Consider the following 72,089-nt stretch of genomic DNA (forward strand, 5'->3'; position numbering starts at 1 on the left):
CGAAACCATATGACGATATACAGTATGTTGTTTATTCCTACCCTCTCATACGACCAACAGGAGCATTTCATAAGTTAGCGCCCCCTAGCGGTGGCAGGAAATACAACCCACAGGAGTGTTTTCTGTCCTCATATCTAAAGGACAGAATCTAAATGAGGACAGAATGTAACGGTCGCGGTTTTAAACACATCTTTAAAGTTATAGCAACGTTTAGCACACTTGCATGATCGAGATCGCACACTTAAATCTGATTCTGCTCTTATGAATCCATGCCTCTTGTGCTTTCAAATGTTGTAGCGATCAGGTTTTGTTTTCAGCTCTCTCAATTCAGTTAGCCTACTTAAAATGAATAGAGACCTGCCAGCTAATCATTTAAGGATCTAGTGAACAAGGAAAAAGCCTCATTTTCTGCAGTCAAATAACAGAAAATGCAAATGCTGGTATAAATCAAAAGGTTACCTGGTACTAGTCCATTCAGACACATCATTTACTTTTTCTAACAGTAACTACAGCTTTAGAGGTGTATTTTTGTGCTCTCAAGTGATTGTTAGGGCTCCTGCACACTGGCTGCGTGGCGTGTCTGTTTTTATTTCGGCTCCCATGTTAACAGGTTAGAGCTTGCACACTGCCTGTGTGACATGCACGTCTCAGGTGCGGCTGTTAAGAGCCGCGCGGAAAACGCGTGCATGCTAGAACTAGGACCGACGCCTATTTTTCATGCAACACGCAAGCGTGTTGGAAGCGTTTACAGGCAAAATAGAATATGAAAAGATGTTTATATATGTCATTTTGACACAAATACATTTAATAAATGACATTTTGATGTTTGAAAGTCTCTAGGTTTTGACATAAATGCAGATATAAATGTAATTTGAAAAAAATAATAATAAGGGTGCTCAGTTGGTAGAGTGGGTGCCCATATATAGAGGTTTGACTCCACCCTGCAGCCTTTTGCTGCATGTCATTCCCCCCTCTCTCTCCCCTTTCATGTCTTCAGCTGTTAAAAATAAAGACCGAAAATGCCCCAAAAAATTATCTTTAAAAAAAAAAATAATAATAATAAATAATAATCAATTTCAATTTCAATTGGATTCTGATAAAACAATAACCTGGACTTTATTTATCTCAGGAAAGGGAATTGAAATATAAATATACATATATATATATATATATATATATATATATATGTGCAAACAAATGTACAAACACAAAAGTATCGACAAAATAAAGTTGAAGAACATTTCATTTTATCAATGGGAAACATAAATGTGTACAGACGAGGCTAGCAGCAGCAGCAGCGCCGCGTCAGCCCTTAGAGTTCTGGTTTCATACCCTGCCATCTTGCCAACGTTGCTTACAGATGACAACAGGAGTCTGGCACGGACTTCTCAGAGACAAACACAAACCAAAATGTTCTGCAGGTCTCCAGTGGGGTTTTGGTCAGTGTTCAGTATGACCGGTTTCTGATGTTCCCTCTAAACCCCAGTAGGTCATGGCAGGCTACAATGTTTACCTGGTTTCATAGCACATTGTTTGCTTTAAAGTTAAATGAATGCCATGGGCATTTACATGCATGCATAAATACATGTAAGTCTTGTGAGGGTAAGAGTAATGCAGAATACCTTCAATCTAATGAGATCAAATTGAATTTGGATTTTTATTTATTAACACATCTAGGTACATTTGATAAGGGGCTTTATGTGATTTTTTTTAAGGTTTCACAAAATGTAGCCTCAACTTACTTTAACATAATAATAATGTAACTTTTACACTTCCTTAAATTACATAGAGCCTTAAAATGCAGGTTTAGAAAACCATCTATGTGACTGTGGATCACATTTTCACAGGAAAGCAAATTGTCTTAGATACTGTCTTAGATACTGTATGCTCTCAGTAAAACAGACTCAAAACCCACAGGAGGAAAGTCAAAAACAGGTGTGCAAATTGCTTAATAGCAAAGAATTGCTTTAATGTTCCTATTGTTGTGGTAGAATTGAAAAACGATGCAAATAAAGAAAGCAGGAGTCAATAAAAGTACATATGCAAATATGGCAAGCTTGCAGTGAGACTATTATTGCCTGTGTGAAACAGTTATTGCTTTGAAAATGAATGTTTTCCTCATTTCTCAGTATTATCTTGGCATTTGGCAACTTGCGGGAAAATCAAATGGGAGCAATAGAAATATCATCGGAGCAATAAAACCATAATTTATTACAGGAGGGCCAATAGGGGAGAAAGTGATGACACAGTATTTAATCTATGATCATGTGGGATTATACAGAAATCTTTCGCATAGCATTATTTTTTTTCACTCCACACATAAACAGCTTATAAAATATAACACATATGTCATAATTAAACTCATTTTAAATATTTGTTGATTGTGGATTACAGTATGCACTTCCGGAATTAGCACTCTGTGACAAACCTGCCTCATTTAGTTGGTTTTCCCCCTCCGTCAGGGCAGGTGAGAACGCGACAATCGCACTCGGACCAAACAAGCGTACCGAGACCTGCTTGATGAGGTGGTCTCGGTATGCTTTGAATCGAACTCTGGGAACGTGATCCCACCTCGACCCACATCAACTATACATACTCCGCAAGTCTGAGCTAAATGTCTTCTGTAGTCAGGTGTGTTTAGCAATCTGCGATGCAGCAGAGAAGAAAAAACTGTAGCAGCTTGCAGTGTTTCTATCACAGAAATAGACTGCGGTCAAGCTTGCCGTCTGTCACTCGTATCTCTGTGGTCAAACCAGCTGCCGCTAAAATTGGAGACAGACGCCGGCACAGCAGTGCCAAGTCTCGGTGACCAGAGCAGACGTAGTCACGTCTCTCGCGAAACAATGTTTGATCATTTTAATGAAATGAGCTGGTTTGACCACAAGACCAGAACACAGGACCTTCTTCCTGTATTTACTTTCTTGCTCCTGCCCCCAGACACATCCGACCAATAAGAGGAGTGGACGTTCTTGCATGATTTGTAATGGCGCATTTTGGTACGCTTGGATTTTTCCAGGTGTGAAACCAAACCAAACCGACCGAGGGTAAATCGCTCCAAGTTTACAAACTCACCAACTGATTCGGACCAAAGCAAACAAACTACAGGTGTGAAAACGCCCTGAGAGACTAGATAATCATTGTCCATCGATCCATCCATCTTCGTCCGCTTATTCGGGGTCGTGTCGCGGGGGCAGCAGCTCCAGCAGGGGATCCCAAACTTCGCTTTCCTGAGCCACATTAACCAGCTCCGACTGGGGGATCCCGAGGCGTTCCCAGGCCAGGTTAGAGATATAATCCCTCCACCAAGTCCTGGGTCTTCCCCCGAGGCCTCCGCCCAGCTGGACGTGCCTGGAACACCTCCCTAGGGAGGCGCCCAGGGGGCATCCTTACCAGATCCCCAAACCACCTCAACTGGATCCTTTCGACGTAAAGGAGTAGCGGTTCTACTCCGAGCTCCTCACGAATGACTGCCTCAGATCAGATGAAACGATTATAAAATCGATCATTGACCTTTGGCCTAGGGTGCTCTGGTACCAAGTACACTTATGAGCATCCCTATGTTCGAACATGGTGTTCGTTATAGACAATCCATGACTAGCACAGAAGTCCAACAACAAACAACCACTAGGATTTAGATCAGGGAGGCCGTTCCTCCCAATCACGCCTCTCCATGTGTCTCTATCATTGCCCACATGTGCGTTGAAGACCCCCAGCAGAACTATGGAGTCCCCCCCTGGAGTCCCATGCAGGACTCCATTCAAGGTCTCCAAGAAGGCTGAATACTCCGAGCTTTTGTTTGGTGCATATGCACCACAACCCACAGGCGTAGGGAGGCGACCCTCTCGTCCACCGGGGTGAACTCCAACGTAGCGGCGCTCAGCCTGGGGGCTTGTGAGTATCCCCACAGCCGCCCTGCGCGTCACATCCCTGGGCAACTCCGGAGAAGAAAAGAGTCCAACCCCTATCCAGGAGTATGGTTCCAGAACCGAGACTGTGCGTAGAGGTAAGCCCCACCAGATCTAATTGGTAGCGCTCCACCTCCCGCACAAGTTCTGGCTCATTCCCCCACAGAGAGGTGACGTTCCACGTCCCCAGAGCCAGCCTCTGCCGCCCGGGTCTGGTCCGTCAAGGCCCCTGACCTTCACTGCCACCCGTGTGGCAGTGCACCCGCCCCCAGCGGTTCCTCCCACAGGTGGTTGGCCCATGGGTTGGAGAGGGAGGTGCCACGTTGCTTTTTCGGGCTGTGCCCAACCGGGCTCCGTGGCAAACCCGGCCACCAGGCTCTCGCTGACGAGCCCTCCATCCGGGCCTGGCTCCAGACGGGGGCCCCGGGCTTCCTCCGGGCAGGGTAACTTCACCTCTTCTTCAATGACTCATAGGGGTTTATGAACCATTCTTTGTCTGGCCCCTCACCTGAAACCACTTTTTTTTAATAGCATTTAAATAGTAAATGTCAGCATTTGCGCACACACATGAATACACACACACACACACACACACACACACACACACACACACACACACACACAGGTTTGTGGCACTATCTTTGTGTGGACCCGTCATTGACATAATGCATTCCCTAGCTCCTTACCCTAACCTTAACCATCACCACTAAATGACTAACCTTAACCCTTACCCTCACCCTAACCAGAACCTAATACTAACCGTAATCCTACAACCAAGTCTTAACCCTCAAACAGCCCTTTACACATGTGGGGTCCACCATTTTGGCCCCACAAAGTCGCGGGACCCCAGAAGTATACTGGACTCCCGGTTTTTGGACCCCACGAATATAGTTAAACAAGCACACACACACACACACACACACACACACACACACACACACACACACACACACACACACACACACACACTAAGCAGAGAAATGAACTCCATATTCCCACTGACAAATATAAATCCTGCAAAAAGTCCTCTTACATGTGCCTCTGTCGAGCTCTCACACTGATAAAGCATTCAGTGTCTATACCCCTCAGCTGGGGAGTCTCTTTGATCTGAGCTTGCCATCTACTGCATTCCCTCTCTCATGCTGCATTGGAAGAATGATTTCAAGTATCACAGCCAAAGTACCGTGAACAAAGGAAAGTGAACACTACGAACGAGCTCTATTCTTAAAGGATGAGCTAACCGAACTACAGTCTACTCCATTTGATGTGATCATACAGACCAATTTGGAGTGGACGCCACGGTTACGTCACTGCAGTTACGCACGCATTGTGGTGGCAGAAAAACTGTGGAAAAGGACGGCTGGCTAGTTAGGTTAGCTTGCTAATTCCACCATCCTTACAGAAAATGAACCGAACAGCCGACTGGTAAGAAGCATGAATGTATTTAACCATCTGACACCATATATGCAGCATACAGAAATACTCTGCAAATACCAAAACAAAACAAGTTGTACACAAGAGCAGACGTTTTTAGCGGCCACGAAAAACTGAGGCACTGTTTGCTAATAATAAGACATGTCTGGATTTTGAACGCTAGATTGGGGGGGGGGGAATAAAAAGCTTCTTTTCTGCAAAACCAGAAGAAACAGAAGAAGCACCAGTTTTATAAAGTCTGATTCACTCTTAAGCAATGCTTTACCCTGACACCAAGCCGAATATTGATGAGGCCTTCAGTGGCTGTAATGATCCTTTTGAAGTTGAACTGTGAAAACTTAAATAGAGCGCACACCCCTGTGAAGATAGAATATGCAGTGATTCATATAATGATATTTGTGCTGCCAGAGGCATGAGATTTTAAAGGCCACTTTTGAGATTCAGCAGCTGATGGAAAATAACTAATGTGTGATGTTGAAGCTCTTTGAAGAGTGTCGCAATCCAGAGTCACTTGGCAAAGATGTTTAACAAAAGGCAATTATTTCTATATCACAATGGGCGCACTAGTATATTTTAACACTGTCTGAAAGTCCAAATACTTTCCTTCATGCTGTCTTTTTTCTTTTAATAGTGTCCAATTTACACAAAAAATAAACTATGTGGCAGTTTTGCTTTAGCAGACAATGTGCTGTGGACGGCAAAGATGAGCAGAGACAGTGGATGTATGCGACAAAGGTCATTGTATATAACATTTATCACATCTCCTGCACACATCAGGGGGCACTGTCATGCAGTGTGATACTATTCTGAAGTATAATATTTGCATCTGGCTTATTTTCACTGTCTCTTTTCGTTTGCAAGGTAAAATTGTAATTGTTTTTTTTAAAAACATCTTTCTTTCTGCATTTTAAAGAAAGCTTTGTTCCCGAATAACCAAGGCTGTCTGCCAACAACTTCTAACAATAGTCAAATGTTCAACATAATCTCCTCCAATCAGCCTCTAAAAAAGCGGCTAGAATAGAAATAAATTTTGTGTCTGAATGCAACCACTTTTATCTCGATAAGTATGAAAAGCAAGAGTGCTACTGCTGAATATATATGAAATCCATTGCTGTAGGTTATGTATTAGCAAGACTCAACTCAATGAACTCACCTTGATGTATTCCATAAGTACCATTTACTTTATAATGGTGATGCATTCATTAACGGCTTTGGAGTTTTTTTTCCTACCATCTAAAACGACCCAATAAAGCTTTTTATACATTGCATATACATACATAGCAGTGGCAGGAAATACGACCCTCTATCTAAACCAGAGAACACAACGGTTGTGTTATAAACATGTAGAATTTGACGAATTGAACGGTCGCAGTTTGGTTATGTTTAGGCACCAACACCAATTACTTAAGTTAAGAGAAAGATTTTGGTTTGGGTTAACATCAGACTGTACTTCACTTCCGGTTATGCACGGGACGCTCCGTACTCCGCACGGGGCGCACCGCACTCCGCACGTTTGTTCTGTAAGGTTAAAAACACTTTGATTTTCAAACCTTGGCCTCCTGGGTGAAAGTCCTGTGTGTGTTTGACCAATCCACAACCTCAACCTGCAAGCTAAGTTGGAAATTTGGCGCTCTTACAGTAAACTTTGTCACCTGAACAGGATGTGTTCTATGCATCTCATAGAACACATTTTGATCTTTTACACCAGTCACGTATTGGCTCCGATTTTACGCCCATTACTGCAACCCAAAGCATCTTTCTTCTATTCTATTTACTTTCAACTTATCGCTTAGCTACATTGAGTTTGTATTGGGCTGCAAGGCAGTGGCAAGTCACTTGTGATTGCACAACAGTCCTGTGGATTACCACATCCAGTGTGACACTGATGGAAGACTGAAGCTGCTGCTGTTGAGCTGCTGACATGCTGCTTCAGCTGTTCTAGACAAGCTGTTGGTTCAGCACCACACTGTCAAACTAAGTAAGAAAAAGCAAGGGGTGTATTGTTTCCGGTGGTAGCGAGAGGATACAATATGATACAGGAAGGCAGGTTTGTGTAATAGATCCATGAGCTTGAAGGATCATCAGAACCAACCAATCCCTCAACCAAAACACTAAGCAGTTTCTAATACAACCAGTTAAGATACAATTTCACAGTTTTGGAAGTGTTTCCTGGTACCATCACACAGGTATGTAGAAATATTTATATAGAGTCCTATTTTGGCATCATCGGCAGCGTGTTTGGTGTCATCCACCGGACGTTTTCTGACAAATGAGCAGGGGGGGCTTCCAGGTGCTGACAGGACTGAGTCTTGCCAATTTCTTCTTCTACTCTGCTACATTTTAGAAATATTGTACTTTTAACTCCACTACATTAATCTGACAGCTTTAGTTACTTTACAAATTAAGATTTTTGCACACAAAACACAAGTAGTTTATAAAATATGTTTTATTATAAATTAAACTACCCAACAATGTAACGGCCTACAAGTCCAGCTGAAATCATTAGACACTTAGTTGATTGACAGAACTGTTTTGAAGAGTTCTTTTACTTTTAATAGCCTACTTTAAGTATTTATTTTCCTGATGATACTTACCTAATTTTACTTAAGCAACATTTTCAATTGAAGAACGAGATGCCTTGCACGGCCTTTTGTCTAAAAGAGAGAGAGAGAGAGAGAGAGAGAGAGAGAGAGAGAGAGAGAGAGAGAGAGAGCACAAGTCACATTGCGGAGGTGAGTCAAGCCCCCTCCTAATTTGACATCTACTAGCCTGTTTGACGCTGTGGTTTCGAGCCTCCAAGGTGTGGCGTTCTTAAGTCGTTTACATACCCTTATGCCTGGGCTTATTCAACTAAAATATATAATCTGAAAATTTGGTGGTGTGACTTCTGTGAAGTTTCAGTCACTCAGAATTTTGCCTAGCGTTTCTAAGTTTCTACATTACATTTAGGAGTTGGCTTCACATTGACCGTGAGTAATTCTCAATCTCTGCTGATCTCTCCCAACGCCCTAGTCAACCACAGTTCAGTTGTGGGAATGTAGAGACAGATCGTGGTTCTGAGTTTAGTAGGTACCAAGTTTTAGTTTACAGTCAACGTTCTACCAAATCGTTGTAAAGTGTAAATTATACTTTCACAACTTATTGAAAATGAAATTGTCATTACCTTATTCAGTGTTCATCATCTGAGGAAGACAGTGTAGGTCTGATGTTTTTCCCAAGAAAAGAGCCAAAAGAAGCGAAGGTTTGTGGTTGAAACAGAGAAGAAACAGCAGTCTCCTTTCCTGCTTTGCTTTGGTGCTCATTTCTACAGCCCCTGGAGGTCTGTGTCACTTTGTCATGTCGATCAACTCATTTTGGATATCAGTATGCAACATATTTAATTTACCATATAAAGGGCTGTTGGCCTGGAATAACTATGTATTTCATTTAACACAACAGTGATTATTTGTAAGTAATCAAATAGTCCCACCAGCACCAAAGTGCAATGAATTTGAACATTACACAGTCATTTGAGTTGGACCTCAGTGTGTCAGTGAAGGCCTGAGTGCGGCTTTATGGGTATGGTATGCTAACGCTGTACACAAATAGATTCATGGGATCCCATATCATTTTTGATGGGGGCTATTAGTAACCTTTCCCTTGGAACACCTTATAAAGCAGCTATGTAACACCCATACTATAACTATTTACAGCAGCATCATTCAGAAAACATTTGATGTGAAGATTCATCTCACACTGCACACCACAAAAGACAAGCACATTTTAAAGAATTCAATCTAGCAACCATTTTCACCCAAAGAAAGGAAGGAAAATGATTTTATTCTTAGGACCCCACACACAAGCTCAAAACACCATACAGAATGCTGATTACGTTAGCTAAAACTGTCATTGCCTCAATACTATTACCTCTAACTTCCATGGTGATTTCCTGTTAATAGAAAAGTGTGTAGCTCTGTGTGCTTTATCCGTGTGTGTGTGTGTGTGTGTGTGTGTGTGTGTGTGTGTGTGTGTGTGTGTTTGTTTGTGTGTGTATGTGTTTGTGCAACCATGTACTGCATACCTATGACTCTATGTGTTTGTTTGCATATATTTGCCATCATTATTTCCTGGCCGCAGGTCACCCTACAAAATAAGAGATTACCATTTGGTTCTGTGTTAATTATAAAAACTAGATTGTTTTCTGCTTTCGATAAGCATGAAGTCCAATGGGTTAATGGGCTATTTTGGGATTTGTCATTGACATGCTTTGGACTAATGAGCTTGGGTGGTATCATTTCACAGGTAAAAAAAAAGCCAATTTAGTGTAGTGTATCAGAATTGACCTTATCAAGGTTCAGAATTTCATAAATCCACAAGAAATAGCTGTTCATTATAATTTTAATTTGACACTCCAGTGGTGTGTGTCCTGGTGAACTTCTTATTAAAGAATCATAATTAATCATAGTGTGTGTGCGTGTGTGTGTGTGTCTGTTTTAATATTTCCTAAATAAGTAATCTTCTATTCCGTGCCACTGTATAAGTGGTTACTTAAACAGAGGTCTCCTAGGTCTTATAGTGGAGTCACATAACAGAGGAGCTGGTTTTATGAATTCAGCTCAGTTCATTTGTTCTAGCCACAGTCAACCACACACGTCGACAGTGAACAGTAGTTGCAGGAATAGAAGGTAACAATGTGTAGGGCTTGGTATTGCCAATGATTTCCTGAATCGATCGATTCCGATTCACAAGGTCCCGATTCGATTACATTTCCCATTTGACATTTATTTATATCAGGGAATTTTCAGTACCAATTTTGCTTGGATGTAAAAGCAATTCTCAGGGAACTAATGCTGTAAATTGTACGAGAAAGAAGCAACCCTCAAATATTTGTTCATAATGCACCAGGTTAATATTTACATTAAGAATTGACCCCCAAAAATTGTGTGGTGGGTTAATACATCCATGGTGAAAAGGCATATTGGCGATTTCATTAATCGATATCAGATCACTCAAACAGAGACAGATTTTAATTGGAGAATCGATTATTTTAAACCAGCTCCATTAGTGTGTGTAAATTAATGCGTAATTAATCTCCTGTCTAATGGCTTGATTCATATTGTATGCAAATCCCTGCTAACAACTTCCAGGTATTTAAAGCAGCAATACTCTGGATGCTCCTACCCATTAACAATTATGTCAGGCGCATTACCAGGCAGTGGTCATTTAAAAAAATACAGAGCTGCAGTTAGGTACTGCAACAAAATCAATATTACAACTGTGCAGTGGGGTTTTTGCAGCCTAGCATGCTGTTGATCTAGTGTCTAGATTTTGGTTTATCTGAAAGACGTAAGACCCAGAGATGCTACATGGCATCATAATACTGGAGGCTGCCATGTCCAAAATATTTGAATCCACCTTTGAAAAACCTTTTTTTTATGGCTGACCATGTGCAACCATTAGAGGCTGGTGGTGGAGCTGACCTAAACAGTTTTGTCAGGCATGGGGGAAATTTCACGGATGCGTTTGAAGACGTCAAACAGTTGATTTTGCCCCAAACACGATCGATTTTACAGCCATTATAGTGATTTGGAGTGCAGCCTATCATAGGATTTGCAGGTTAGTTGATCAGAAATGTTTGGTCTAATCTCGTTTTGTTACACCGTGCTAGTGTGGTGTTAGGAGCCTGGCCAAAGTAATCTACAGTGAGTACAGAGACAGCATTGTAAATGGTGTTGAGCACATCCCTGATAATATGCCTTTGCTCTGCTTATTGCACCCAATCCTGCTGCCAGTATGATGACCTTAATACAGTAGCACTTGCATACATATGCTACACTTTTTCAGCTGTGTTGAACAACACATAGCTGCAAATGTGTTTTATACACACATGGAAATACTGACAACAACTGTGTTGGCCAATGCGATTTTATTGTACTAGTGATGGCCTCGTTAAAGGTGCAGCCAACACAACATGAATGACCAAATAAATGAGACAGTCATCGGTCTGTGAATGAGATCAAGATGAGTTCCTAAGTTGCTTTGCATCTGGTAAAATATATAGTGAACAGAGGATACTATAATCTATCGTACAAGTGATCCAGAAGGCTCTCTGGTGGTAATGATGTGTACCACAGTGACAGCAGAGTTTAATTTTAACTATAAGATACTATGCTATGCCGTTTCATTTATATTACCTGCTATAAAGCATCACAGACTGACAAGCAGGAGCCTTTCTGGACATTTTGTTGTCCTAGGCGAGACATCCACTGGTGCCCCTGAGGGGCTTAATGTTTTTAATACAATATTTTAAGACAATATAACACTTTTCCAATACTTTATTTTTAATGTTACTGTATTCAACTTCAGTCAACTTCCAGGCTGTGTCTTGCCATCAACATCGTCTGTTAACTAGACATGCACACTAGTCCCTGTTATGTCCTATCCTGGTTTCAGTAATGCTCGGGATATATTATGGATTATAAAACGGGTCGCTCAAATCTGCAATCTGATTGGTTGATGCTGAGGTTTAACCAACTACTAAGTGGTTCAGCTGCCAAATGTTGAGTTACAAAAGGCCCGCCCAGCTCGCATCCTTCGCCGCCACTCGCTATCATAAAATTAAACTACTGACCGTTGCTATATGTTTTGCGACTTAGCTGGTCACTCGCTTAAAATGCTGTGTGATCAGTGTTCTAACAGAGCACAGTGGGGCGTTTTGGACAACTGACATTATGCAGGAAAGTTCCAGTTTGTTCAGGTTGACAGAACGTGCAATAGGGAGTGGGAATGACTTTAGAGACATATCTCTTCTGAGGAGTCCAATATGTCCTATGAAATATGTTGAAGTGGATATACTAGTGATTTGGGTTCTTGGAACAGTCGAAAATGTTGTCCCAAACTGTCTCCCAATTAATTGCGTTAATTTATGAAGCTTTTGTTAAACCTACTGGCTTACTGACGACTACATGATTGGAGTTTAGGGCGCACCTGGGCACATGTCTTCATCATCTTTATCCTGGTTATGATTCTCATCTTGGTGTGGATCATACAGTGTTATGATGTTTGCATAAAACATAGTAACATTGTTATTTAGACATGATTCTTATTGTATGCAGCAGTTTGAGCAAATAAACTACAAGGTCGCGAAATAACATCAGCCATTACTCCCAGTAGACTCTTCTTAGCATTAGGTGTTCAGTGCAGTGTGAGCCGTCATTGATTTCGGCCCCCTCTGTCTGGCCGTATCCTAGATGACCACTTACAGTAGCTCGCCTATGCCTTAAAACGGTCCTTCCTGGGCTCTGGCATGTAAACATGAGTATGTGATGTGCAGTTTACTGATGTCATGGATATAAATGTGTAAAGATTACAACCGGTTGAGATAAAAAATGATATCGCGATGCAGTTTTTAAACGGCCTAGGGCGTAATCTACTTTAGATTTCACTTGTTTGACTTCAGACGTCACTACCTCCGATATTTTTCGATTTATTTAGTTATTTTGATGTGGGATTTGTTTTAAAAACATGTTTTTTACTTAATGAAGTAAAAAAATTCAATTTCAGTTGCACTTTTTGATAAGAGGACACATCTGTTGTTTTGCACAGTTTATACAAATTAAGGAATATTTTTCAGTCATTTGTCTGTAGCTCATTCTGTTAAAGAAATTGTATCGTGAACTTAAAATCATGAATCATATGGAATCGTGAGTGTATTGTTACATCCCTGTTGCTGACATACCTATACCTTTCAGGTGACAGAGCTACTTGGTAGCTCTATGCTAATCTCAGCCAGATGTCATTGCGATGACGGTGTCACTGAAGGGCAACGGTGCATGCAATTAATCTAATATTTTTAAATTACAGTTTTTATTGTACTCATTTTAGACCTGAAAGGGATGTATTCTGCCACTTTAAATGTAATTTTTACTGCCAATTCAGACTGATCTCATGAAGTGGCGTATGTATGACACACCAATTCGTATGCCATTATTGGCGTGTTATCAAGACGCATACTCGTTTTGTAGCGTGTTTATCAACGTTGTTTGGCCTCCATTGACTTACATTACCTTGCGATTGCGTGTGAATTTACGCCGTAGCGAGTAGTATGAAAGGGCGAAAATCAGGGTAGGGAGGATGGGTAAAACACAGGACTTTCACCCAGGAGAGCAGGGATCACGTCTCGCGTGTGATGTTTTCTTTCCACGTTTGTTATTTTCCTAAAGCCAACCTCGTTCTTCTTTTCCTAAACTCAACCAGTTGTTCTTTTCCTAAACCCAACTCCGTTCTTCTTTTCCTAATCCCAAACGTTTCTCCGTTTTTTTCTTTTCCTAAACCCAACCGTAGCCTCGTGATAACATGCCACGTGGCTTTAGAAAGTGCCATTTAGCGTGTATGTTTACGCTGTGACGTTGCAGACTGCCGTCCGCTGTATACAGCAGTAGACATACTGAGAGATAGCTCAAAATGCATACAGATAACACGCCACTTGGCTTTAGGAAAGTGGCGTGTATGTTTACGCGAAGTCATGATATCACGTTGGCCAATTAAAGTATTACAGTAATAACTGTGGATCATGAAATCAACCCTTCTAAGATGAAGAGTAGTGAGATGGTTGACATCAGTGCATTACAGCAGTGGTTCCCAACCTTTTTTCCTTGGCGCCCCCCTTACTTATGTCTAAGAAAAGCTGAGCCCCCCCTCCGAAACCGAAGTTGAGGTAACTCTCTCGAGACAGAGCCTTACTTTCTTTTTTGATACAGAGGAGTTATCTGCACTTTTACCTTTCTCCGCTATGTTTCATTCATAAAATAGTGATGCCGTGGCGGCAGGAAAAACGAGGATGCTAGCAGCTAGCAGCTAGCAGCTGACCTGATGACAGCAAGGGTCCCAGGTTGAGAGGTCCGGGAGGTTTGGCCTACTAAGTAGCCTGCCTACAATTTTAAGCGAGAACAAAAATACATAGTTTTTATACAGACTTTTGTATACATTATATATTCTAGTGTATTATCATAATTTGTTTAACATTTAACATTTTTTTTTTTTACCTCAACCTCAAACCAGATAAAGACTTGCGCTGTGATCTTTGCCGCCCCCCTGAGGGGTCCCCGGACCCCAGGTTGGGAACCACTGCATTACAGAGTATTCAGCAGGGGACGTGCACTGCTCCTGCACACAAATGTCCTTGGACCTGACTATTATCCTCTCTGTCTCTCTCCATTCTTCCTCACAGCTCTCGCTCTCCTCTTGTTCCTCGTTCAGGTGTTTTCCTCTTATCTTGCCTAATGATACAAGTTAATTGTTTTTAAATGTTTTTTTTTGTGTGCTGGAGCACCTTCTCTCCCTTCAACTCTATTATATTCGCTGGACCATGAAAAAATCAAACATTTACGCAGGGGCTTGTCAGCCGTACGAATCAATAGATCTAAATACAATTGCAGGGTTACTCGCGGCGCTTTGGGCTCTCTGTTTCTATCCTGTACATGAAACCGTTGGTGCTGCGATGTGCTCAGTTTAGTCTGAAACCTCCTATGAACCTCCATGCAACGCTGACATCGCATCTCATGCCAAATAGAACAGAAGGCATGGTTAGCTGTTTCTTCACTTAGTCACAGCACATCAAGTGGAAGACAGTGAATGAGTCTGAACCTGAAACACAGTAGCAGTTGTTTTCTTTTTTTATGATGATAATTTCTTCTACAGTGCATCCCAGCTCCATATGGCGCATTGCAACTCTTCCATATCTCCTGCATAGTGCGTGACATTATCCTTTATTACTTGCCTTGTTGGCAGCGACACAAGACAGGAGCAGTGCCAGGAAACAGTGCCTAGAAACAATGCTTGCAAGATGAAAGGAACAAATAAAGTGGGAAAAAGAAGAGGGAGGAAAAAAGATTAAAAAAAGAGTGAGATTTTTTTTTCCATGGCTTTTTAATTTCATCTGGCATTACTGAGCGTGATGAGTTTAGTCGTGTTATGAATCCCTCCACGTGGGCTTCTCCAGCACACCCCCACGCTCTGATGGAGCTCCATGAATTCCCCTTATTGCTGTTTAATGAAGATGGGTACCCAAACAAATGAGCAGCATTTGCCTGGCTCAGCACCGCAGGTTCTCATTAATCCGGATGCTGAGATGCTGATGGCACAAATTTTTCAGAATAAGCGGTGTATGCTTCTCACCGCTTCACGGCACTCCCACAACAAGAGCGAGTTTCAATCACGAGACCCAGCCCAGAGGCAAAAAGGGTTGTAGTGTTCATATCACACCTGGTCTGTTGAGCTCGTTCCCTCTCTGCTGAAAAGCTCCCCCTAAAGTGCCCATCTGTGTCTGTGAGGAAAGTACAAAGTGGTACAGGCGTGATGAGTCTGCCTCAGTATTAAAGGCATGCTAACGAGAGACATAAGTGCAAATTACATCTGAAACAAAATGTCTTTACAAAGCAGCCTTAATTTGCAGAGGAACATTTTGTTCATTCAAATTCAGGCTAAGAAACTGTATCTGTAATATGAGCTGCGTTAGAGGGAATGGGAATTAGATTGCTGGTAAACACAACAATGTTACAATGTGGATCTTATGCAGAACAAGGTTAATTAGTCACACAGTATGGTGAACATGGAGTTCCGGCCTGCATTAAAGAATACAGAGGTGCATGAAACGCTCAGTGGTGTTTTAAGCCCCCAACCTCTCCTTCCAGACAGCGCTGCGACCGCTGACTTCAAGGCACCTAACCCTAACCTTAACCGTAACCTTAAACATAACCATAACCATTGCCTAATCCTAGTGCCTTCCAGGCAACGCTGCATGGAAGGAGCCGTTGGGGGCAAAAAACACAGATAAACGCATGAAACACAACCATAGGGCATTTAGCCTAAGTGTCTTGAAGCGAAGGTCTCAGGGATTAAGTCCAGTTCAGACGATGATTCGCGACGAGACTTTGTTGAAACTTGCAACGCGCTGTCTGCAGCGTTCTAAAACTTTCAGGTTCACACCAATGCGACGAGACGGTGTATCATCACCATAGCAATGACTCGCTGTAGGCCACTTCCGTTCTAACTTCTTCCAACTTTTAGCTGGATATCATTTGTAGCATCTTAAAATATGAATGAAGATAGTAATAGTGAGATGCTTGTTACAGTTGCATTTGTAGTGATGAAATGCGAAAACGTTTTATCTCTGGTTCACCGCTTTGTTCTAACGCTGCTCCCTCTCTTCAGTCACTCTCTAGCTAGTTTGACCACATACTGCGCTCATTGAGCCTCCATCCAAAACTCTGCCATCTCAACCAGTTGACAGTTTGTAACTGACTTGACCAGCTGACTTGGCTATTGGCTGTTGAAACTGTTTTTTTATACATCCATGGTTGAAACTGGTGACGTCTCTTACGTTCTAAAACCAGCTACTGGCGGCTTTACTGAGTCGTAGGCGCCACCATCAGCTGGTTTTGTCTCCAACTTTGTCTCCAAAGCCTAAAAAAATAAAAAAAGTTTACTATTTAATCACTGTTCATTCTGATTTCTTCAGTTACATACAATGCATTTTTGTCTCAGACAATGGAGGTCTGAACATCATTTTTAATTTTTCGGACTTTATTGTTTTTGGACATATGGTCTTATTTCAAATTGTATGTTCAGCTTTCCTGAGCTGGCTTTAATGAATGTGTGGTGTCATAAATTCATTCAAACATTAATTGACTACAATATACCGTGGTTAAAAAAAACATCAACTGTAAAGCCGGTATGTCTTCTCCTCATTGGGGCTGAAATGACGTGACTTCAGCAGCACTTTCTAATCACGACAAACTCCTTCCTTAGACACGGTCACTGTGGTAACACTGTGGTAATTACGTATGCGTCAGAATTCCCCAGTAGCCCTGTGGGAGATCCTTAACCACTTTAGAATCACCGAGCATGGGATTCCCTAGGGGACTTTCCGACACGGAGAGTATCAGCGGGACTGATGCCGCTTTTTGAGATTTATTATGAATTTGCATAGATTTCAATATGGAATGGCTGCTGGGAGAGGGGTGGGGGTGGGGGGGTGTTTGAGATAGTGCTTCCATTTGCTGTCGCAATATGGCCTACTTTAGAAATCCAATATCTCTAGTGTGGTTGAGAGCTTGCACTGTAGATGAAGGGAGGATGATGATGAGACCTATGCCTTGGTACTCACGGGTAATAACATCCAGGGGATGGGAGATGGGATGTAAACTCGCAGATGGAAAAGCACAGGTGTTCTTCCCTATGGATACTCACTTGGTCTTGTCACTGATCTCTTCTAACATTGCATACTAGCCACAGACTCTAAAACAAACCCAGTTTAGAGTTTTTAATCAAACTGATTTGGACATTTACAGCTTACTGATGGATGTTACACATCTGGCCACTTACACAAGATGATCTCTCAGCATGAGCCATCAAGCTGTGTTACTTCACCATGTGTTTCTTGCTTGCCTGCCTGCCTGCATCAGAACTCTAAACTCACAGAATTTGTTGTTGTATTATTCATGGAGACTGTCCTCCCCGGAAAAATGCCCAAATAAGTCATTGTTCAAGCAGCAATTACGACTCATATTTACGTTTATAGTAACGGCGCCTTCTAGTGGCTGCAGTAGTTATCATGGGGGCAAAGCAGTAAGTAAGGTGACCAGGTATAAATGTGCCAAATTTTGGGGTGATGGATGGGTCAAACAAAGTCAGGGCTTTCACCCAGGACTTGAGTCCCGTTTGCGTCGTTTTTTTTTTTTTAACTTTCTGGTACGACGGAGTTACGTCACGCTCTGCGCCAAGTACGTAACCGGAAGTTAAATAGCGTCTGATTTTAACCCAAACGCGATCTTTTTCTAAACTTAAATAAGTAGTTTTTGTGGCCAAACTGCAACCGTTTCACAACGTTAACGTGTTTAAAACCCCAAGCTTTACCTTATGTGGTTTACCGCTAGGGGCGCTTATTTATGAAACGCTCCTGTGGGTCGTATTAGGCGAGGAATGAACGACCGATGTAGTTGTATGGTTTAGAAGACTTGTATTATGAATTGTGCAGGTGTAATATAAAAATAAAAAATAAAAATCCTTGTTATGTGGAAGACATATGTGAGAGATAAATGTTCGAAGTGTAGAGGATTCCTCGGTAATGAGTGCTTTCAGTGATGACCCTGCAGGTGATACTACAAGACCATAATTAATTATTTCTCTGACGAAGGCTTTTTAAACATTTGATTCTGAGGATTCAAATTTAGATGGAAAGCCTTGACATTTTCTCAGTGAGTTAATGCTGTGCTTGTAGGTTGGATGCTACTCCAGATGGAACTGCTGGAGACTGGTTGGTTGTCAAATCAAAAGGCTTTATTAATCAGCTGGACTCACTGGTTACTTTTGAGGAGGCTGATCTGCCCCAGGACATTCAAATTTAATTTTTAAACTCATGCATTTCTTGACATACGCAGTCCCAGAATGGTTTTCCTGAGATTCAACAGCTGCAGAAAAGCCACAAACATATCGGCTACAAATGTGTATTTCTCCTAATCACTATGTACTGTAGCTTTTGACCACTTATAAACACGTTGTAATGTTGCATTTTATTCATTCCTTAACTCTTCTTTTAACATGGAATTGACATATGGTTGGAAAACAGCAAACACATTCATTTCCTATGGCAACATGAATACATTCCCCAAATCTGTCTCCTTTTTTCATAGTAGGTATTTTTCTCCCACTTTCGCATTCATTTAATAATAACTATTCCTATTGATGAATAATTTGGGAGATCACTAACCTGATGCGCCAGATGGTCTGTTACACAGCACCATGTGAGAAGCCGGCATTGGAAACTGTTTGGAAAAGGGCAGGCACTTTCAAAAAAAATACCCAGCAGGTGATTGGATGAACCATCTGTCTATCACGTCCGCCATTGTTGTTTTAAACGAAGAGTCACAGCCGTCACACACACACATAAACCACGCCTCCAGTAGCTTCTTACAGGACGCTGATTGGTTCGGTCCGCTGATTGGTTCGGTCCAATGATTGGTTCGGTCCGCTGATTGGTTCGATCCAATGATTGGTTCGGCCCGCTGATTGGTTCTGTTTGCTGCTTTTAAGTACAAAATTGTCATTGCACCATGTTCTATTATATTAATACAGACAACCAATTGAGTTTCATTACTTAACAATCATATGTGTCTGGTGTACACTGTTGGCTTAGACCTGTTGACTCTGCTGATATTGATCGCTCCACCGTCACTTTATCTTCACCTCTCACATTACCATGTCATTTGACTCCAAATACTCTTTTGTCGATTTTATTGTGTTCACTTCATGTACCTCTTATTCTTTCATTTCTGTTGTTTCTGTTTTTACTGCAGCAACAACCGAATTTCCCTGCTGAGGATCAATAAAGTGACATTTTTTTTCTCACTTTTTCAGAAAGGCCGATAAAAGAAATGTTCAGTCAGGGATTAAATTGGGTCACTGAAGCTGTTGGAGCCAGGATTATCATAGAGGTATGTGACTTTGGACTTCAGCTCTCTATAGCAGTGGTGGACAACCTTTTTTGGTCTGATGTACCCCCACAGCCCTGTCAGATGAACTCACCTACCTCGTCATCAATTCCTAATGTATGTTCCACACACTAAAAGTGGATATTGGTAATTTTTTCATACTTTTTGAATTGTCAATATTTAGATTGATGAATGTGTCAACCGTTTATCAATTACTTATGGCTAATTATTTAACCGTTTAGTCAGTAGGACTACTTTCAGCTAACCATTTCAGCCGCATATGCAATATTTTAAGCTCATTTATTTTTATTTTTAAGATTATTTTTGGGGGTATTTAAGGCCTTTATTACCGTATATAAGATAGCTGAAGATGTGAAAGGGGAGAGAGAGAGAGGGGGAAAATGGTCGGAGTCAGACTGAGCCTTTGTACATTGGGCGCACGCTCTACCAGGTGAGCTATCCAGGTGCCCCTAAGCTCATTTTTTTCAACAGTTTATCCATTACTTTTGCCTATTTATTATCTTGCATACCTGTGACATCTAGTGTTCAGGTGTTTCAGCTGAAATATTCTTCAATCAAATCATAATTTCTCCACATTCTATCCATGTACCAACTGGTAAATTCAGAAGTACCCCCAGGGTTACACAGGTGCCCCTGGTTGGGAATCTCTATAGTACTAGTAAAACAGGAGCAGTAGTTTTATGAGTATAAGTATTATTAGAGTAGTAGAGGCAGTGCTGCAGAGGTAGATGTACCTCTACTATTGATCCAGTGGGGACAGTAGCACAGTGGCTTTACAATTAGCAGCTCCTGTGAAAAATTGCTTCACTGCTTTGCATCGGCAGATTGTTAACTGGAGAAGTATTAACACACTAATCAATGTCTTGTCACCTGGGGACATTAATAAACATTTTATTAGCTCCCCAAAACAGAGGATCAAAGACATGCTTGTTTGACATGTGGATGCATTCGGCCGATTGGCAATTCATCATCTGGCTTCATACTCTTCTATACACAATGTATCTGCCTAATCATTGAATGCTTTCATATTCAATAAAGTATCAGGAAATTTGGTTTAGGAAAAGCATAATGCCAGTAATCACTTGCTGGGCCTTGAAATCAGAATACATAAATGTTAAAGCTCCCATGGCATGAAATTTTCATTTTATGAGGTTTTTTTTAACATTAATATGAGTTCCCCCAGCCTGCCTATGGTCCCCCAGTGGCTAGAAATGGTGATAGGTGTAAACCGAGCTCCAGGTATCCTGCTCTGCCTTTGAGAAAATGAAAGCTCAGATGGGCCGATCTGGAATCTTCCCTTTATGATGTCATAAGGGGAAAGGTTACCTCCCCTTTCTCTGCTTTGCCCGCACAGAGAATTTGGCCCACCCATGAGAAAGAGAGAGACATCATGGCTTGAAAACGAGCGAAGTGGCAGTTGGTCAAGGCCACACCCCCACCCTCCACCTCGCGCCCCCCACCCCCTCTCTCCTCCTCAATAGCATTTAAAGCTACAGACACATCCTAAGTAAAGCTCATTGTGGGACTGGCTCTAGTGGCTGTAATTCTGCACCAAGGCTGAATTTTGGGAAAGAGACTTCAGATACAGTATTAGGGGACCACTAAGGTCTATATAAAAGAGACTTCAGATACAGTATTAGGGGACCACTAAGGTCTATATAAAAGAGACTTCAGATACAGTATCAGGGGACCACTAAGGTCTATATAAAAGAGACTTCAGATACAGTATTAAGAGACCACTAAGGTCTATATAAAAGAGACTTCAGATACAGTATTAGGGGACCACTAAGGTCTATATAAAAGAGACTTCAGATACAGTATTAGGGGACCACTAAGGTCTATATAAAAGAGACTTCAGATACAGTATTAGGGGACCACTAAGGTCTATATAAAAGAGACTTCAGATACAGTATTAGGGGACCACTAAGGTCTATATAAAAGAGACTTCAGATACAGTATTAGGGGACCACTAAGGTCTATATAAAAGAGACTTCAGATACAGTATTAGGGGGACCACTAAGGTCTATATAAAAGAGACTTCAGATACAGTATTAGGGGACCACTAAGGTCTATATAAAAGAGACTTCAGATACAGTATTAGGGGACCACTAAGGTCTATATAAAAGCATCCAAAAAGCAGCATGTCATAGGACCTTTAAGTAAAATAAATTAAATGATGATGAATGTAATTTGTTTTGGATTGTTGTTACCAGTCAACAACACTGAAGTGCAGTTCAAAATAGTCAGGCTGTTCTCATTAACCATTCGTACATATAGCTATGAAAAGTAAAGCACTGTAATTGCTATGTATTCCATGTAGTTAATACTGTATGCACCACAGTGACTGCTGCTGTGTAAGAGTGCTCTGGTCTGCACAGGGAGGAGGTTGGGATGGATGGGTGTGTCATAAAACACAGCGCTTTGAAGTGGGTGTTCGTGTACCGTGAGTACTACTTGAGGGGACCGGCGTTTTAATCCAACCCACAATCTTTTAACTAATTAATGAACTTTTTGTCGGCTACAGAATCAGGTTTATTGCCACAGTAAGTAACACTTACAAGGAATTTGCTTTGGTGGTTGGTGCATACATAAACAAACATATTAAACATGAATATGAAATGAACAATAAATACAGAAACATATGTACAAAATAGCTGTTTAACATAAGATAAGGGAAAAGGATGCTGAATGGATTGAGTGCAGAATGTGCAAAATATATATATATATATATACAGTGGGTACGGAAAGTATTCAGACCCCTTTACATTTTTCACTCTTTGTTTCATTGCAGCCATTTGCTAAAATTTATTTTGCTATATTTTATTTCTCATTAATGTACACTCAGCACCCCATCTTGACAGAAAAAAACAGAAATGTAGAATTTTTTGCAAAAACTGAAATATCACATGGTCATAAGTATTCAGACCCTTTGCTGTGACACTCATATTTAACTCACATGCTGTCCATTTCTTCTGATCGTCCTTGAGATGGTTCTACTCCTTCATTGGAGTCCTGCTGTGTTTAATTAAACTGATTGGACTTGATTAGGAAAGGCACACACCTGTCTATATAAGACCTTACAGCTCACAGTGCACGTCAGAGCAAATGAGAATCAGGAGGTCGAAGGAACTGCCCAAGGAACTCAGAGACAGAATTGTGGCAAGGCACAGATCTGGCCAAGGTTACAAAAGAATTTCTGCAGCACTCAAAGTTCCTAAGAGCACAGTGGCCTCCATAATCCTTAAATAGAAGAAGTTTGGGACGACCAGAACTCTTCCTAGATCTGGCTGTCCAGCCAAACTGAGCAATCGTGGGAGAAGAGCCTTGGTGAGAGAGGTAAAGAAGAACCCAAAGATCACTGTGGCTGAGCTCCAGGGATGCAGTAGAGAGATGGGAGAAAGTTCCACAAAGTCAACTATCACTGCAGCCCTCCACCAGTCAGGGCTTTATGGCAGAGTGGCCCGACGGAAGCCTCTCCTCAGTGCAAGACATATGAAAGCCTGCATAGAGTTTGCCAAAAAACACATGAAGGACTCCCAGACTCCCAGACTATGAGAAATAAGATTCTCTGGTCTCATGAGACCGAGATTGAACTTTTTGGCGTTAATTCTAAGCGGTATGTGTGGAGAAAACCAGGCACTGCTCATCACCTGCCCAATACAATCCCAACAGTGAAACATGGTGGTGGCAGCATCATGCTATGGGGGTGTTTTTCAGCTGCAGGGACAGGATGACTGGTTGCAATTGAAGGAAAGATGAATGCGGCCAAGTACAGAGATATCCTGGAAGAAAACCTCATCCAGAGTGCTCAGGACCTCAGACTGGGCCGAAGGTTCACCTTCCAACAAGACAATGACCCTAAACACACAGCTAAAATAACAAAGGAGTGGCTTCGGAACAACTCTGTGACCATTCTTGACTGGCCCAGCCAGAGCCCTGACCTAAAACCAACTGAGCATCTCTGGAGAGACCTGTCCACCAACGTTCACCATCCAACCTGACAGAACTGGAGAGGATCTGCAAGGAAGAATGGCAGAGGATCCCCAAATCCAGGTGTGAAAAACTTGTTGCATCATTCCCAAGAAGACTCATGGCTGTACTAGCTCAAAAGGGTGCTTCTACTCAATACCATGTGATATTTCAGTTTTTCTTTTTTAATAAATTTGTAAAAATTTCTACATTTCTGTCAAGATGGGGTGCTGAGTGTACATTAATGGGAAATAAAATGAACTTTTTTGATTTTAGCAAATGGCTGCAATGAAACAAAGAGTGAAAAATGTAAAGGGGTCTGAATACTTTCCGTACCCACTATATATATATATATATATATATATATATATATATATATATATATATATAATTAGGGCTGTCAATCGATTAAAAAATGTAATCTAATTAATTACATACTCTGTGATTAATTAATAAAAATTAATCGCATACATAATTAACGGTGCCTGAACCGATACTTTTTAAGAAAGTAAAAAAAGAAAAAAAAAGGGTACTAAACAATGTTGGTGACATTAAAGAACGGCTTGTTTATTGCTAAGGCCATATGGTCAAAATTAAAGGATTTAATAATAATGTATAACAATAACTTATTTCACTAGTATATTGCTGTTGAACGACAAAAAACAACCACCAGATGGGAAAAGGACATTTACAATAACTTCAAATGCACCACGAGGCTGTAGTTTACCAATTTCATTGAACGCACCATCTGTGGCGTTTCTCCGACAGCAGCTGCAGATTGTTACATCCCGGTGTTGAATCCTCTACAGTAAAACACAGTCACACTTTACACCGTTTAGCGTTAGCTGTCAGCATTTTAACCGTGTTTAATCCAGCTACTAGCTAGCGGTAGGCTAACGTTAGCTGCTGTCGAGTATAGTGTTAACTAGCTAGCGGTAGGCTAACGTTAGCTGCTGTCGAGTATAGTGTTAACTAGCTAGCGGTAGGCTAACGTTAGCTGCTGTCGAGTATAGTGTTAACTAGCGTCACGTGCAGCGGTGTTTGTGTTGCCTCTATCGTCTTCAGAGCATCAGAGAAGCGCAGACATATCAGTGGCACCAGATTTCGGTTGCCAGGGTTGGCAGGAAGAAGATTTTTACAAGTAAATGTTCCAATTAATGATCCAGGCAGAACATTCTCGTCTCCCTCCTTCATTTTACAGTCCAATGGTGGCTAGAACGGCTCTGGGTCAAACCTCAATATGGAATGGATTAATCTGTTTTTTGTTTTTTTTAACACGTTATTTTTCTTCGAAATGAACGCGTTATTTTGACAGCTCAAATATATATATATATATATATATATATATATATATATATATATATATATATATATATAAGAGTTAGATCATATGAACCCATTCATGAGAATACATAAAATATTAAACCTTTTTTCAGCTTTGTATAACGTAGCTGTAGGATTTGGAAATAAATTTAAGGTTGAAAAAGTCAAGTCAAAACAATGGTGGCTTTCTGGTGCATACTCAGAATGACTTATTCAGGCTATGGGAATTGATGGGAATGTTAGGAATTAATCAGAATTTGCTCTTGGTAAGAGGGTCAACCATACGGTAAATGCCAAAGCTGTGACTTTAAAATGGCAAAGGTATTCATCCTCTGTTTCTCACCCAGCCACTTGCTGTATGCTTTTAAATTTCATACACACGTTTTCAGTTGTCCAGCTATTATTTCTCTCCGTGTTGGTGAACTTTAAAGTCTGCTAAGCTCTATTTGCCTTGTCATTCAATGTCATTTCGTTTAATTCACCAAAGTGGCAAGGCAATGAACTGTCAGAAATTCCACCAGCTGGTCTTGACCAGTGCGTCCAGTGTTCAGAACTCCTCAGCAGAAAATTGTATTTCTTTGTAAGAGACGGGCTCACATTGTTCCGAAGCAGAGAGGCGAGTGTGCTTTCTATTGCAGATGTGGCTACTTTCCTCTGGTTCGGACAGGTTTTGTGGAGTGAAATTTCACTGAAAATGTCACGGTGTTTGAGTATGAATGAAGCTTTCCACATCCATGAATCTATTATAGCAATAATATATTCTATAATGAGGTCTCTGCTGCAATGCCATTATTTTCTGTCCAAGCCGCAATGCTGACACTCGCAATCATCGTCACCTTAAAGGTCGGTTATCATCAGACTAATGCCTAAAGTACAGTACGTTCTCTTCCATCTTAATAGATAGCCATGCTTCATGGCAATGACTAAATATGAATTAAAGGGCACAAACATGAGGCGTTCACTTTACATCACACTCTTTTACAAAAAATAATTTACTGCATCAGTACATATCACATTCTGCAAATGATTATGTCCAATTAAACTTGGTTCGATGAGTTCAAACAGCCCTACACTGATTGAAATAATTACATCTATTAAGATATTTATTTTTAGGCTTAAATCACAGCTCTGTGTCTAGATGATTTTTACAACAAATTGCTCCGAGCCAAACTTTTTCCTTGAGTTAAGTTCTGCAAAAACTCACAAATGTTTCCTGAATTCAGCCAGATGGGTTGATTTTTTTATTCTGACAAAGGTGCTGATGTTGGAGGGGTTTTAACAGCTTTTCGCTGTGGAACTTGTATTGTTTCAAATAAATCCATATGGCTTCCTGAGCTTTCTGAGTAATGGTGATCAATTTTTAATGAAGCTTTTCTAGCTAGGGTTTTTTTTAAGTGTTCATAACGTCTTATGCAAATGTTCATCACTATAATTAGATTCTTGTCTTTGCATGTATGGGCCATTTTCACAAAAACTGCAGATGAAAAATGAGTCACATTTACATTTTAATTCATGTTGATTTATATGCACTGCTCCAAATAAATAAGTACTTACAAATACTTACATTAATCAGGTAGACCAAAAAAAGACTCCCAATGGGATGCTGCTGTTTCTGTGTCTGCTTGATGTCTAAGCAGGTCATTTTCTAACAGCCATACCAGCTTGATAATCTAACCAACAGAAATAGCTGAGGGCATTTTTTTATGTGGATTCATTATCCTGTGAGTTACAACTTGAGTGTAAAGTCACACTGAATCTAAACATATGTGTGTCTTTGTGTTCAGATTAGACTGATTGAGATTAAGTTATGACTCTGAGAAGGAGTACAAATTTAACGCAAATGGTGGCAATCGATACGTATAAGGGCTTAGATGTATGTGTTCATTATCGGGACAAACTGCAATTACTGACTTCCCGCTGTTTTTTAGAACACTGGCATGCACCTGTCTCTTGCAGTATTTTTGCCTCACATCTTTAGTCTCTGTGCCAATCAGAGACAATTACGTTAAGGAATTGGCCATTTATAGCAAATAAACTTAGCACAAAAAGTAAAGAAATTTGTGTTTGGTAGATTATTTCTCTGTGGTAACAATGCTTTTTGGCAATAACTCTTATACCATTGGAAAGCCTGTTTAGTTCCCTTTCAAATGGTGCCCCATTTGTAAGGAACATGCATTTGTGGGATGAGCAGCAGCGCTGAGTATGTGGGTTGCACTCATGAAAGATTTGCCAAATCTTCTCTGCCAATGCCAAACAGATTATTCTGCCATTGACTCGTTTGGTGGATTGGATGATTCTGCCTACAGCAGTTGGATCGTAGGGTCAAAGTGTGGAGAAGATGCGGAGAGCGCTATGCTGATTGCTGCACTGACAGAGTAACACCTTTTGGTGGAGGCAGGGTGGCATCTCCCTCACTGGAAAAACGAGGCTTGTCATCATTGGAGGAAATCTCAATGCAGAGAGATATAGAGATGAGATTCTGCAACCAGTGGCAATCCCATATCTCCACAGTCTGGGACCGAACTCTATCCTTCAAGAGTACAACGCTCGCCCCCACAGACAGGGTTTATCAGAGACTACCTCCAGAATGTGGGAGTGGAGAAGATGGAATGGCCTGCCAGCAGTCCTGACCTCAACCCCATTGAACACTTGTGGGATCAGCTTGGGCGTGCTGTTCGTGCCAGAGTGACCAACACAACCATGTTGGCTGACTAGCGACAAATGCTGGTTGAAGAATGGGATTACATCCCACAGCAGTATGTGACCAGGCTGGTGACCAGCATGAGGAGGAGGTGCCAGGCTGTTGTGGCTGTGTATGGTTCTTCCACACGCTACTGAGGCTCCTGTTTGTGAAATGAATAAATTGTTAAATTGCCAATATGTCTTGTTTCTTCAAACTTCAATCATCCAATCCACCAAACACCAAACGAGTCAATGGCAGAATAAGCTGTTTGGCATTGGCAGAGAAGATTTGGCAAATCTTTCATGGGCGCAACCCACATATTCAGCGCTGCTGCTCATCCCACAAATGCATGTTCCTTACAAATGGGGCACCATTTGAAAGGGAACTAAACAGGCTTTCCAATGGTATAAGACTTATTGCCAAAAAGCATTGTTACCACAGAGAAATAATCTACCAAACACAAATTTCCTTACTTTTTGTGCTAAGTTTAGTTATACAGTTAGATTTGGCTGTACAGCTCTGCTGTTTGAGTGAGCTCTCAATGAATCCCAGCACCGCTGATAATTCTGCTGAGAAACCTGATGCCCCATGTTAAACACATAGATGAACAATAAATCTAGGTTAAATCAACCTTATGACAAAACACGTAGGAGAGTAAAAACAAAACATTTAAAATTTGCACTCAGAAAGTGTTCACACGCCTGTGTTCTGAATGTGAAGTCCCAGAAAAAATATTCACAAAATGTTACACTTCATGAGATTGTATGGTCCGGATTGACTTGCCTTTCGGTTCGGACCCGGACACTGGTCCGAACTTGCACAAGCCCTGGGGTCCGTTCCAAGAAGGAGGTTTAACAAACTCTGAGTCTAACCCTGATGTCTGAGTTGATTTACCCTGAGATGGGAAACAAAGAGTTTTTGGTTCCACAACAGCTGATATGAGTTGGTTCAATCAACTCAGAGTAGGTTCACGCGCGTGCACCACCACAATAAAAAGGCAGCATGAATGGAGCCATGATACTACGATTCACCATGGTAACAACCACAAACAAACGGGTCGGCGGAAATACTCATGCGCACAAACAGCGAGTTTGAACATGTATTTAGTTAAAAAAGCAACACAGCGGCTGCTGCAAAAGAGAGAGAATTTGCGTGGGAGAAAATTGCTGCTAGAGTAAATGTGTATATTCCAATATAGTGTATATCATTTTTAATCATAAGTATAGCCTAATATTACTGGTGTAATGGTATTGAACCTATAATCTATTTACTACTACAGGATCTCTGTTTTTTAACCAGCCTGCTCCTCTGGCCACTATGCCTAGTCCTGTCATTTCTCCACCTGGTAGTGAGCCAGAGACTTATGTGACTGTTTTCCAGTACCTAGCTAAATGTGCTAGACGGTCTGGGGAGGCCGAAGCCGCTAGATTACTAGCTGGTGATCAACGGTCCAGTTCGCCTTCCTGCAGCTCTCCTGAGCAGTCCTTTGAAGGGACCCGTCTGGCCATATTTTCTGGGAACCGTGGAGGCCGCAAGAGAGGACGTGGTCGACATGATCCCCGACGCCATGCACTGGTTCAACCGCTCTCCAGTGGGCCGGATCCCGGGTTGTCCAGTGGACCAGAGCTCGTGTTGTCCAGTGGACCGAAGCACGTGTTGTCTAGCAGACCTAAGCACATGTTGTCCAGCGGTCCCAAGTGGTGCGGCAGTTCCGAGCCGAGCAGCGGTCCAGAACGTCCGCTGACGTGAAGCATTCCAGAGCCAGAGTGGACCAGTGTTCCTGAGACAGAGCAGACCACCGTTCCTGAGCCAGAGTGGACCAGCGTTCCTGAGCCAGACCGGACCAGCGTTCCTGAGCCAGAGTGGACCAGCGTTCCTGAGCCAGACCGGACCAGCGTTCCTGAGCCAGAGTGGACCAGTGTTCCAGAGCCAGAGCGAACCAGAGTTCGAGAGCCAGGGCGGACCTGTGTTCCTGAGCCCGTGCTGTGCAGCAAGCCTGATTCTGAGCTGTTCAGCGGACCCGAGCCTGTGCTGTCCGGCGGTTCTTGGCCCTAGGTCTCCGGCGGCCCAGAGTCCGTGCTGACCAGTGTTGCTGTTCCTGAGTCTGCCAGTGTTCCCGAGTCAGAGTTGACCATTGTTCCGGAGCTGACATGCAGCATTCCAGAACCTCCGCTGATGTCCAGCCTCAATATATTGACTTAATATCTCAAAATATTGACTCAGTATCTCAACATATTGACATAGTATCTCAGAATATAAACTAAGAATCTCAAAGTAAGATGAAACTTTAAAATACTGACTTAGAATCTCAAAATATAGACTTAATATCTCAAAATATGGATTTAACGGTAATTCTAAGCCAATAGTGTGTTCAGTCAGGTGGAGAGGACGGCAAAGTAGTGTTATTTTTAGCGGTTCCTACCGTAATTCTAAGCCTAGGAAATGTGTCTGTCAGTTGGGAAAAGAGACTTTTATGACTGTCAATATAGCCAGCATCTAACGTTAGCTACTCACAAGACAAGCGTCTAGCAACATTACTGTGGATGCTGCGGTCTCAGCCTGGCAACCTCCGTGAACTTCGTGCCTGGGGAAGAGGGGGCGGGAGCGACGTCTCTCTCCAGTATTTAGAATTTGTACGGTAGTAACTATTTTAAACACTAGCTCTCAGTATAACATATTGCACCTTTAAACCAATGACAAACGTCTTGGGCGGTGTTAAGTGCCGGACGGAACCGCTGCAAAATAGTCGTTTTTTGATACCCAGAGCGCCAAATATTGCCGCAGATGGGATTACGTTTTAATAAGTTGAAAGCCCCCTATGTCTGAGTGAGACGCAAAAAGAGAGTTTTTGCACCTGACCAAGCATCTGGGAGTGAGACTGTTTTGCAAAAGCTCAATTGTAGGATATAAGTATAATTTTAATATAATCGTTTAATGTCTGGAGCACCGCAAAATAAATGAAGTTTGCATCCATTATGTTGGGTAGCTTCAAATAAATTATTTACTTATTAAATTGTTCCTGGGGGCAATTGATTATCACTGGATGAAATAAAACAGTTAAACAAAAAAAGAAATAGTACAATTCATATCAAGGTACAGCTTGTATTGTGGTAGCCTATACCAAAGTAAAACCATGCAAACTCCACATGCATACAACAATGAAACCTAACTATAATTAAGTAATTTGATGGCTGGTGGGATTCATGAGTGCTTATATCCAATAAACCTCATATACCACCTCTAATACCAGTTAGAGGGAGCAATTCTTCATGGATAGATGTCACAGTATGCAGAGCCTGTCTTAATGCTCAGACAGTCATACAGTGTCTGCTTTGCCCCTATGATCTTACTGACCTCCTCAAGCGCACATGTGTGTAGTATAAACAAGAAGCCATGAACAAACATACAATTGACTAAACAAAGGGGTAAAGCATTCTGATCGTGGTTCATTCGATACCTACTGTGAGTACATTTACATGTAAATTACAACAGGGTAATGTTTTCTCAAATTACAAACAGCTTTTATGCCCTGACCGGAAATGACTCTTGTTTTTTTATTTAATGGTAAATTGCAACCGGGCGGAGCATTACTGCCACTTATTGTCGCCCCCAAAATATATACCAGCTTGTTTTCTCACTATCCGACCACAGTATAAAGGTACTTATTGAAAAAAACACATATATAAATTACATTTGTACAGTTCGGTGTTTGCCGTTTCAATCCCAACTGCTGCAGCTTCCTCACCCGCCACTTTCACAAGTTTAAAATTACGTTGGTGGTCCCGTGGCTTCCGCTAGGTAGCAAAGATGGCGACCGCTGTCCAGAAAAAGAACTGAAACACAACCTATCTGAGGTGCACCGAGGTAAAGGAACTGGGAACAAGAGAGACACACTGTCCCAACAGACGTCTACCTGTCTGTGTCAGCTCCATTCATCAGAGCCCTCCAGTGAGACTCACTTGTCAGTTAGTTTGTCAGTAATAATCATCAGTGCAATCAAAAATTAAATTTTCCTCACCATTTTGCCAAGAAAACTCTTGCAAAATACTGTTTTACTTTTTTAGAAAAACTAATAAGTCGAGCAAATACCAAGGGCTTATGATCCTCATCTCCCTCTTAGCTTCCCAAACCCAGTTAATTTGGTTGCAAACTTTCAGAACATTAATATAGCGGTAAACAAATATCTACTATGTAAAGATATAGTGAAATAATGGCACACTCCCTCTGTGTGTGTTGTAATATGTGCTTCTCTGTTCTTTGTTTTGTCAGCCGGTCTGGCTGTGTGTATATGTTGGTGCATGTGAGTGCCTCGTGCGTGTCAAATGTCAGAATGTCTTATATTTCCATGCCCCTGTGTTTTTTACCATAAGGAATTGATCCAAGCTGGAGTTTGTCCAATAACTTCTGTGACTGTGTAGGCCTTAAATTATGCCTGTGCCTGCATACTGAACTTGTGGATTCTGCTTACTTATAGAGCAGAGGAGCCATAACTGGTTGTAATAAGTGCAGCAGACTGTAGTTCGCCAGAGCACTGACACACTAATGTGGCCTTGAAGAGACCAGGAAATGCCAGAAGGTTGGAGACTCATTGTTCAAGATCTGGACAAAGAGTACAGTATTTCGGTGGTTCTTAAACTCTTTTCAATAATGCATCCCCTTTGAAATGTTTTTGGCAAGTACCCCCTAACCAGCACAACACATTTTGGTAGAAAGAAAATTCTTTATAAAGAGGTGGATTAAGGGCACTTTCACACCTATATTTTGGTAAACTCCGTGGGAGTCAGGGGTGAAGTTGCAACATTGTTGCATTTTTTTACTGGTTCGGTAAGTGTTCATAGTGCATTTTGGCAAATGCACCAAACATTACAAAACACAATCTCAAAGCTTGTCAAGGTTGCTTGTTTATTGGACAGAAAATCAGAGTGAAACTAATGGTCTCAGAGATAATGGAGAGACACCAAGATTTGCTTTTTTTAGAAGAAGGCAAACAATGTGAGCAGCTGAAAGACAGTGAGTGAATGAAAGGGCGGCCCTGATGAGAGAGAGATATGATGTTGATGAGTTTATGAATTTGAAAGTTATCAATCTTTAAATCATATATTAGTCCGTAAATTGTGTGCAAGGTTGAATGTGCAAGCTAGTAAATGCACTGTTTTTGGTTCAATTCATATAATTGGGTCGTTTCGGTTTCTCACCTGAAGTTAATTGAAATCTAGTGCACTTGAAAGCAATCTGAGAAAGGTTCAGTTTATTTGAAATATTAAAAAATACCTCCTGAGTACCCTGAATGTGGAACCCCATTTGAGAAACACTGCAGTATTTAATCAACTGGTGAAAAGTATTTTCTGTTTACTGGGACCCATTGACATTTAACCATGAAGTCGACCCCATAACAAATCAGTCATAAAGTCATCCTCCTAACAATCAATGCGTGTTGTCATAAAAATACATGTTTATGACTTTAATTAAGCTCTGTAATGGTTTCATTCTTTATTGATGATTGATCCTTGCTTTTATCAAACCTGATCAATTTACATTCCTGAGCCATTCAGTGCAAAATCAAAATCAAGGAACACTAAATCACCCGGAGTCAGAGCTCAGAGAACAGTTTCATATGCTGTCTCTGTGACAGAGCACAGCAGTGTGACAATGTGTTAGAGCTGCTCTGGGAGAACAGGATAGCAGTGCAGTCAATGACGTCATTGAATGGTAACTAAAGATTGGAGCTCTGATCATAGCAGAGCTTTTGAAATACCAACGAAATACCCACAGTAAACTTGAAATCTCTGCAACTTAAGAAAAGTCATGCAAATTGACTAAACAGCTTCATCAATTTGACACAAGCTGCATTTAGATTCAGATATTTGGTTTCATCAAGAAACCTCCATTAGCATTGCATTACACATACACTACAGTTAAAGCTGTAACATTACTTCATGGAAACTACACTTCTTAAACAGGCGAGACACTTAGTGATGGCCAAATGAAACTTCATGAAGCTTTGTGAACCATTTTCTTTATTTTCTGAGCCCACTAGATGGCGCTCTTGGTTTAAAGAAAAAGGCTCAATGAATGGTGACTCAGTGTGGTTTCAACCCTTTGTTGAACAGAGAGTGCCATCTAGTGGGCTCAGATAATAAAGAATATGGTTCATGAAGCTTCGTTAAGCTTCATTTGGCCATCACTAGAGATACTGTAGGAGTTGTATGGTTTTTACACGATATTTGCAACCCGTTTCAAAAACATATCTCCACACAATTATAGCATCATTGGACTGTATGAGCTACCGTTTGATCCTTATGCAGAGATGGGAAAGGAATAAATGGCGCACACTGAGGGGGTCTCCCATAGAAAAGTGCAGGGGGATGGGCTAGGTTGGAAGCTCACCTGGTGTCTGATGAAACACTGGATGAGGTCTATTCATCAGCCTGCCTCAGTGAGAGATAGCCCTGCCAGCACATCCACTGCTTACGACGGGCTACCTTGAATTAATAATGGCAGATCTGTGGGAGCGAGGGGGCGCCCCTGCCAATGACCACAGCTGAAATAGGATCCTCTCTCACTGGACTGCAAGGGAGTGTCATGCTGCATTTTTGGACTTTTTTTTCTCTCCAAAATTACAGCCATTACATTGTCTGCAAAGTTAAAGCTACTGTACTTGACATTCAGAACATTAATATAGCAGTAAACAAATATATAATCTAATATAAAGATATAGTTGAGTAATGGCGTCCCAAATCTTTTCACATCAAGGCCCTTTAAACTGACACAAATAGTCATCCATTCTGTCATTGTGTTACTTATGAATGGGATTATAGGGAAAATAAATGATTCCCCTTTTTGCCAGGACCCCTGGAACCCCCTCAATGACCCGTGTACACCAGTGCTTATAAAACTTAGTTACGTTAAGGACCCCTAACCTTACACAAATTAGACCACGGTGCCCCCATCTGATAGGATTTTTGCTTTTAGATGTTTATTCCATAATGTATGAAATCCATGACTAAAATCATCATACATTCTGTCATTGTGTTACTTAGGAAATGGAATTATTGTAAAATCCATTTCCAAGTGAACTGTGTACATTTGAGACACAAATTAGTGTCTTACTGTCTGACACACGTACTGACAACAACATCTATCCCTAATAACATCTTTCCCTACTAAATTCAAATATTACACCTAGAATTGTACTCATAATCGCTGTTACAGCTTACACTAAAACCCACTTTTCTCTCAGATCTATCACTCTGAGGTGTTTCCAGGAATCGGGACCTATCAAAAATCAAATGATGGTAAGATACCTGTGAAAGTGTTCACACTCCACATTGAATTTCAATGGGAATAACACATCAAAGTTAAGGAGACTACTGGCTCAAATCAAATGCTGAAACAAAATGTCCAAAACAAGACAGATAGTATCCCCAAGGACACAGTGTTGGGTGTAAAGCCTCTAAAAAAAGATGCAATGCCCACTTCCTTTTTATAAAAAATGACTGATCCGTGTAACATTCATGGGTCTGGAGATATGTCCAAATACTACTCATAGCAGCTGCTCGTCCCATAAAATGAAATATGTCCACATGTTTACAGTATTAGCGCTGTTTCGCTAACTTCCCTTTGACATCTGGAGAATTGCTAACACCAGCTAAATTAAACATCTGATTTGAAAGCCAACTGCTAAGTTAAAAGTCAATTCCCTCAAAACAAGGGCCAGTTCATACAGCTCAGAGATTTCTGAAGAAAAATGCCTGTAATCAAAGTCTTTCCCCCTTGAGTTTTACACCACATGTATAGATTTACACCAATACTCCCTAAAATACTAGGCTGGGAAAGCCCTAACGAACTTCTGGCAAATTTGAGATTTTCTCTGCAAGTCCGTCTGGCCATGAGCCCATTCAAGTCCATTTCCAATTTTTCCAAATCGAGGCACCAATCACAACCGTTGAGGCGGGCTTTACACCAATCACAACCGTTGAGGCGGGCTTTACACGATGATGATAACACAGCGACGGTAAGCAGCTTTTTGTTTACATTCAACATGACGGCCACCAAAGCGCAGCAAGCCGTTGATGCCGCTGTCGCTGCTACGTCACCCGGATCGTTGGTCTGATTGGTTGAAGGACTATCCAATTGCGCCCAGAGGCATTTGAGTGGCGTCCGTTGGTAACGCCCCCTTTGGAAATGGGCTGTGAATGAATCTTCCCCAGACCCACTCTCAGTTACAACTGAGAAGGGTCTGGTGTCAACCAGGCTAGTAAAATACACAAGTTCTCCAAATTAAATGGCAATACGTTGTATGTCCATGCCCATGACACATAGAAGGGTACGGCAGATATCTCCAACACTGGGCAACTCGCACCTAAACTATCTAATAGTGCTTTTCCATTACATGGTACCTGCTCGACTCGCCTCGACTCTACTCGCCTGTTTTGGTTTTCCATTACGAAAAAAAGTCCCTGGTACCTGCTAACAGGTACTTTTTTTAGTACCACCTCAGTCGAGGTTCCAAGCGAGCTGAGCCGATACCAAAAGGTGACATGAAAGCGACAGACGGGGGTGTCCTGAACAAACCCGCCATTTTTAAATAGTTTTTTGCTGCCTCCAGCTTCATTTGAAACAAAATGTGTCTTCTTGCTGTGGCAACAACAACACACCTTCGACGTTCTGTGTGTGTTGCGTTAGGTCACGGCAGTTTACTGCGGCGCTGCTATATAAGACGACCAGCCATGCTGAGGCGGTACTAACATCTGCAATGGAAAACGGACGCACAGTGCGTCGAGGCGGGTTAGAGTCGAGGTGAGTCGAGCAGGTACCATGTAATGGAAAAATGCCATAATAGATATGAAGTAAATGTAAAGTATGTATTTTTTTCTTTTAAGATCATTTTTTTGGCTTTTATTGCCTTTACTGATAGGACAGATTAAGTCAGGAAAGTGGGAGAAAGAGAGGGATGCACCAAAGGGCCGCAGGTCAGAACCATCCTGCGGTCGCTGCAACAAGGACTATGCCTCTGTACATTGGGCTCACACTCAACCAGGTGAGGTAACCAGGCGCCCCTAAAGTATGTATTTTTTGATTTGGGGGGTGAACTGTCCCTTTAAACAATATTAGTAGAATAACTAGTATTAACATTTCTTGGACTGTTTGGTTAAACAGTTAGGAGAAATGCGGCTGTCTCGGTTTCGGTTAGGGATTTTGTCTGATCTCCATTTCAAATAAAAAAAAAAAATCCCCAAAATGACATTCAGTGTCATTCAGTCTGAAAGAACAAACGAAATCAGTCTGCAGTACGTGTTTGGAAGAGACCAAATCAATCAAGGATAAAAGTGTACACTTTGAACAGTTTTTAATCCCTGCTAGAGCACTCAATAGTCTGATGCTTTGGACTGCACCTTGATTATTAATGTAGCGTCCTCCACATAAAGATGTGAGGCTGCCCTTTTACTTGGAATACTACTGAAAAACCCAGGCTTTAAAAGTAAGCTCTCCAAAGATGAATGGCTTGTCTAACTTGAAACAGGTTGCAATTTCCATATTTATGAAGACATTCATTTCTGTATTAAAGAATTAAGACCAAGCTTCTAACCTTTAGCAAACAACTGCATTATGAGCAGTGTGCTCGGAGCTACTGTATGTAATCCTCTCAGGTTGTGTACAAATCACCCTTCTTTGGCCAAAATAAACCTACATAAAATGTCAATAAATTTGTGAAAGCATAGTGTTTGGACAAAGAAGTCAGATAGAACCTTATAATTCTAAGGTCATGATTTATGTATGGAGCACATATTTATTACTCATGATTTTAGAATTGCGACACAACTTACATCTTATTAAAACCCATATGTACTGTGTAAACAGGGCTTTTCAAATGAGGATGTTCTTCCACCCGCAAAAAAATGATGACTTTGCCTGAAACAAGCTATGCATCCGCCCACGTGCGAGGTCCAGGCACACTGTAGTCCACTCTTCCTTCAAACAACCTGGGGTTGTCTGTAAATGAAACCATTCTCTTGCTTCCCTTACTACAGACAATAAAGCTGCCACAATGAGAGAAGTGCTTAAATAACTCTGAGCAGTGCAAATGAAAAACACATTTCAAGTTGCTCTGTGGCAGGGCGTGCACCGAAGACAAAGCGAGTTGAAGAGGCAATAAAGTTTCTTTCTATAGGATGCTCACTAACGAGATGAAAAAGAGATTAGCGCTTGATGCCTCACCTTTCATTTTCTGACAATTAGAAGTCGGTGTTTAACTCTGTGCAGGCCGTGGCAGCTCCCCTTGCTTTATGCAGGCAAAGATGTTACATTGTGTTTCTTCTGTCGCTCTCCCGTCCTCATCTCCAAATGGGTCGATTATGCAAGCAGCTCATAATGACCTCATAATTCAATGAATGAAATTGACCTATGCTGTGGTGCAGGTATGATGATGTGTTGGAATAAATGTTCCCCGGAGCCACAGCGGGATGTCCCTTCCATGATAAACCAGGGTGAACCAAGCAGCGACCGGCAGATCAATATCCCAGCATTCAAAGTGACCCAAAGGCTCAACCAGCTCATCTTCCCCATCCGTCTTTAGATTAATAATCTATAACCTAATCAATCCTCTTCCATTGATTACATCTAGCTCAGAAGGAAGGTGTGTGTGCGCCAGTTACCATTTGTTACTCCACAAATTAAACACAGCGGCAGTGGGATGCAGTTATTTGGTGACGTTAGATATTTTTGCTGTAGTATTTTCTTTTTTGCTTCTTTTGCAAAAGAATGGTGACAGGAAAATGCTGTAAACGCACCTCCAGGGCAGCAACAGCAAGGATTTACTGGGCTTTATATAATGGGGCTGGTAGTACATTGCCTCTAAAATAAAATGTGTAGGTGCACACTGGGTACAAATGTGTGCAGCCTCGCTTATCTTTAAGAACACAAGGAACATCTAATAGCATCTGCAGAAAACACACTCCTGACACAAAAAATCTATTTCTTTAATTATTTATTTTCTAATAACCTCACACGTCGAACACCACTGTGCCAAGAAGAACATCGGTTCAATATTGGATAGCTGCTTTAAATGTTAACTTTGAGATAAATATTTGAAACTACTCCGCTTGTTTGTGTTGAACTACCACATTGAGGATTTCTAAACTGTTTCACGTGAAAAGTCAAAATGAAAAAAAAAAAAATGAAAAGTCCAACACATTCTCACTCCCATCTCGTAAAATATGGACGCTTGGTCAGGTGCCTTCGTCGTCGCTTTAACTAAACATGCTTGCTTGGGACTATTGGCGTCCCTTTTGACACAGTTAGGTTAAGGAAAAGCTTGTGGGTTGGCTTACGTTTCCGTGACTCACGGGAATGGGACGATTGAGTTCAGGGAAAGGTCGTGGGTGGACTTACGTTTCTGTGACACACGGCAATAACAGGATGGTTAAAGACACACGTGGGACACAAACCCTGGTCTCCTGGGTGAAAGTCCTGTGTTCGACCCATCCACCACCCCGACCAACCTCTCTATGCAGAATTTCCCCCTTACATACTGCTCACTAAACCCCGTGTAGATGCTGCTCTCCCCGGTTTGTTCTACAAACACGCCTAAGGGTGCTTTTTTTGTAGCTTCAGACGCTGACAGCCACTGTCCAACTGTCCGTATTTTACGAGTTCGGAGTGAGTACGGGTTGAAAAGTCCTAGTATGTACCAAAACTCTGAGTCACTCCTCCTGTGATTGCAGCACATGCATGAACAATTACAAATGCATGATAAAATGCTGCCGCCAGGCTTTTAACTCGCACTAAAGCCTATTTCGCAGTGGACTAGTATTACCTGTATGGGACCTCTAGTAATTTGCAATAATTGCAGAGGACATTTGTGATCTTAACCCCCGTGAGAATGTCTGTAATTTGTCAAGTAAAAATTCCACAGAATATTACCTACTGTATTTCACGAAACACAGAGCATGCGCTGGCAATTATGAAGGAAAGCTTTGACATCATACGTGGGGTATAATGTCAGTGAATTTGAGTAAAATACAGACTATTTTTTTTTCAAATGACCACTGACTTCTTACAACAAGCTCTCTGTAAGAGATTAAAGATACTCTCAATGAGAAAATCATCTAAACACTTCAAAAAAAAGATTACGCATTTTTGATGAAGTGCCCCTTTAAAGAAGAATTTCTGCCACCCTTAGAGACATCAGGCATTCGATCAAAGGCATTGAATGATTAAATTCCCTCATGGAGATCATAAAGATTAGCCTAATCTGACTGCTATCAAAAATACTTTTTAAAAATGACTAAATGGACCCGAGTGCATATGAGCTGATCCTAGGGATACTGAGTGTTTACTCCACATTATGACGACTTCCGTTTTAAACACTTCACAAGAACTTTGCTTTTATCAAATTACAGATGGGAATCTATGTTAGGAAGCAAAACGTTAATTATATTCTTATCTCTATGAAAGGTGATGATTCATTCTTGGATAATATATGTTGTTTGTATATGTTGTTTGTATACCTGGAGTGGTAACAAAAATAATTTCCCCCTGGGATTATTAAAGTATTTCTGATTCTGATTCTGATACTTCTAATCAATTTATCTGCAAGTTCAGGTCCTTTTTAATATCGTAACTTGAAGAGTCTTTGCACACTTTACAAACCAGAGAAAACATCAATTTCTCCAACACACAATAACTCATGAAAATTGCCCTCATACATACAATTGGATAATGGGTTTAATATTTCTATGAATGATAAAACAGTGTATATTGTCGCTGCTGGAACAAAAACTATCCAAAACCGTTTTTTCAGGAAATGGAAGAAAATAAAAGCTAATTTGAAAACTTTGTATTGAGCTATTTACCTTTCAGTTAAAATACAGTCAAAATAATATCACCTCGTCACTGTTTAAATGAAAACCCACAGACAGACATAAATGTGACCAACACATACCGACCAATACCAACAGCGACAATATGTACAGTATATGTCTGCATATTTTCAACATCTTAAAGATACAAATGGGTGCAAATATTTAAAATACTATGTTTCCATGAAGGATCATCGTCTATGGTGAAGATACATGGCATAGAAAATGACAGTAGATATTGTACATCAGTGTATACCATGGTCATGGAGAACGTTCCAGAGCTTGTGCTATTCATACAATATGTTAAAGATTTGAATGGGTGCAAAATATGTATGGGCCAAACTTCTTGATTGCGATTTACCGTTCAGAATTTACCATATTTCAGCACCTCTGAAAATTAGATTATGAACTCAGGGCATGCTATGCCAATGCTGCAGGTCTACAGTGAGCGACTGTTGAGAGGATTAGCACCAAATACAAACAAAATAATCACAAGCCTCTAACAAATACTGGTATGTGGTTATCTCTCGCTAGGTGTTATGCTTTCATCTTCTGCTGTATACAGTATTTTAAAGGATTTTGTTCTTTACTCTCTAACATTTGGAGAGAGCGTGCAGCTGTGCTACGTGATTGTCTTTATGGCTGTCTTTAATCCTCCAGTAATTATTCCTGCCTCCTTCCCCAAACATGTCGACACCAATGTATCAGCTGAAGGAGAAATAGAGATATAATGAATGTGAGTTATTTGTCATTTTTCTCATACCAAACACGTATCGTTTGATTTAAGTGTAAGTGTGCATTTCATTGGATTTCATTCCATTCTATGCAAAAGATAAAAGTAAGCTTTAAATTCTGGCTTTATGTGCATAGTCTGCATGACCTGCAGCAGTTGTTCCTCTGGTCAAAATCATTTCACTACTTTTTATCGTTCCATATTCGCTCATACTAATTGTGTGTAATGATCTTTCTCTGATTGTGGTAATATCTAGAGAGTCCTGTTGGCTCTTGGTCTAATTGCCAAACTGATTGCTCATCTCACCCATCGCCCTAATAGGCTGACGCCACATGGATTGGTCATTGAGTGCAAATACCTTATTTTTGAGAGAAAATGAGCATGATGCCATTGGACTATCAGACCGTTGCAGTAAATTATGGCTTGGTTGAAATGACAGTGCTGTGGTGTATTATTGTAATTAGGAGAGCAGATCAGTGAACAGAGCCGGAGAGAGCGGGTCTACAAATACTCGTCTGGTTTGAGTTGATGACCTGCTGAATGAGCTAAAAGGGGCAATTTATCTGTCAAAAATGGCTCATGTATTGGCCACAATTATCGGCGAGGCTAAAATTTGAGATACATCGGCCCCAGACGTTATAGGGAGATACAGTGGTGTGTGTAATATGAAAGGTTGTGTCTGATTCTGCGAATGCAAAAATTATAATCACGACAACCAAATGCTTGAGTGTTTGCTAAGCCCTTTAGTAACTGTTGCTACACCTGTCAAGTTTTTGCACCTGTTCACTTTCCAATGGCACAGTGGCAAATGCACCACTTACAATTCTTTGTGACTTTTGAAACAATGGGTCTGTCTAGCCTGTCCTTCTAACCGTCAATTTTGCCAACTGACGCTGGCAGATTTTTCCAGTCAAGCAAGCTAATTTAGCCAATGTAGCATTTAGTTGAAAACACTGTATCTGGCTGACTTGTACTCAAAAGCGTAGATTTGCATATGGACGGTAGGGACATGGCCCTCCCAGTATTTTAGTTGGACGGAATGTCACTCAATATCACAACAATATTCGAGCGATCCCGTTTTTTATAAGGACAATGCATATTAATCAACATTTCTGTAAATGTGTGAGTGTTAACCAGCCGGCTAGTTCCTTTGATCACTGTACACCAGTTATTTTCTAGTTATTTTGATTTGGAAAAAGTGTGGCCTGGCAAGTTTGGTGTGATATATTTCCTCCGGTAGCTCTGTGTCTACTGTCTCTGTCAAAATAGAGATGAGTAGTGTCATGGCCGCACAGGCTCGGCCTGCTTCTGATTTGTTAATACTTGTGCAAGTCACCATGGCGCTAGCTACGAGCATGCACAGTAAGGCAATGCTACCCGACTCGAGGCCGACGGCTCCCGAAATAAACCCCAGACTGAAAGCCAAGTTCATTCATCTACTCACCAGAAACGGGATTTTAACCCGACGTTATTCATGTTATAATGTCGGCCCTGGAGGTAACGAGTCTCCCCTGGTTTTCTGATCACGGTTGGAAACAAAGCAATCAGGAAAGGTTAACACATTGAACATTTTAACAGCTTATTAACATGAGCTTGTTGCCCCTTGTGTGCTGATGCACTCATCTGTTGACATTTCCAAATGCCTTCCTACACTTGCTTAATAAAAGCTTTCCACACAAACAAACGTACATGTGTCATTAGTATGACCGGCCTCGGACATAAATATCTTAATGCCTGTCGGGCTCGGGTCGGGTTCGGTCATGGCTCTGTCGGACGCGGGCCAGGCTAGGACAGAAAAATTCGGCCTGATCCGGACTCTGATGCACAGAGACATTTATGCTCCATGTCTTGTTCGTTGCAGTATTGTCCAGAAGGCCAGGGGGCATACAAACAAAGTAATCTGCAAACTAGAAGGGCACTCAAAGAGCTCAGACCTCCGCCAAGGCATGCCTTATCTCACAATTTTAATACATTGTGAGTTTTCCCAGTCAGAAACTATTTATTTTCCCGATTATTTTGAGACTACATGAATGCAGCACAAACACCCTATCTTGCATTGTTAAAAAAAAGTGAAAGATAATTTGCTGCCACCAGCAATCAAGACACTCAAGACAATGCTTGTGTTCCAGAAGCACTAGAAATATGCGCCAGGTACCGCTGGCCGTTCAATAGCCCAGTCAGGAGCATCCAGTCAATTTTCTAAATTATATATCACATCACTACACTATTTTAACAAAATAAACACAACCACAAATCTTTGTCGTCCATAACTAGACTGGGTAAACCCAGCCCGATCTGCCGGCAATTTGATTATCCTTCCGTTACAAATCTGCGGGGACCAATCACAAATGGGCTTATCCACCTGGCGCGCTATTGGCGGGTTTAACACGATGATGATAGAGAAGAGACGGTAAGCAGCTTTTTGTTTACATTCAACATGACGGCCACCGAAGTGCAGCAACCCGTTCATGCCGCTGTTGCTGCTACGTAACCCGGATCGTTGGTCTGATTGGTTGAAGGACTATCCAACTGCGTACAGAGTCATTTGAACTATGCCCGTTGATCACGCCTCTTGTACAGTAGAAAATACAGAGACATAATGTTCAATCTTAAAAGATTGAGTTTGGTGTGGTGATAGCCAGACTAGTCCATAACTGGACTAAATGAAGAAGAAACCATTTAACTATGAAGAATACTTACTTTTATGGTAGAAGCCCACATATCCAGAAAAAGGACCAGAACAACGGAATCTGCAAGTTGGCCAGGTAAAATGCTCTTCTCCTGGTGTGGTATGATGCACGGCAATGAATAGAACAAAACCACGGCGCGGTCAGTTACGGGGTCAGTTACATCTACTTCTCAGTGCAGTGCCTCGGGTCCTTGTAATTTCTACTGCAACTGGAAGTGGCAATAGATTTTTAAGCTAAATGCCTGATATGTAAAATCTTAATGAAATGATCCATCAGAGCTGAAGGGTTGGTGAATGAGTCATTTGATATAGGGTGGTGTTATGTTGGCTTATAAATGCTGCCAGAGACAGACCCAGGTTCAACTCTAAAGCTTGTGAAGCCCATATCTGTCATTAGTTTATTATGAAGGAGTCATCACCTGTAGCTATGAAAGCCTTCAGGTCTGAAGAATGATGGTAATATAGCATCATCATAATAGTAATTCCGTTCACTGCATGAGCCCTATTAATCTTGTGTGAGTGAGAGTCACTGGAACTCATTGCTGTGATTAAAACTCACACACGACACTGTGACTGAATCATAATGCCAAAGTTTTGGAAACTGGTGTATTATCAGCAGAACCCCAAAGTGTTCCATATTAAATAAATACAATAATCTTCCGAATAAATTGAGAAAAGGCCTGTCATCATTTTTATAGACATTTTTTTCAATTAGCCCTTTTTCAAAAGCCTGTTTATTTTTCAGAATGTAAATGTTCCCAATCATATGTGAATATTTTTTTCATAATTGATTTATTGAACACGTTGGGACTCCATATAGGCTAACTTCATGGGCTGCTGCTAAAAGCAAAGCATTCTTCGCTTACGGATGTGTCCTGATGGGTTTTTTTCATCTGTCATCTCTCTTTATCTTAGATGAATAAATGCATTCAATTTGTCTTTTGCTTACTGAATTAATGGGCCCTTCTGCAGTACATGAGCCCTGGCTCCTCACTTGCATGTTATTTATGTTTTGCTACCTAATATTTCCCGTGCCATCTGTACTATTTCTTGTTCTGCAAATAGGTATATGCTAATATTGAAAGTACAGTTTCACTTTGTTGTTTTGCTTGTATGATAGGGAGGCTGCCAGCTAAATCATAAATGCAGTGTAAAGCACACGTTTCAGTATCGGCACATCTTTTGGCATCGCACACTGCTGCCAGTGGCCAGGAAGATTTGGACGGTTAATCCAGTTTCCCAGCATGTCATGCAGGTAACCCAACTGAAGGCCGTTTTACAGTCGCCGTAGCTGAGCTGGCGCGTGCCAATGTGATGTCAAAATGACGTAGATCTCGCTGGCGCTCCAGGATTTTGAGTGTGCGTCCGTCTTTTATGGTGAATGAAAGGCTTGATCCGACAAAGTAGGTCATCCAATCAAATCGAAGCATTGACGTCAATGCTGCTGCCAGTTCTGCCGTTGTTTACCTTTTTCTTCTTCTAGTCCGTAGAAATAGCAAAGTCGGTAGCCTTTCCTCATTAGCACTACCTCTGTTCAGGAGAAGACGTGCAACTAGTGTCGCGACCACCACGCGCGAGTATAAACAGTTACGGCGCTCCCATGACGTCACACTGGCTCTCGACAGGTCGGCTACGGCGACTGCAAAACGGACTTGAGTGTTGGTGAAAGGATGATGAGACTTAAAAGGTAATTTTGTTTTTTTTTCAACCTGTACACCATTTCCCCATGCATTTGCGTCTAATAGACTAATGTGACCAAAAATCTTTGCAATTGGTCCAGTATTGAGCAAGATCGCAGTGACCGGCCGGCGCGAACCGAGCTGCAATGTAACCTAATGTAGCAATTGTGCACCCTCGATTTTTGTCCACCAAAAGTGATTTTTTTTTTGCCACCGACAGAATTGAATTTTAATTAAAAGCGTCTGACAACAACATAAATCTCACAAGGTGACTTCTTGTACGAAGACAGCGGTGTGCAGAGTGGAATGCAAGTCGGGAGCCAGGTAGCCAGGTAGCCAGAGTTAAAAACAAAATTACCCTTTAAGATTTTATTTGGAGTCCATTGCACAGGCAAGGTGAGCAAACCCCAGGAACGATGACCCATGAAATCAAGGCGCGCACAACTGCCTCCACCTGGCCCCGTCCTCATTACAACATCTTGCAAAACAGGTAGGGTAGGTTCACAGAGGCTCCAAGGCTGAGAAGGGAAGTTCAACATTGAAACTGTATATATATATATACAGTCAGGTCCATAAATATTGGGACATCGACACAATTCTAATCTTTTTTGGCTCTATACACCACCACAATGGAGTTGAAATGAAACGAACAAGATGTGCTTTAACTGCAGACTTTCAGCTTTAATTTGAGGGTATTTACATCCAAATCAGGTGAACGGTGTAGGAATTACAACAGTTTGTATATGTGCCTCCCACTTTTTAAGGGACCAAAAGTAATGGGACAACTGGCTGCTCAGCTGTTCCATGGCCAGGTGTGTGTTATTCCCGTCATTATCCCATTTACAAGGAGCAGATAAAAGGTCGAGAGTTCATTTCAAGTGTGCTATTTACATTTGGAATCTGTTGCTGTCAACTCTCAATATGAGATCCAAAGAGCTGTCACTATCAGTGAAGCAAGCCATCATTAGGCTGAAAAATCTAAACAAACCCATCAGAGAGATAGCAGAAAACATTAGGTGTGGCCAAATCAACTGTTTGGAACATTCTTAAAAAGAAAGAACGCACCGGTGAGCTCAGCAACACCAAAAGACCCGGAAGACCACGGAAAACAACTGTGGTGGATGACCGAAGAATACTTTCCTGGTGAAGAAAACACCCTTCACAACAGTTGGCCAGATCAAGAACACTCTCCAGGAGGTAGGTGTATGTGTGTCAAAGTCAACAATCAAGAGAAGACTTCACCAGAGTGAATACAGAGGGTTCACTACAAGATGTAAACCATTGGTGAGCCTCAAAAAACAGGAAGGCCAGATTAGAGTTTGCCAAACAACATCTAAAAAAGCCTTCACATTTCTGGAACAACATCCTATGGACAGATGAGACAAAGATCAACTTATACCAGAGTGATGGGAAGAGAAGAGTATGGAGAAGGAAAGGAACTGCTCATGATCCAAAGCATACCACCTCATCAGTGAAGTATGGTGGTGGTAGTGTCATGGCGTGGGCATGTATGGCTGCCAATGGAACTGGTTCTCTTGTATTTATTAATGATGTGACTGCTGACAAAAGCAGCAGGATGAATTCTGAAGTGTTTCGGGCAATATTATCTGCTCATATTCAGCCAAATGCTTCAGAACTCATTGGACGGCACTTCACAGTGCAGATGGACAATGACCCGAAGCATACTGCGAAAGCAACCAAAGAGTCTTTTAAGGGAAAGAAGTGGAATGTTATGCAATGGCCAAGTCAATCACCTGACCTGAATCTGATTGAGCATGCATTTCACTTGCCGAAGACAAAACTGAAGGGAAAATGCCCCCAAGAACAAGCAGGAACTGAAGACAGTTGCAGTAGAGGCCTGGCAGAGCATCACCAGGGATGAAACCCAGCGTCTGGTGATGTCTATGCGTTCCAGACTTCAGGCTGTAATTGAATGCAAAGGATTTGCAACCAAGTATTAAAAAGTGAAAGTTTGATTTATGATTGTTAATCTGTCCCATTACTTTTGGTCCCTTAAAAAGTGGGAGGCACATATACAAACTGTTGTAATTCCTACACCGTTCACCTGATTTGGATGTAAATACCCTCAAATTAAAGCTGAAAGTCTGCAGTTAAAGCACATCTTGTTCGTTTCATTTCAACTCCATTGTGGTGGTGTATAGAGCCAAAAAGATTAGAATTGTGTCGATGTCCCAATATTTATGGACCTGACTGTATATATATATATATATATATATATATATATATATATATGCAAAAAAAACACTGGTTATCACAAATGCCAGTAATCCCAGTGTGAAGTTAGATGAAAGGGTTTCTGTGGACGTCTTTTGATTTAGTCTCTGCATGTATAAAAAAGCCAGGTAATCAGACATTGTTAAGCCTGCTTAAAAAATGCAAATTGCTTGCTTTTAGTTTCATAACAAAGAGTAAATAGGAACAGGTCTTCTTGTCCCAATGAGCTGTGATGGACTCTGCGAGATGAGGAAGCAAATTCCTCTTCAAAGCAAATTGAATAGAATTGATTCCGTCCCATCCTCTGCGAGAGCACAGCTTCAAAGAGAATGTTTCTCCCAGGTTTTGTAACCAGCCTCATCTCACTGAAGCAAAACCACATCCCCTGTGTTGTGTATGTGATCCAATAAACATGTAATTAATTAATTCCTCTTAAAGACTGAGTTAAAGACAAGTCTGTTCAATCAAATCCTTTGAGCATGTCGAATTTGGATAAGTCCAATTCCCCACTAAAGCTAATGATTAATCACATTTATTACCCACTGTGTTCATGAATAGAATGTCCCATTGACACACATGGTGAACCCTTCTTAACCGTTAACCCACATCCCCCGTTGATGCAGACTTTGCTTGTGGATAAGTATTCTTGAATAGATCCACTCAAAGTTCAAGACCTTTGATAAAAGGTTGAATAAATCTGCATAGCCTTAACCTGTTTAGTAATGACAGAGTGTGTTCAAAGATACCAAAGAAAGAAGAACGATAAACAAAAGCAAAATATACTTTGAGATTTTCTTAATATTTGTTAGAGATCTAAGAAAACACTTGGCAAAGTATAATGGCCTTCACTGTTTGAACTAGAGTTAAATGAAATGTTACCAAACATAAATAAGATTTCTTTCTTACACTACATACTACATCAAATTCTATTTATTTGTTTTCGTTTGAGGGACTTTTTTAAGCTATACACAGTGCGTTCAATGTAATGCTCCAAAGAAGTATAGTAGTATTTATGGAATCGGTAGCTATCCTTGTACGGCTTTCAGATATCAGTCAATTAAAGGTCCTGGAAGGCTAAAAGTAGTACTATCTTAGCTGAACAATACAGGGACCATTGCATTCTTAAAGTTCTATGTGTCCATAAGCCCGAAGCTTTTGCATGTTTCTTCTTCATTTATTGAGAAGCTCTCAGGAATTGCTTTAATGCTCAGCTCTGTCAGTGTGAAGAGAAGGCCGGCAGCCATTCAAGTAGTCGGTTGAATCCAGTTTCGCCTGCAGGTAATAGGAATCTATTTGTCCCCTCCACCACTCGCTGTGCATCGAGCACTATGCATACAATGGTGCTTTGTAGTGACGGAACAAAACCTTGAGGTCATTGAAAGAACCTGTTACGTGAAGCATGCATGCTCAGTCATGCGCATCACCTGTAGCACCTCCGCTTATAGTCATCTGAAAGAGGAAATATTGAAGAGTGATAACAATGAAGAAGAGCATTGTTTTGTTGAGATGTGCACACATCTGCACATCAAGTTGGATCCAAACACAGTAATGTAAATCATGCATGAGTTGTAGTTGCTATTGGGTGTGTCTGTTTTAAACTTTCCCCTAATTCCCAAATGTTAGATTTAAAGGAAGAAAAAAATCTTTTTTCAGCTTGACTGTTGAGCATTGTTTAGGAGATCCAATGTCAAGAACTGCAAATGTATGAAAAGCCTTGAAACGCATTCAATCCTGGAGTTAAAACATGAAACTCACCAAAATAAGAGTAAGGTTGTTTTGGGTCCTTGGCACCGGCCCGGTTTGAATCCGACCCCCGGCCCTTTGCTGCATGTCATTCCCCCTCTCTCTCCCCTTTCATGTCTTCAGCTGTCCTGTCAAAAATAAAGGCCGAAAATGCCCCAAAAAATAATCTTAAAAAACAAAGAAAACAACTAAGAAATGTCACATCCATGCACAAACAATTAAGTACAAGACACAAACATACTCAAACACACCCGATCCTGCATGCAGCCGTCTGTACACACACACACACACACACACACACACACACACACACACACACACACACACACACACACACACACACATACACACTCACTCATCACCTATTCAGGCATGACAGATTACCTGAAGAATGAACCTGAAGCTGTTGTTTCAGATACAGTATCCTCACTCCCTTGCATGAAATCGACCCCACACATTCAGAGGTCGCTGCACAGCCGATTAATTCATCCGCCGATGCACATCTGCAAAAGTAATCAACAGAAAGTCTAAACATAGTACAAGCAACCGCCTCCAGTCATGTACACCTGCCTGTACAGTGTTCTATTAGCTGCATAAAATCATCAGCAGCAGCAATTAGCATCAATTCTCCAGTTTATAGCAAAGCTTAAAGGCTTAAACACACTTGAATATGCTGCTGCAGGGTATTAATACACAGCTGAATGTAGAGCTGCAAAGATTAGTGATTAGTTGTCAAATATTAAATCATTGGAATTGTTTTGGATAATCGATTAATCGGTTTGAGTCATTTTTTTTAAGACATTTTGTATTGCATATACTCAATAAAGGTAATTCAAGCTCTGTTTAAAATCACTGTAAGAAAAAGATCCAATTAATCGATTAGTTGTGAACCAATAAATTAATCGCCAACTATTTTGTTAATCGATTAAGCGGTTTGAGTCATTTTTAAGAAAAGAAAGTTCAAATTCTCTGCTTCCAGCCTCTTAAATGTGAATATGTTCTAGTTTCTTCTCTCCTCTGTGACAGTAAACTGAATATATTTGAGTTGTGGACAAAACAAGACATTTGAGGATGTCATCTTTGGGAAACACTGATTCACACCACAGCATGAGAAAATGAATACAAATGAATAGCATTATCTTGTGTGGTGTTCAGCCACTTCCCCTTATACCTACATTGATATGCAGCCTCAGACACACGCTAGTCAAGATGCAACGGACAGGTTTGCTGTACAACATCCTTCTAATGAACCCCCCCAGATAGCAAGATAACAATGCATGATGGGAAACAGATGTGCTACAATTGTTCAATTAAGCACCAGCCCTTTGATACACAGGGTCCCTGCATATCTAAACATGCACAGCCAGAACTATCTGAAAAGCAGCGCCCAGGGACACATGCGGGACAAAGGAGACAAACAAAAAGGATGAAAGACAGGTTTTTTTTTTTTCACAGACAAAAAGCAAAGCTGAAACGCCACGACACCAGAGGGCTGCGCTGGTGTAATCTATCACCTTCTGAAGGCCACTGCAGACACATTTACTCACTGTGTCATGAAGAAACATATTTCCCCCCTGCCTGTGGAATCTCCTCATATCAGCGCCTTTTCCCTGCAACTTAGAGTTTCCCACAGCAGTGTAATAAGATTGTGTCCCTGTATGCCATGCCATCATGATTAGGGTATTTTTCAACGTTAAATTTTAGTTAGTAGTTATTGATGCACATACTGTCAAGATTAGTGAATAAGTAGTGCTGGAATTCGGTATAGACTTACTGTATATCAGACTGTATTGTTCCTAAAGTGTGCCATTCTAATGACTTTTATAAAGAGGATTGAATTGAATCTATTTCTCATTTTATAAATGTAAAGTGGTTTATGGCTCATTTACTGCTGGACATTGGAGCTCTAGCTATGACCACAGCAATAACACTGAATTTGACTTACATTTGGCAATTTCCCTTTTTCTGGTCAGTCGATGGAGATATGATGAAAAAATAAATATACCAGTTGGCAGCATGATGACATGATGCAAAAGTCATACTGACAAAAAGAGTAAAAAAAAGATGTGGATGACATTATTAGTGTGGGCCTGCAGAGGTGGTAAGAAAGCATCATTTCAACCCAACTCTCCATCATGCGCTGCGTAATTATTGTGGGACCTCTGGTCAGCATTGCATGTGACAGGCTTCTTTGTCATGTCTGACCAAAGTGTGACGATCATCAATATGAGCTGAGCACTTTGTCAAAAGAATATCCATTTGTTTCCATTATCTGGCAAATCAACATGAATCAATATAGCCAGCTAAATTACAAACGAAGCACAATTCTCTTCTTCATCTGAGGATTGTAATAACTGTTCATTTTTAAGCACGTCTATGACTTTCTGGCCTAATTATGTTACCAAAGAATAGTTGTCAGGTGAGACAGATTCAAAATGGCAAGAAGCACTCCACACCAGTCAACGCATTCATATTGAACGGGTTCGTAGTATATCATACGAAAACTCATGAACAACAATCGGTTTGATACCCTATGACCGCTGGCTAATCACATGACAAAGTTTACAGTTAAAGGAGAATTCCGGCCAATTTTTACGTTAATCTTGATCGCTATAGCTACGCGAGTACTTTCGATAGAAAAAACCCTGACCCGAATGAGTGCAGGTAACACGGAGAAGCTGCAGCTACGTACTACAAGCGTCCCCTGAGCTAAAACGGCAGTGGTCGGGGCAAGTTTTAGAGTGCCTTTGTGCCTCTTAACAGACACAAAATACAACTAATATGTCTGTGCCACATGAACAGGGCCCTTACGTGTCAACAACATGCGTTTTCAACTCAGACAGTGTTTAAATTCACCTACCCTGGTCCCTTCCTCGATCCTGCCGGTAGCTAGCTTGCCCTGCTAGCTGATAGCCGTTAGCTGCTAGCTGCCCTCCGGTCAGTGTATTCAGACAGGCTTCTGTGATAATCATCCCATAAATTGATAGATAGTAGTTAGACACCCCAGTAGATAGTAGACTATCTACCATGTCTACAATCTGAGAGGTACATACAAAATCTGTTGTGGTCCCAGAACCCCTAGTGGCCCTGAAGGCCAATTAGTGTTTATTAATTTGCTTTAAAATGTGTTTTGGTAATATGCACCACAAAAGCTCTTTATACTGTAAGCTATAATGATAAGATCCTCAGGTGGCCCCTCCATGTTTCCATAATCTTGAGGCCCCATGATGTCGTCCAACCTAGATTTATTACCCTCATTATTTAACATGATATCAAATGGTGTATTCTATAATACTGAACCTGACGAAATTTGTGTTTAATCAACTTACCACTAATTCATTGACACACAGCAAACGGCTATGTCCTCTAGTATTCCTGCATAGGAGAGTTTGCTGCTTTGTATGGCTGTGAGCAGAATATAATAAAGCTGCTGGGAAGCCTGCATAATGGAAAATTAAAACTATCTGAGGCACATTTGTGATATATGGTTATATGAATGAAATTGACTTTAACTTGCAGTGTTAATTGAATTTTTTTGGCACCCAGTGGCAGAGGAATTAGATGAAATGTGATCACCTCATGAAGACAATAAGTCTGTAAGCAAACAGTTGTCTATGCACACATCCAGCAGACACAGAGCAACGTTAGCATTCATTTGTATCAGCCTTGAGGTGACTTGACAAAATTTTAGTCCAACAGCCATGTCTTTTGTTTATCTCAGTTTTGGTGAGCAATGAGCTTAAAGAGGCTAATGCTACGTTTACACGTGGCCGGCTATTTTCCTGAACAGACATTTCAACCGCTCCGTTTTCAAAAATAACATTGTACACAGCTGTCAGTTTTCAGAAAAGTGTTTGTTTACATGTACCTGTGTATATATGCTGTCAATACCGTCAAGAGCATGCCAAACCTCTAGGTGGCAGTGTAACTAGAAGCTCAAGCCCACGTTAGAATTCCGAAAATAGCAACAATAGCAATGAATCGCAACTAATCACTTCCTCTCTCTTCTCTTCCTCACTTCCTCGGCTGCCTAAACCTCCGTTTGTCTCAGTTTACATGCAAATGTGCAAACAAAGTCTTCCAAAGCACAAACGAAGGGAAATGTCTCAGTTTTTCAAAATAACCATGTACGTGTAAACAGGTCCTAAAAAACTCCACAGATCTGAGGGAAAACGTGAAGTCGGGTGGTAATTCTCTGTACAACCAACCCCTATTAGGCTTGTGCCAATTGGCGATCAGATTGTATATCTACCACTGAAGGAATAATGGGGGATTGGTTTTTCCCACGCTGATATTAAAGCAGTTTTATTTTACTTACTAACAAACTATGATTTTTATAAAATCTGGAATCTGCGCCCTACTGTTTGTTTAGAGAAGTTTCTGGTGGAGCGCTAAATCCGCCCGTTGAGCCATGTTAAAGGACAAATCCGGTGCAACATGAACCTAGGAGTTAATAACACATGTACCGAGTCGACCGTTCTCTGGGATATGTTTTCATGCTAACCGAATGTGACCAGTTTTAGCGCAAACCGCTAATTAGCTTATAGCGCTAGTCGTCGGGGCACGGGTAAAGTAAAAAGAAATCCCTATTTCTATACCACTAACAAGGTTCAAAATAGCACCACACTTCCACGGTAGCATAATGAGGGTCCCTACATGTAAACCGAAGCATTGAGAACTTTGTAAGTGTACAGACAGTTTATTAAAAAGATAGTTTAGAAAGACAGTACCGTTCACGTATACAGGCGGGCGCCATCTTGGTGCCCCGACGACTAGCGTTATAAGCTAATTAGCGGTTTGCGCTAAAACTGGTCACATTCAATTAGCATGAAAACATATCCCAGAGGACGGTCGAACGGTACACATACGTTATTAACCCCTAGGTTCATTTTGCGCCGGATTTCTCCTTTAGTGATGATTGACTTTTAAATCCTTAACCTTATTTACAAACCAGTTTGCAGTACTGCATCAATATTACAAGATTATATTTGTGTGTGTGTGTATGTGTGTGTGTGTGTGTGTGTGTGTGTGTGTGTTTTCAAAGTTGTAAGGCTGTGCAATTAATCACATTTTAATCGCGATATCAATTTCGGCTCCTACCGATCACAAAAACAATGTAATCGAGAAAAAAAAACAATTATTTTGCACGTTACGTTTTGCAAGTAAACTATTATTTGGTCTTGTGTTCCGAATTAAAGAAAAGTTCTGCAACACTCTAAGAAGCCTGTCTCTATAATGCGTTATAAACACAGTTATAATGTGTTATAATCTCCTCATAACGCGCTATAAGAATAGTAATAAGCGCGTGAGAGGGTTACCAAAAGTTCAAACGGGTTCAAAAGTATGAAGGGAAATTTTACAGTTCAAGGTGTTTGTTTAACTGTTTCACTGTTTTTTTTAACTTCGATAACGGCAACATCTTTCTAAAAGTCGATGAGTAATTGTGATTTCAATATAGACCAAAATAAATGTGTTTATGATTCATCCATAATGGAGCAGCCCTAGTGTCTGGGGCCATATAATCGGTTTAATTGTTTTGCACAATGCTTCTTATCAGATATGTGAAAAATATTGGTGCTGTGTGTGTGTGTGTGTGTGTGCGTGTGTGTGTTTGTAAAATGGCTTTCTGCATATCTGCCTGCCCCCTGGTGTGTTGCGCTAAGAGAAGCAAAGTGAAGAGAAAAGAAATGAATGTCCGCCTGCAGAGCTCCGCCAGTGCTCTGTTGTTGCAGTAAGTGTTTCTTTGGGAAGGTTGGCACTTGGCACAAACACTGACACTGTCATAGCTGATGTTTTTCTCTCCCCTAGCCACCCCATTTGTAAATGTCTGCGGTCGCCCCTGGTTACCAATCATCACCGGTCATTTGTGCACACATACCTACGCGCTGCGTGAGGCACATACAGTAGCTGTCAGATGCGGTTGCGCGCTTCAAACGCACAGCGAGCAAAGACGGAACACACTGATCATCCCACGCTGTAGAGTTGTAGAAGGGGCTCGCGTTGCTTCTCTCTCCGGCTGTTTTTTTTTTCGTCTCACGTGGATAGGAGGACTGTTTGTGTCGGTGTCCCAAGATGAACCAAACCGCCACCGTATCGCATCAAGTCAAATGCCAATCTACGAAGCCCATCAAGGTGAGCTTTGTGAATGTTTATTCTTCGCTGGGATGAACTTACTTATGTTTTATGTAACTGTGTATGAGCAGCAGCAGCAGCAGCAACAGCTCTATGACAGCTCAGAACTTGAGTGCGGTTTGGTGAGCGGGTATGCGCATTGACGCACAGTACTTGGAAGGTGGTTTGTGGATATGCATGGCAGCATCCATCATAAGCCTATGAAGTTGAAACAGTTTCATTTTGACAGCTTACTCGTTTACCTAAACGAGTAAGCTGCTTCCTCTGGCCGTGCCTGGATAAGAGGGCTTCAGTTCTTCCTGTCCGGTGTGAATGTGTTGGATGAGGAGCCACACACTGGCGCAGTGGCCAGATTTCATTCATATCACGTCGCGCTCATTATTATTATTATTATTATTATTATTATTATTAGTATTAGTATTAGTAGTAGTAGTAATAGTAGTAGTCTGTGGCTGCTACTTCCACACAGTTATCTCTGGAACATACGTATTTTGCTTTGATGGTGCATCAGTTGCTTAACTTTGCCGTGCATGGTGTAAGGAGATCGTCCTGGTTTCGACCTGTTGTTAGAATAAAAACATATTTTTAAGTGGCTGCAAGGAGGCAGCAGGAGGGGGGTGTGTGTGTGTGTTGACACATGATGTGAGATAATAAGAGGACAGGTAACGCAATTAACATCGCCGTTTTCTGTTCGAGTCACGATCGAGAAACGTCTGTGCGCGACAGCATCCGCATTGTCTTCATCATATAGTGCACCTAAACCTGAAGGAGTGTGGAATGTGTGTTGGTGTGTGCGCGGTGGCTTCGCATGCAGTGTGTGTGCGTGTGTGTGTGTGTGTGTGTGTGTGTGTGTGCGTGTGTGTGTGTGCGCGCGCCTGCGTGTGTGCGTGCGTGTGTGTGTGTGTGCGTGTGTGCGCGTCTGCATTACACATACTATAGGCTATATATTTTTGCACATTCTGCTCTCAATCCAGTCAGCCTCTTTTTTCTTATTATTTTTTTTAAACAACTGTTTGAATACATTTGCTTCTGTATTTTTTCTTTATTTCATATTAATGTTCAATAGCCTATGTTTAGTATGCACCAACCACCAAAGCAAATTCCTTGTAAGTGTTACTTACTTGGCAATGAACCCTTTTGTGGTCTGGTTCTGGTCTTCCGTGTGTGTGTGTGTGTGTGTGTGTGTGTGTGTGTGTGTGTGTGTGTGTGTGTGTGTGTGTGTGTGTGTGACAGCGGGGTATCGATTTTGCATCACTTCTCAACCTCGAAGTCCCACCAGAGAAATTTAGCTTGGGGCAAATGCATCGATCCTCTCCCCACAATCCCAAAGCCGGCGTGCGTTTTTTTTTGGAATACAAGGCCGGCTGTTTGGAATTACTGGAGGTGAACTAAGGATGAAAATATGAAATTGGTTAATATGATCCCTTCACTATTTTGGGCTACAGTGCAGGTGCACAACTCGGCTGAGCTGTGAGTCATCATCAAAAGCAATCCCTTCCTGCTGTACAGCCATGTGTGCTCGGTCCTTCTGTATGACCTTTGTGCTGAAGCCAACTCTTCACCTGTCATCTGTCTTTGTCGCGCTGATGTTCACCAAGGCCAACCATTCAATAAAGCCACAGAATAGTCTGCTCATAACAGGCTGTGTTTAAAATGGGGCTGCGGCTGTCACACTGTACGTGTTTTGGATGCTGGGCTTTATTGTGGGTTACATCCACGCCGCATACTCTATGCTATATATGTTTCAGAAATCTAACATTGTTCATCTTAAAATTCATTCAGACCTATTAGTTGTCCATTTTGTTTCAGTGTTTCCCCCTGTGTGTCATTGTTTCAGGTTAGCTAATGCTGCTTAGATTGAATAACAATGATAACTTGTGAAGTAGCCAATTGCCCAATAAGTCCTCCAGACCATTCAACCATATATGTTGTGTATTCCTCTAATACGAGCCACAGGAGCGTTTTCCGTCCTCATATCAAAACCAAAGAAACTAGCGGTCGCGGTTTTAAACACATCCTTAACATTGTGAAACAGTCGCAGTTTGGTTAGTTTAAGACACCAAAACTAAATAGTTAGGGTTGGAAAAACATTGTGTTTTGGGTTAGAAACAGACGTTACTTGACTTCCGGTTACATATGTGACGCAGAACGTGACGTAGCTCCGTTTGTTTCGTTAAACAACACACAAACTGTCATCTGCTTCGGATTCAAACAATAAGTCCTCCAAACTATACGACGATATGGGTTGTTTATTCCTACCCTCTAATACGACCCACAGGAGCATTTTCCATCGTCATATCAAAACCAGAGAACGTAACGGTCGCGGTTTTAAACTAGGGATGCATCGAATCCAGATTTTTGGGGTTCGGCCGAATACCGAATCCACTGGTTAAGACTCTGCCGAATCCGAAACCTAAACGGAATACCAAATCCTACTCCCATCCTCAGTCCATTAACACAGTAAACACATTAATGAAGTAAACAACGTCCACAGCTGTGTATTTTTCAAACCTGGTAATGGTTGTGTGGTTAACACCAGTTTTTAGCTCTGACTGTCCTTCCTTTGCTGTACCTGAAGTTGCTGCATTCTGGCTGCTGTCTGTAGATTCCTTCATGCTCAGCTCGTATTCTTCCAGATGTTTCATACCAGATGTTGTAACAGCGGTGATGTTGTGTATTGTTTAGGGTCCTCGCCACCACCAGACTAATCAGCATTGCAGATTGAACATGTAGCTGGACTTGAATGGTCTTCTTTTGACTGAAAGTACTGCCAAACAACACTTCCATTTTCACTCTCTCACAGCCTACTGCATTGAATGCTCCACCTACGATACGCCTTCCCATAATCAACGGCGGCGGCGTCATCGCGTCGACCAGCGTAGTGCAAGCTTAGGGTTCGGTTCGGCAGAAGCTGAACCCCGTCTAACAGCCCAATATTCTACCGAATCCGAATCCTGGATTCAGTGAATACCTATTTTAAACACATCCTTATCATTGCGAAACGGTCACAGTTTGGTTAGGTTTAGGCACCAACACTCCTTAGTTAAGTTTAGAAAAACATTGTGGTTTGGGTTTAAATAAGACGGTACTTCACTTCCGGTTACGCACGATGAATGATGATGAATGTGACGTTCGTAAAGTAAGAAAACACTTCTAGCCTCCGTTTCGTTTGACAATACTTCGAACGTCAACAAGAAGTGACATCACCCAACACTGCTGCTTGAACAAACGACCTATAGGAGTGTCTGAACACTTGTTAAAGCTGCAACCTAGCCCATCAGTTTGATTTGAATTATCTACAACCAGTCAGACTGGGGAGGATGGTCCTGTGGGAGTTTGTGACTGCTTTAAACCAATGAGGATCAATGGAGTTAATTAGAAAAAAGAAGCCAATTGGCTTGGCTTTCAGCAGCCAGTGAAAAGAAAATCAGACAGGGCAGAAATGATCTTTAGTGGTGTTAAATTCGTTGTCATACAGACTGAACACGGGCGAAAAGGCAGAATCTTTATTATCCTGTGTTGTGGAAAATAATCCTTGCGGTGTGTCCCGGGTGAAATAGAAGAATCAGAGGAGCGAAGCAGCTTCTTGGTTCGCTTCCCTAAAGCTTGATATACTGACACGTATTGATACATGGACAAGGTATTCTGTACATAGCTGTAAACATATCCAAAAATACTCTTCAGGTTTCTGAACTAGGGCTGCAACTAACGATTAATCTGTTGATTGTTTTCTTGATTAACCGATTACTTGTTTGCTCAATTAAATGTCAGAAAAATGTGGATCAGTGTTTCCCAAAGCCCAAGATGACGTCTTCAGATGTCTTGTTTTGTTCACAACTCAAAGATATTCAGTTATATTCAGTACAGAGGAGAGAAGAAACTAAAATATTTACATTTAAGAAGCTGGAATCTGAGAATTTGAACTTTCTTTTCTTAAAAATGACTCAAACTGATTAATCGATTATCGAAATAGTTGGCGATTAATTTAATAGTTCACAACTAATCGATGAATTGGATAATCTTTGCAGCTCAATTCTGAACACTGAGCAAATATTAAAAAAAAGTACAATATTCTACAGGAACAGACTTGCTGAGGCAAATTGGATCTTTTTCTTACAGTGATTTTAAACAGAGCTTGAATGACCTTTTATTGAGAATATTCAGCCGCATATTCTGTTCCCTTAAGGGTTGCTGTGTGCAAAAAAAAAAAGACATTTTCTGAATCTCTGTGTGCAGCACTTTCCTGGCCTGTCTTTACACTTTTAGGGATAGTGAACTGGAGCTGGGCTGTTCACTACATTAGAAATCGGCATTGTGTAAAACCTCCCTAAATTATAACTACGGTGAGCAAGGGTATGCAGTGTCTGACACCCTGAGGCGTCTACTGCAGCTCAGCATGATGCACTTTGCCTTCAGCTCACAGCGATCCTGTCTCAGAAATCAGTGAAACAAGCAGGGATCATAGTCAGGATTAAGTGCTTAAAAACTCCTCTGTGTTGCGCTAATCTCTCCATGTCTGACCCCCGTCATCTGGCACTGAGGTCTTAACAGCTCTCTGTTTTCCTATTAAATGCCCCCTCTTTATATCATAGCTGTGTCCTCATACCACAAGCCAAGATAAGAAATCCAATTAGGAGGCGGCAGCAGATTTTCCGCGGGCCATATAACTCCTGGGGTCTCGCTGAGTTTAACAAGGCTGGATGCGGCTCAAGGCTCATGTCATCAGCGGTCATTGGAAGTGTCAGGTCCACCCACATGCAGATCGCAGCTTTAAAATAGCAGGGAGCTGTGTCAGGGCTCCTAGGTCGTGGAAGAGAAGGTGCAATATTTCTCAAGCTGTGCTGTGACATTATGGATTTACACTGAATTTACTCAACAGAGTGACAGTCAGTAATTTATGTAAGTGCAAAGGACTGAGCCTCTTTTGTTTAAATATTAGTTTTAGGATCCTGTATCAAGATGACAAGATAAAGTACATCTGAGCGTACCTCCAAGCCATTTATAGTCACTTTTAAGGTTTTTGAGTGAGAAAAAGCCTGGAAATGAAAAATTAAAGTGACCTGAAGTATTTAAGCAGTGGGCACCACAGTGTCATTCATAAAACCAGATGTTATGCTTGATCAAATCTCTAGCCTAGAAAAAAAAGAAAAAAGAGTACAGTTTCTGCACCAGCGGCTAGATGCATAAAACTCTGTGTAGGTGCACGACTAAAACTCTAAAAATGATTTTTGCATAATTCTTTTTTTGTGCACAGATTTACAGCTGTGCATAGGCATTCTGTTTTTTCAGCCACAGTTATTCCGGCCTTGCAGACGGATCCCACGCAGAATTCACTCATCTGGATTGGGATGTGTTCCTCAGCTTCACTGAGAGGGTGCAGGAGGGTGAGGGTAAAAATGCACTCTGAGACCTTCTAATATGTTCACATTAAATCCTCAAATGAGGATTGTGAAATTGTTGTGGCTCAATAATAAATATGGTACACTTGGACTGCAGTCTAGTAATAGCTACAAACCAAGAGCGCCATCTAGTGGGATCAGAAAACAAAGAAAATGTTTTACGAAACTTCATGAAGCTTCGTAAAACATTTTCTTTGTTTTCTGATCCCACTAGATGGCGCTCTTGGTTTGTAGAAAATTCAGTGTGCTTTCAACCCTTTGTTGAACAGAGCGCCATCTAATGGGCTCAGAAAGTAAAGAAAATGTTTTACGAAACTTCATGAAGCTTCATTTGGCCATCACTACTGTAGTCGGTGCATCTGAGTCAGCATTTTGGCATGTTCATACCCAGGCATTTTTGCGCATATTTAACGGCGCGATTACATGCTAAGTCAATGCAAAGGAGCTAATAGATTGAAATTTGCGGCGGTCGACGCAAATGCTGCGAATAGCACAACGTGAGTGCAAATCAGTGGCATTCCTGTTTAACGTGATTTGAAATATTCAACTTGAGTAAGACATTCGTGTGAAGACAAGTATTTTTCCTAAAGTCTGTAGAATACACCTTTAAGCCCGGGGCATCTCTGTAGCACCACAACACTTAATTCAAAATGGTAGTTTGACACATCATGTATATTAATATTGCACTAGTCCATATTGCGATCTGAATAACATTCTGATTATTGTTTAGCCGTAATTTATACTTCTGGCTCCAGGGGATTTGAATGTCAACCACATATTCAGTCAAAGATAAACACCTCATCAAGTCTGACATCATGCCATTAGTTTTACACTTTTTCTTGGCTCATCACTATTTTGAAAAGCAAATTCGGTGAGATATCATTTATGAGAGCTAATTGGATCCTGGTTTCCCAATATTTATAAATTGGAGTAGATAATAGTGTACTCTTTGTCTTATCTGAAATATCATTAATTAGAAAGCCTCCTCTCCAAATGACTATAAATGATTTACTCTGCATTACATCGGCCAAGTGGAGCCAACATGCACCGGATTGTCTGTCATGTAGTCCATAGAAACTGCCTGTTCTCAAAATAGAGCCTTCTTTGTCACAGGAGATATATTGGGAGTTTCAACACTGGTGTGCTTTGATCCAGCTCAAAGAGAGCCTTACTTCAGATAAAGTACTTTGACAAGTTGAAGTGTAAGCCACTCAGATTTGAAAGATAAGTAATGAGGACAACATTGAGCTGCAATCTAACTCTGTCTTGAATCGGGGAAAAAAACAAGTCTTAGATTCAAATATTCCCTGTCATGTCTGCTTTTGAAGCTTCAATGAGGTCGCTAAATGGTTTCATACAAACCTGTCTGTCTTTTAAAAGTGTTTGTCTTCACTCCAGAAAGCCTAATCCCAGCAGATAGTCCGTGTATTCAACAATTTCATTGATGCTGGCTAGATTCCGGTTAGTTGCGTGATGTGTTTGTGTGATAGAAGACAGAACAATGTCAAATGATGAATATTCAAAACAGACAAACTGAGATAAATGATATGTCTGGATAAACAAAATATTGAATTCCAAAACATCTCACTTTCATTTATATTTCACGTTGTTTGTACACCACGGCTCGCTCAGATACACTTTTCCTCCCAGGTTTTTCCTATCGCTGGCAGGAAGACCAGGATTGTTTGCAATCTCTTTGCCAGCATGCGGCACCGATAGCTCTCATCTCTGTAACTCGGCACCCGGGATGCTCGACAACTCAGCCGGCAGGTTATTGAACCTGCGAGGCATGCCCCTGTTCCGAAGATCTATCACATAAACAGTCTTCAAAAAGTACTAAGGACTGGCTGGCTCTGGGAGTGATAGATTGCTGGAATGAGTCTCAAAAGAATGATTGCATTGGCTCTTGAGTCGCCGAGTCTATAAATTATAGAGCTATGCCAGCTGATCTCAATATATTCTCCCCTAGGAGTATATTTTTCAATCCCAAGCCTCACCACGGAATATATGATAGATGCGTCGCTAATTTGTTTAGTGGTTGAGACGTATCTGCCACTCATTTTTGTAAGAGTGCTTCCTCTCCTGAAGACTTATTTGTCCCTCTAAAGAAAAATGTAATGTGATATAACCTGTCATTTGCCAAGCCATGCATATTACACTGTACATGTACTTGCACTCGTGAGTCCTATAGACTTCCCACTTCAACATCTTGTTGCTCCTGAGAACATAATACAGGTAAGTGTTGGTGTGAGACAGAAGCAATTAGATACTCAAACAGTCACTCACAAGCTAGTCTCGCATTGCTAGACCTTACTCCACAGCGCTGTGGGGTAAGGTCTGGCTACACCACAGATGCATTCTGGGATGGGAGAAAAAAACACTCTGGGTTGTTTGCATTTTTTTTAGTGCCCATATTATGAAAAAATCAATTTTTTGGGAATTTGGGGTGTTATTTTGTGTCCCTAGTGCTTCCACACACATACAACTGTTTCGAGTGAGATATATATATATATATATATATATATATAATTTCTGTCTCAAATGTGAGGAAAATGCGCTAAATGTCAGGAAATTGAGCTAAATGTTGAAAATGTATCAGCTAAAAAAATTGTTACCCAACTTTTACATTCGGCACCCCACACCCAACAGCCTCTCTGGAGGCCACATTTCTCAGCCCAAAACACTTGACGATTAATGTTTCAAAAAAACAAAACGTTTGTCTTTTGAAAACACAATCAGAAAAGATAAATGAGTTCATTTGCATGCCGAGTTTGTGTCGTCTCATATTTTATTCTGCCTAAGCGCATGGTGGTGCGGCGTCTGCAAATGAGAAAGCCATGCAGAAGAAGATGCTATTTAGATGCAATTCAGCCCGTTCATTAAAACTCTACAGTGAGGTCTTTATTCATTGATGTTACAAACATTTAGTCAGAAGTTGTATCCGTCTGATGTAGAAGGGTCTGTGAAAGTCATGTCAGGGAGATTATATCAGGCCCAAATGGGTTTCAGAGCCCGCTGTGCAGTGGAATTTATTTCAATCAGGAGCGACTTCATTTAGAGTGAACAATCAATTTTTATTCAAGTGCATGATAAAAACAAATGTAGATTCTTTGGCGATTAGAACCCATCGTGACTGTATATTTAGGGGGTAGTGATGCTGTGATTAGATCAGGATATCTAATCCCCCCTGCGGTGTAGTTGCTGGTGGTGGTGGATGATGGCTTGTGGAGCAGGACTGGGCTCTGATGTGATGAAGACCGGAGGTGAAGAACTGGAGGAGGGTCGCATCTGTTCTTACTGAAATGACAGCTGACTGCAGCAGAGAGGAAAAAACGGATTTGAAAGTTTGATTTTAAAAGCAAGGATGGAGGATCATGAATTGGCTAAGAGAGATCGTGGCAAGATCAGGTTGTACTCCACAGAGTGAACGCCCACAGAGCATAAGGCGGAGAGAGAGATGAGAATGAATGAGTGAGGAACGGGAGTTCGCTAAGCTTCATCAATGATAAAGATGGACCAGGTCAGCACTTTATTTGAAGGGCCACACAGTGTTTAGTTAATCATGATTACAGCACTACAATTCAGTTGTCTTAGGCTGTGACTTTAACTACAGATGTACCAATGAAGAAGACATTGAACGTCATTAATGAATCAGAAATCATGAAAGTTGAAATAACTTCATTGATGCATTACTTACCATATTGTTCCTGCATGTCATGCACGAGATACTATTAATCCTTGTGCATTACTGATAGTTCATGAAATACTACATGAATGAATTCATGCTTTTTCATGCATGAAGTCATGAATGAATTCATGATAATTCATGTACCCTTATTATAAAGCGTTACCTGCAATTGTGGGTTGTTATGAGATGCGTGCATAATCGCCCCATACGGTGGTGTTGTGGGTGAGGACGGCCTGTTTGTGAGTCATCCTGTCACACACACACACACACACACACACACACACACACACACACACACACACACACACACACACACACACAGGACTGGGAACACAGGCTTCTCTGTGGAGGCAGAAGGTGAGGAGGACACCTTGGATAATATCTGCCCCGCAGCAGCTGATCAAAGACTTCTCGTCAGCTCCTGGTCATTTTCACTCAACATCGCTGACGTGAAAGTTTTACTGTGCTGTTATCTTTTGGAGGGAAGATAAATAACAATGAGCGGGACAGCTGGCAGATTGGATCGGAGGAGAACTTTTTGAAGCGAGGTTATGCAGGTGAAGCCTCATGCAGAGAGGAACCTGCAGCCTCAGCTCTGAATATTTCATGTTGACAGAATGGCTCTCAGTGGGAATTGACGATTTAGAGAGATTTGTGCACACTTACATTCCACTATTATTCTGAATATGACAATATTCAGAATTTGGTATGTAAACACTATATTCCGTTTGGATTATCCGAGTAAAGCCATTTTCTGAATTTAGCTTTTTCTGATTAAGAAGTGGGATATGCCGGTATTATTAAGGTTTAAGAAGCATTCTTTGTATACAGTGCATTTGGAATAGTCGTTCAGTGGCGGTTGAAAACGTGCCTGTTGGGAAAGGTTCGATTGCTTGGTCTCTGGTATTGCCACTTGCAGCTTTCTGGAGAACTCATCCAAACTTCACACTCAACACCGCGCTTCCTTGGTTCTTAAAAAATACACATTCCATGAAATAGTTGCGTCCCCTAGCAATGCTGTGTGTTCTATTCCCGTCCAAACCTGCACACCTTGATTGGAAACTCTGAGTTTTCGGTTTCAGAACAGCTGATATGAGTTGGTTCAATCAACTCAGAGTAGGTTGACTCAGAGCTAAGCCCGTGCACCACCACAATAAAAAGGCAGCATGAATGGAGCCATGATACTACGATTCACCATGGTAACAACCACAAACAAATGGGTCGGCGGAAATACTCGTGCGCACAAACAGTGAGTTTAAACATGTATTTAGTTAAAAAAGCAACACAGCGGCTGCTGCAAAAAGAGAATTGGTGTGGGAGAAAATTGCTGCTTGAGTCAATGCATAAGCATTAACAGTGTATTAATTTCATATTTAATCACAGTTAACTTATAATATTGCTGGTGAAAACTGGAATTGTATTACACCTATAATTTCATTTGGGTGCAATCCTGCGAAAAAGTAAGCTAGGCCTACTACTAATCCCATTCTGAGGCTGTAGCACCATGATCATTAACAGAACTATGATGTATAATAATGTATTTCTTTTTAATGGCTCTCACTGCTTTGCAGCAGCCGCTGTGTTGCTTTTTTAACGAAATGCATGTTCAAACTCGCTGTTTGTGCGTACTAGTATTTCCGCCGACCAGTTTGTTTGTGGTTGTTACCATGGTGAATCGTAGTATCATGGCTCCATTCATGCTGCCTTTTTATTGTGGCGGTGCACGCGCGTGAACCTACTCTGAGTTGATTGAACCAACTCATATCAGCTGTTCTGGAACCAAAAACTCAGAGTTTCCCATCTCAGGGTAAATCAACTCAGAGTTCAGGGTTAGACTCAGAGTTTGTTAAACCTCCTTCCTGAAACGGACCCCTGCACTACGAAGCAAGATTTGGCATTAACGAGCTTCAGGTTGAACTTCAGGTTCAACCCAGGGCTTTGTGTACCACGACGGTGGATCAGTTGTTACCGGGTTAAATCGCCGTGGTAACTCATGCTGAACACCTAACCTGGTCGGGAGCAGGTTATGTTGGAGATCAGAGATCAACCGGTGTAAAAGCACCGCCTACTGACCAATCAATACTCGATTGATAACGGCGTCACCGTTCTTAGAAGATCAGCTGGAGCTCGGTGGGCGGAGAGAGAGAGGTGCGCTCATAAAAGTTAAAACATTTAGAGACCAACAACCCCATTAACATTCCCTGATGGGTATTTTTATGAAAGATATAGATTTTCAGCGGAGAGAATTACATATAGGCTGTTTGTCTGCTTGTTGAGCCGTGTGTTGCCAATGCCACACATCGGTTTGAATTATGTTTTTATATTTTTATTTTCTCTCATGATCACTTACCACTGTCAGGGTTGTAACTGAAATAAAAGGCTAAAGCAACGACAGTTCATGGAAAGCAAAAGTGTAATTATATATGGTCAGATCTTGTGACCAGTTTAGTCTAATGTATTCTAGTGGGTGTACTATACTGTATATTGGCCAGAATCTGCCTTTGGGGGAGGAGGGGGGCATATCATAGTGGGGGGTCTGGGTGTCCAAAAAAAATTAATGTGACACAAATAATCTGCTGGGATATGGAGCGTGCCCAAGATGGGTGACGGTAGTGATATGAGGACGGATAAGGTTATGTAGGCTAGATAACTGATAGACTGGGGAGAAAAACGATACCGCTCACATAGATAGTTATCTGGAAATAAAAATGTCCGGGCTTCAATATCATCTCCCGACAAGACCGTGTGAAGTTAAGCAGCTTCTTCATCAACGGGATCACCAACACAAGGAAATGCCATGTTTTTAGAAAGAAAATACGTTTTATAGTCTGCCTAACATGGTTAATAAACCAACACTTTGTTTTATTCATGCCGATAACAAACTGCACTAAAATGCGCCTGATACAGACTGAATGAATGAATGAAGAAATGAGAGAGTGCTGTCAGAGGGAGGAGACTGAGAGAAACTCTAGGTTTCTTTAAGAAAACCTGCTCCCGACCAGGTTAAGTTCACAGACTCTGGTAACTGAGTCTGAGGTTAAGTTCCCTCTCTTTCTGAAACAGAAAACCCAGAGTTTCCCTCATCTCAGGGTTAACAAACTCACAGTTTTCACTAAACCTGCTTTCTGAAATGGGGCCCTGGATATTTCTAGGAACAAAAGTGTTCATTCCCAAAGTTACATCGCGCAGTGTTCGCTTTTGCTACAATGCATCATCTCCAGTCTCTCTGTCTTCATCTGTGTGTGTTCTACTCCCGTCCAAACCTGCACACCTTCTGACCAGCAGTGGAATGAAACTCAAGACTGCACCGCACAATATTAAGGTACATGTACTTTACCAAAGTATTTCCATTTAATGCTACTTTATACTTAGGCAAATATAGGCAAATACTTTTTACTCTACTTTATTTGACAGCTCTAGTTACTTTGCAGATTCAGATTATTAATACAAAATATAAGCAACCAATCAATGATGCATTTTTATAGATGGAGCTACCCAGCAGTATATCAAATAATTAAGCCCCACCTTAACCAGCCACAACATCAAAGTGATTAACACATTAATGCATCACTAAATATAAGTCATTGTACTTTTGAACAACTTTTATTTGTAACGGAGTCATTTTCCAATGTAGTATTGTTAGTTTTACTTTAGTTAAAGATCTGAATACTTCTATGATTCTGACCGTGCATGCTCTCCTGGCCCTGCACAATACAGTTCATCAGTACTCAGGCTTCTGTCTGCTACTCTCTTCATGTCATGTTTTGGTAAAGCAGCATCCCCGCCGGAGCATTAAACAGTTCAGGTAGAGAGTGGTGGTGGAGCATGGGAGACGGAAAAAGCAAAAACCAACAAAATGATAATAACTTCAGATAAAGTTCTGTATGACGTTGATAAGGAAAAAGCTGCTGATATCAGGACACTTACTTTAGAAGGAACTGTGTTGTGTCCAAGTGGTGTTTGTGAAGAGAATGCCACTCTCGCCGGAATGCTTCTCCTCTGTCACGTTAATGAGAAACACGGAGGTGTGTCTGGTGAGGAAAGGGGTGAATGCCTGGTGTTACAGGAGATTTTTGGACAGATACAGAAAAAAATGGTAAATCAATTTTTTGGTATTTTTGGTCTGCTTTTTTTGAGCAAGACCCAGAATAACTTTTTTTTTTATTGTCATGTATTTTATAGCTATGTTCTGGGCCGAACAGGACTCGGATGCAGAGACAGACACAGACACATGAGGCAAAGTTCAAAATAGTTTCTGAGAAACCAGGCAGGCATACACAGGTGGTCAGTCCAAACACTGCAAACTAATCCAAAAAACAGGAAAGACGACTGAGTCAAAAAACTTTGAAAAACAAAGACAATTTCGCAGAGGAACAGGGAAAACAAGGGAGTATAGAAAAGATGTTGGCTGATGGCAGTAATGAGGGCAGGTGTGGATAATCATGGAGGAAGAGAACCCGAGGGCAGGAACTGAAACGACGATGGTAGGCTAGTATTTCAAAATAAAACAGGACATTATATGCAGATACAGATTGACAGGATGTTACAAGAAGCTGATAATCTGTTATTTCCAGGTATTTTTAGGGCCCGAGCGCCGACAGCGGCGAAGGCCCTATTTTGAGTGTTTAGCGATGAACAAGAAAGTGGCTGTAACTACAGTGTACAATGTCATATCTGCTTGAAATTTCCCACAATCAACAAGGCCTGAGGACATATACAGGGCAATATTGACTTTACAGCAACAGGAAATCAGCGTTACATGACAAACATCATCTGATTTACAATTTACATTTACAAACTTAGAATGTGTGGTCTACTTGTGATACTGAGCCGGCCCCTTTACTTTAACCACGCCTATGTACTCAGGCCACGCCCCCTTTATGGCTTTTGAACAGTTTAAGGTAGAGTTTTGTGTGAGGTATCATTGAACTCAGCAGAGAGTTCCATTTTCATTGGTCATGGTTTGGCCCTCCCTCTATGCTTAAGCCACGCCCCCCTTTCACAGCTAATGAACTGTATGACGTGGAGTCTTGTGTGAGGTATCATTGAACTCAGCAGGGAGTTCCCTTTTCATTGGTGATGTGCATGGTCGCTAAGACCAGTAAGCCCGACACGCGCAGACAAGCGACGGCCCATCCTACGCTGCTTGCAGCTTTAATTTTCATTTGTTCTCCCTTACTTTTCCTCTTCTCTTTTGGTAGAGTGTCAGTCAATTTTAACAGATTGACCTCAAACTAATCTTTGTTCCTATTTCAAAACAAACATTAATATACAGTCAAATGTTTAAAGTGTTAAAGAGCTATTCTTAGTTTCAATGTTTTGATGGAATTATATCAGAGGGAGAGCATGGCAATAAGCTGCATTATTGTGAGCACTTTAGCATGCAAGCCTTGCCTCTGCTTCTGTAACACAAACAGTGAGCCCCCTGACGAGTGAGAGTTTTTATTCTAATCAGCATCAACAGACTAACAACTAAGTGCGTTCGGGGTGATTTATAACTAATGCGATCTCTTCTTGGATGAAGGTGGATGTCAAATGTATCACAGACAATCTCAGAAAAAAGAAATGGGTACAATGTGTACATCCGCAAGGATTTACGGACATTTCAAAAGCATCGCACATATACCAGCAACAGAACGGATGAGAGACACTTGTACTGTCCTTTATTTATGGTACTATCTTGGCTACTTCGTTAATAAAGACAAAAAAGCACTTCTTCGGCCGCTACACTCCGGGCTTCCTGAACGATAGTTGTCAGTCGAGGTAGACTAGTGAGCTCTGTGGGTGAGCTCGCCCCCAGTTCGCCTTGAAAGTGACCAATCATAGGAGGGCCAGTGCCTCCTTGGTTTCCGTCCCCAAGATGTCAAAAGTCAGTTTCATTCGGGCAAGCAGAAATCAACTTCGCGAGCAGAATTGACCTGTGAGGCGGGTTGTGGCTGCTCTGTGTGCGTGCTGCTTATTTTTATACGTGCAGTTTTATTAGTTTTATCAGTTTTTTTACGTCAGCCATTCTTTCCCTCTCCCTATGTTTTGTACAACTTTCGATTGTTGAATTGGTGCGTGGGGGAGTAATATCCGCTCATGTGAAATGGTATAATTTGCTCGTGAGCATGTTTTAACGCGCTGGATAAATGGTTTACACCTCATTTGCTCTTAACAGTGTATTGCTGCAATCTTTCCATCAAACTTATGTTCAGCTGGTGCAACAGGCTGCAGGAACCTTTGGGACTCACAGTGGTACTATCATGTCATCATGGTACGGTTCATCATGTTAGTAAGCAGCATTAGCTACTCTCTCCAGCTTTCATATATATTTGTGTGTATATATGTATTAGTGGCCCAGTTGTAGGCAGACCACAACAGTAAAGCAGGAAACCATCTGTTCCACAGCTTGCCAGCCGTCTGTCGGTCTCAAGACTCTGCCAAGTTCTCATATTTAAAGCTAGGGCTGACATTTGTGCTGTGAATCCGTCACAATATAACACCCCTATTGGCCTCTTGCAAGACCTAAAAGTCTTTAGGGACATTTTTAATATAATATTTTTTGTGTTTGTTTTTGTAAGTGTAAATTCTCCTCCTGTACCCTTTCCTCAAAGCCTCACAGAAAACACTGATGATATAAGTATCCTATATAGCAGTGAATGTACTTAATGTCTTTATTCCGCGGACCTTTACCCTTTCATAAATACTCCACAGGTCTATTAAAATGCACCTTAATATTCCAACCGTATGTAGGATCCCTAAATATTCTGTTTAAGCGGCGGCATTATGTAAATATCACATCCTTCCTGTTGATGCACTTTACTGTACACCAACCTTGTATCACTTCCTGTTGTGTTTCTGCTGCAGTACAGTACATGCAAGTACTTGCATGCACACAGTACTGTATGTACACTCTAAATAGTCATGCAGGGATATGTGAGATGCTTTCAGACTTATCCTTATAAAGGATAAACAAGATCCGGACTTAATCACTTTAAGATAATGTTAAGACGTATAGGGCACCGGAGAATAAGTAATGAAGTAATAAAGAATACGTTGAACCAGAGGGGAGAAACGGGCATTAGCATGTGTTGACATCTCACTGTCACTGCAGGTAACATGGCCAGCTGCCGTGGCTTCCAAATG

Source organism: Sander vitreus, chromosome 11 (assembly GCF_031162955.1).
Source record: "Sander vitreus isolate 19-12246 chromosome 11, sanVit1, whole genome shotgun sequence".
Lineage (NCBI taxonomy): Eukaryota > Metazoa > Chordata > Actinopteri > Perciformes > Percidae > Sander > Sander vitreus.